Source organism: Hemicordylus capensis, chromosome 3, assembly GCF_027244095.1.
Source record: "Hemicordylus capensis ecotype Gifberg chromosome 3, rHemCap1.1.pri, whole genome shotgun sequence".
Lineage (NCBI taxonomy): Eukaryota > Metazoa > Chordata > Lepidosauria > Squamata > Cordylidae > Hemicordylus > Hemicordylus capensis.
Window position 1 is genome coordinate 256,228,272 of NC_069659.1, and position 72,089 is coordinate 256,300,360.

General features: G+C 44.0%; 2 long non-coding RNA genes across 2 annotated transcripts; one reads left to right on the top strand and one right to left on the bottom strand.

Moving 5' to 3' along the window:
* Nucleotides 1–1,881: 1,881 nt before the first annotated feature.
* On the bottom strand, nt 1,882–15,484 carry LOC128352488 (uncharacterized). Its single transcript, XR_008320443.1, has 3 exons — nt 15,356–15,484; nt 9,211–9,312; nt 1,882–2,070 (listed from the first exon to the last, which is right to left on the bottom strand). It is a non-coding gene; the product is annotated as an uncharacterized LOC128352488 (long non-coding RNA).
* Nucleotides 15,485–35,619: 20,135 nt separating this feature from the next.
* Nucleotides 35,620–39,945, top strand: LOC128349638 (uncharacterized). The gene is made up of 3 exons (XR_008318904.1): nt 35,620–35,671; nt 38,339–38,496; nt 39,838–39,945. It is a non-coding gene; the product is annotated as an uncharacterized LOC128349638 (long non-coding RNA).
* Nucleotides 39,946–72,089: the final 32,144 nt, after the last annotated feature.

Consider the following 72,089-nt stretch of genomic DNA (forward strand, 5'->3'; position numbering starts at 1 on the left):
CCTGTGTTCACACTTAAGATGAGCAGATGAAGGATACAATAATGGAAATACTCAAGCACAAGCTGAAAAAGCAAGAATACCCATGAGGTAGGGGTGTTCATGAACTAGAAAACGTGGTTTGGTTGTAATTCAAATACATTCAAACCAAATTGTGTTGTGTCGAACCGGTTCAGTCAAACTGACCAGCCAGTCCAGTCCATTCAATCAAACTGGTTCAGCAGTTTGGGAGGCAATATTTGTAAAAAGGAATCCAGTGAGGATTCCCCTTTACAAGTAAAGGGGTGGGGGGATCCACCAAAGGGTAGTGGGGGAGTGGCGAGAAAGGTTGTTTAAACAGGCATGGGCGGCCTGTTTTAAGTGGCTATTCTGGAGGTGATTTGGCTTTACTGGGGGACAGTGAGTGGTGGTGAGAGCTGGTAAGAACATTAAACAACCTTTCTTGCCATGCCCCTGCCACTGTACCCCACCCTTTGATGTTGAACTGGTTTATATTGAACTGGGCTTGATCCAGTTAGATCATGGACAGAACCGGCCCCAGTTTGGTTCACAATTGAACTGCCGAATGAGCCTGGATCAATGCAAACCATTTCAACATTGAATGGTTCATACACACCCCTACCAAAAGGTCAGGAGATTCATGTAACTAGGGTGCACATAACTGTTCCACCTCTTGACCGCCTCAGTGATAACACTGTGGTGGATACCTTACAGATATGGCACAACCCAGTCCTCATGGTGTTGAGCCCCTATCATCCGAGGTTTGCATAGCAGCCTTTTATAACAACACCCTTTTATAACAATACCCACATAAGAGCAACATTGCCGTGAGAATGGCATAAAGTGGAGTTCTTCCTGAACCATAATATTTTGGATTGCAGGATGTTATTCCCACATTAAAAAACCCTCTGATCCCTACACATGGAAAACTAGCACATCTGGGAGAGGGCTATGCTAGAATCTTTTTCTCTGATTCATTAAAGGAACATTAAAAAGTACAGTCCCTACTCTGGAATTTGAAACTGCATGGTCCAGGAAGAACTCTACCATGTGGTTTTGCTCAACATGTGCTTTGGCTTTCATTGAGCACCAATAGAACTTATTCTTTAGTTAATATGCTCAGATCAAAACATAAATCCAGATGACAACTGGCACAAAGTCTCCTGTAAGATTTGGACATTCTTTCTGACACTTACCTTCTAGCCTCATTTTGGCTTTCACACTCCTAAATATTCAGAGGCATGTGTCCCGAGTAATTCACTGAATTAGCTGTCTTCTTCTTCTTAGAGCTTTTCTATGGGTTATTCAGTATTATTTGGTTTGCATATCCCTGGTGCTCAGCTTTAATTATGCAGTATTAGCATGCAGTATTAGTACCTACTCCAAATCATCTAATGATGCAGCAGGGAAGTAACTTGCCTAGGGAGCACGAGGTTGCTGGTTCAAATCCCCGCCGGTATGTTTCCAAGACTATGGGAAACACCGATATCGGGCAGCAGGGATATAGGAAGATGCTGAAAGGCATCATCTCATACTGCACGGGACGAGGCAATGGTAAACCCCTCCTGGATTCTACTAAAGACAACCACAGGGATTCTACTAAAGACAACCATCACCGACTTGATGGCACAACTATCTTTATTTATTATTTATTTATTTGATTTGTATACTGCCCTTCCAAAATGGCTCAGGACAGTTGATTAGCTTTAGCAGCTACTCCAAACTATCTGTTTCCTAACTGGGGTTCCCCCCACCACTTTCCTGACCAGTTCATAGAACACAGTATTCTGATAATTATTTTTGTATCATTCTAATATTTTAATATCATCATTAATTTAAAAAACATCCAAATTAATTCTGAATTGCTCATTTTTCGACCCACAGGATAGCATCTAATATTTAATTACACCAAGTCAGGTTTTCTGAGCTTGTGGAGCCACACTTCTTGGAGTGAAATTACTCTCAGCACTATGTACTGATGACATTTCCAGGAGTGTCAATTCTTCTGTCACTTTGCAGTATTCTCCTCATGAGTGATGGACTGGACCAGGCAATCCAATTCTGTCTTAAATTCTTACATGTTCATTGCCAAAAGAAAAGAGCAAAATGATTTTCCTGCAAAGGACTGTGAAAGTGCAAGACCTCTACCTGTGTTGATTTTGCTTCCAAAGCGAACTAACTGTTCAAGATCTATGTCCTTGCCTGCCAAGTATTATTAATTACAACATGAGTGTTACCATATTATAGCAGTTTTTATTGAGCACATATCAACTCATCTGTTTTAGGCAGCTTCCTCCTGTGCATTTTGTTAATTTCTGCATTTTGTTAATTTCTAAAGATGATGCAAGTATTGTTATTGTTACTCACTTCAAGTTTGTCTGAACAGGAGGCACAAGAAAATATGCAGACTTGCTGTTCTACTAACCCTGTTTATTTTTAACCTTTTCAGCTTATTAGTTAGTTTGAGAAATGGTAATTATTTTTCTTAGGAATATATCCTACTAGGTCATTTCTTTTTGTATCTTATAACGTCATTTGTTTTAATGAACCAGCTTGAATCCTGATGCCTTCTTTATCATGTCTACTATGCATTCAACAGCTTGGGGCTATTCACATGTGCAGGCTAAGGAAGCCCAGCTCAATTTTGCTTATGTGAACTGCTCATGTGAACTGCTCGTGTGAACTGCTGGGAGCTGCACAGCTCCGAGAGGTGGTACAGCAGCAAACCAGCTTAGGGAGCCTGCTGCTTAGCCCAGGTTCTTGGTGCAAGGGTGCCTTAACCCAGGCTAACTGCTCATGTGTTGGCGCTGCATGGCTGCACTTGGCACCTACACTCGAGTAGCCTCCCAGCCAGTGCTGAGAGGAGTTCCTGGGACTTGCGCGCAGTACATTCTAGGAGTTCCGGGGGCTGGGAAGGGAACACACAGCCCAGCCCCTGACCCTCCATGATGCTGGCTGTAGCTGGCAATAATCTGTGACAGGTGATCCACATGCCCAGGAAGGAGCCCTCGATAGTCTGCCAGAGAAGTAAGCATTTTAGCCCTGCAGGTTGGAGCCCTTTCTCACTGATCATGAGAACGGGCTCCTTGTTTCCTTATGATGTCCAATGACAACTTCTACAAGTGTACCAACAAGGATAAACAAGGAGAAGGCCATAGGTGACACCAAATTATTCAGGATGGTGAAAATCCAAGCAAGCTTCTAAACAATCTCTTCCAACTAGGTGAACTGGCAACAAAATGGTAACTGAGTGGGCTTCATTGCTTTAAGTATGTGTCAAGTAAGAACAGTCAGGGGTGGATTAACCTTTTTGCCGCTTATAGGTAAAAAGAATTTGCCACCCTTAAAAAACAAAGCAGCTGCTGTGCGGTGGCAGTACTGTGGGGAGTGGGGGGTGAGATGAAAGTCCCCCACCAATTATTTTAATTTTTTAAGAAAACAACAGTGGCAGTAGCTGCTGCAGGGAGGGGGGGTGACTGGGTGAGGGGAAAGTTTCCCCTTTTGCACCCTAAAGATCGGCGCGAGGGCAGTGGGATGAGGCAGGGTAGCGGCGGTTGGTTGCAGGGAGGGTGGAGGGCGAGGAGGGGAGAGTGGCCTCTTTCTTTTAGCTCTAAAGAGCCAGTGTGGTGTAGTGGTTAGAGTGCTTTACTAGGACCAGGGAGACCTGAATTCAAATCCCCATTCAGCCATGATACTTGCTAGGTGACTCTGGGCCAGTCACTTCTCTCTCAGTTGACCCTACTTCACAGGAACTGTTTCAAAATCAAAACCAGGCAACTGCCCATTTGCCTTCACCTCAAAAACCCAAATGCCGTTTAACAGAAAAGCAACAAGAACTAAAGCAAAAAATAACTGAGCACATGAACCAAACAACCACCAGGGTTCGACTTCCAGCTCTAAAAACAGTTGCCAAAAAACAACTTGCTCAGGCATTAAAAGATGTCAATGATGCACTTGCAGAAATAGCAACCAAGAATTTGCAAGAAACAAACCAACTAATGTACAGTGCAGCAACAATAACAACACAAGAGTTCAGATATAAGATCAGTGGATCTGTAAAAAAGGAAAGCAGTACATCACCTAAATGGAAGATTAGATTAGAAAATAAAATCTCCAGGCTTAGACCAGATGCTAGTATACTGAAAGATATGAAAGACAAGAAGCTGAAGAATGAAAACACCAAATAGTATCTGATCCAAAAATACCACCTAGATTCAGGGAAAATTAGAGAAGTCCTGGAAATAATAAAGCAGCAAATAACAGCAGTATCAAAGAAGATTAGCAGGTATGAAGCCAGAACTACACAACACAGGCAGAATCTCCAATTCCAGTCGAATCAGAGACGTTTCTACCAAAGCATAGAAGGAGAAACTGCAAGAAACCTAGAAACACCAAATAAAGAAGAAACAGTGCAATTCTGAGGGAAATTATGGGACAATCCAATAGATTATAATAAAAAAGCAGGCTGGATGTAAGAGGTCAAAAAATGTAACCAACAAATGCAAGATCTAATAATAACACCAGAATTAATAAGTGAAAGAGCAAAGAAAATTAAAAATTGAACTGTGCCAGGCGACGATGAACTGCACGGCTTTTGGCTTAAACACCTTCATAAACAACTATCCAAACAGTTCAATCACATTTTGCAAGGAGGTGATATTGAACAATGGCTAACAACTGGGAAAACTCATCTCATAATGAAAGACCCAGCAAAAGGTGCAGTTCCAAGTAATTATAGACCGATAACCTGCCTGCCAACCATGTTCAAATTATTAACTGGAATAATAGCAGATAAAGTGATGCAACACTTATTAACTAACAAACAGCTCCCAGTTGAACAAAAAGGAAATTGCCCGAACACCAGAGGCACAAAAGACCAGCTGCTGATTGACAAAATGATTTTAGAAAACTGCAAGTGAAGAAAAACCAATCTAAGTGTTGCATGGATTGACTACAAGAAAGCCTTCGATTCATTGCCTCACACATGGAAACTAAAATGTTTAGAAACAACATCACCAAGACCTGGCAATGGCTTAAGAATGGTTACTTGAAGAAAGGAACAGAGGGTTTAATACTGGCTGCACAAGAACAGGCACTAAGAACAAATGCAATAAGAGCAAAAGTCGAAAAATCCACAACAAACAGCAAGTGCTGCCTTTGTAAAGAAGCAGATGAAACCGTGGACCACCTAATCAGCTGTTGTAAAAAGATCACACAGACTGACTACAAACAAAGGCATGACAAGGTAGCAGGGATGATACACTGGAACATCTGCAAAAAATACAAGCTACCTGTAGCCAAAAATTGGTGGGACCATAAAATTGAAAAAGTTGAAGAAAATGAAGATGTAAAAATCTTATGGGACTTCCGACTACAAACAGACAAACATCTGCCACACAATACACCAGATATAACTGTAGTCGAGAAGAAAGAAAAACAAGTCAAAATAATCAACATAGCAATACCAGGGGATAGCAGAATAGAAGAAAAAGAAATAGAAAAAATCACCAAATACAAAGATCTACAAATTGAAATTGAAAGGCTCTGGCAGAAAAAGACCAAAATAATCCCAGTGGTCATTGGCGCCCTGGGTACATTTCCAAAAGACCTTGAAGAGCACCTCAACACCATAGGGGCCACAGAAATCACCACCAGCCAGTTACAAAAAGGAGCTTTACTGGGAACAGCCTATATTCTGCGACAATATCTATAACAACTGACAATAAAATTCAGCCATTCCAGGTCCTTGGGAAGGACTCGATGTCTGGATAAAACAAACCAGTCAATAACACCTGTCTGACTGTGTAAACAAGAAATAATAATAATAATAGCCTGCTGCTGTGCAGGCGGTAGATGAGCTCAATTGGGGGGAGGAGAAAGGACCACAATCCCCTGCACCCCACATGCCCTTTGTTTTCTCCAGATACCAAATGTGTGGGAATCTCCAAGGTCATGTTTTTTCAAGGGGTTGGGACTGTGCAGGAAGCACAGGTGTGTGTGTCCCAATGCATAGTCCCTCTTTCATGCAAATCTCTTTGGTGGGGGAGTGTTTAACCCCTTGGATAATCCTGTCCAGAAAGGAAACATCTTCCTGTCAGATCATTGTCCTGCAAGTCTTTCTTCAGGTCTGCAGAAGCTGAAGCTATGGATGTGTGAGCAGGGCGGGTGTGGGGTGGGTGGGTTGGGAGAAGCAGCTCCCCTATGCAAAAGCTGGACCAGGAGGATGAGGATCCTTCACAACCTCCAGCCCCTCCAAATCTGAAGATTCTGTCTCTGGGCCTTCCGCAACCTCCCTCTCCTGCTGTCTGCCACCAACCTGCACTAAGCACCCACCCGGTTCCTGGGTGGAAGTAATGCTAATGTTAGAAAATGCAAAGGATCCTTTGGGGGAGGGAAGAGTATCTTCCCATGCAGTGTCCCCCTCCTGTGCTCTCTCTAGGAGTCTCTACTTGCTGCATCATCCATCCTACTGCCTGCCTCATGTATGCATTCACTTTGGAAGTGGGGAGGAGGAAAGACCTGGTCCACAGCCTGCAGAACAGCTGGCTTTTTAGAGGTAAAAGAAAGAGGCATTCTCCCCTCCTCACCCCTGTCCCTACAAGCAGCTGCTGCCACTGCGCCCCTTCCCACCGCCCTCAGCAGTGATCTTTTTGGGGCAAAAGGGGAAACCTTCCTCTTGCTCAGTTGCCACCGCTCCCCTCAGCAGCTATTGCCACTGCAGCTTTTTAAAAAAATAAGTAAAAGGGGGAGACTTTCCTCTCACCTCCTGAGACAGAGGGGGCGCAGCAAAATTTGAGGAGCTGCTCCTCAGATTTTGCCGCCGTAGGCCGTTACCTCCTCTGCATTAAGCTGTGGCTGAGAACAATGGGGCAAAAATGTCTAAATTCAAATTATAGAGCGGGGAAAGAGGAAGGAGATAAGGGAGTTATGGTGGATAGCTCAATTAAAACATCCACTCAGTGAGTGGCAGCAGTGAAAAAGGCAAATTCCATGCTAGGGATTATTACGAAAAGGATTAAAACAGAACAGCCAGTATAGTAAGGGCTTTATATAGATCATTGGTGTGGCCACATTTGGAATGCTACGTATATTTCTGCTTGCCCAATCTAGTCCAGCATCCTGTTTCACACAGTGGCCCATTAGATGCCTCTGAGAAGCCCACAGGCTTCTCTTGGAATGGTTCAAAGAAGAAACCTCTTGATGAGGGCATGCCCTCTCTCTCTTTTGCTGTTGCTCCCCTACAATTGGTATTTAAAGGCATGTTGCCTCTGAGGCTGAAGGTGGACTATAGCCACCAGACTAGTAGCCACTGATAGACCTGTATTCCATTAATTTGTCTTAGTCTCTTTTAAAGGCCAAGCAATTGGCAAACACAAGGGCTAGAGGTGCAAAAAGAAAAAGCTGCCATTCTCACATTCCTGTACCAGTTGTCTGAGTCTGCTGAATTCTGTGGGGATGGATTTATGGCACACAACTATCTTCCTCAAGGTCATGTCCCCTCAGCACCTGGCCACTGGTAGCAACCACTGCAGCAGCTTTGGAGCAAACCAGTCTTTAACTCCCTTGTCAGGACTAGACTTCTCAGCTTGTAGGGTAGGCACTATCCCAAGTGCACAACATGCTTGGGATAGAGGGAAAACCAAAGCAACTCACTCAATAGCACTGTAAAAGTGCTCTCTGTGTTTATGGAAAGAGATAGCTTACATGGATAGGATGCTTCATCATTTATACAAATACCTCTCTAATACCTCTCTCTAAGAATGAATGGTGGGGTGTGAGGGTGAATGATGGATCAGAGGTATTGTTTGTTTGTTTGTTTGTTTGTAAGTTTTTTATAAACTGACCCATCCAGAGGCTCTGGATGGTGTACAACTAGTTTAAAAAAACATAAAAACAAACATCATTTAAAACACACTACTTAAAACAATATTAATTTTTTAAACACAATTTAAAACCAGTTTAAAATATTTAAAAACAATTTTAAAACTGTGGAAGGCCAGGCCAAACAAGTAAGTCTTTAGGGCTCTCTCACAGGCCAACAGCAAACCTAAACTGTGGAAATTTCCCGGGAGTACATTCCATAGGCCAGGAGCAGCTACAGAGAAGGACAGGTTCCAAGTGGCCACCAGACATACTGGTGATAACTGGAGATGGGCCTCTCCAGATGACCTCAAAGTATGATGGGGATCATACAGAAGGAGACTCTCTCTAAGGTAGCCAAGCTGTTCAGGGCTTGAAAAGTAATAACCTTTGGGACGTCCAACCCGTTTGTACCACTATACAGTGGCATTTTTTAAAAAATCTGAAAAGAATTAATGTGTGTCTTCCATCTTGCACTCAAAAGAAGAAAGACTAAATTCAGGATTCCAAGAGCAAAGTTAGGGGTCAAAACTAAGGCAACCAAAGACAGGAGAGGTTTCTGAAGGGGTGTTTTGGGTGGTGCAAGGACAGAGGTGAATGTGCTAGGTTTCCAGATAAGGGACTGTGGAATCTGAATAGGCAAAATGCTTTTAGTTCATGGGAAACAGAAGTAGATGGGTGCCTTTGATGAGCAAACCATCTGGGACACGGTTGGATTTGATTGCATTAGGCTGTGGTCAGGTTGGTCCATTCAGAGCTGGGACCTTTGCTGCCTGTCCAAGTAATATTTTATTAAAATGCAACATACTGGCTGCCGTCCCAGGTCAGTTATTCTCAAGTCACAAGCCCTTATTGTACGTGACAGTCTTGCTTGCTCAAAACAGAGGCTTTGAGCCCAAATGGGGCTGCTCTGGCAACATCACTAGCAGTTTTTGCAGCAGCCCAGCAGACAAGATTGCCTTCCAACTGCTGCATTAATTTCCCCCCACTCACTGCTACAAATGTTGTGTTATAAGTGTTTTGTCTGATTTCTGTGCTTCACCAAGCACTCTGTGAGATAAATAATTACTACTGCCAGCCAACAAATATAATAGCAATCAGCTGGAGAAAGATCACCTGCTGGACTCGGCAGGAATAAACTGGAGTAATATAGAAAGTAGAGAACATCCAATGAAATCAAGACTTTTCCAAACAAACAAACAAACAAACAAACCAAAACCCTCTCAGTGAATTACTTCTTCACAGCCAAATTGTGGAATCAATTACATGGAATCTTTTGAAACTATGTGTCATAGAACAGCATTGTGACCATGAATGAATGGAGAACTAGAATAAACTGATCTGGTACTTTACCTTGCTGTGTGTGCATCTGATTCTGGTTGAGTGGGAAGGCATGAAGATGGCCTCTTGAAGTTTGGGCAAATTGGCTGTGGCTGAAAGAAGCCCTGTTTGGTACTTGTACAGATAAAAATCAAAGAAAACAAAAACAAAAATTATATCCCTTTGTACTGGGCAAGGGCTTCAGCTGTTTATTGGTGGACCACGCAACTTTGCTTACATTTGATTTAACATTTGACAAGTGACTACTCTTCAGGTTCACACACTTCAAGCTCTCCTGGGATGAAAAGCCAGTGGATTTATTCCCCCCACCCTCCCCCCACCCCCACAACTTACATTAATAAACATGTTTTTAAATCTCATTTTCCTTGACTGTGAAATGAATTTAAATGAACATATTAAATAAGCAGATTTGCCAAGAAGGATTTGGATTAGTTTCCAATTTCTACAATAGATTTTCCTTGCTTACTCTGATGCCTCCATCCTTGTTCTAGTGCAGCATTTGCTCTATTTGTCACATGAACTTGTGCAGCTTCATTTCTGCTGATACAGCATAAACCGTGCACAAAGAAGTGTTGGGGCAATAATTAGATCTTGTGTAACACAAACCTAAGCAAACTTTCTCAGAAGCAAGTCCCATTGATTGCAGTGGAACTAACCCCTTGTAAGGGTCTGAAGCCTTAATAAATTATGATGTTGCATCCTTCCCCAGTACATTCCAGGAAGGAAAATAGTGCTGGCTGAAGGATAAGCAGCACTTCTTCAATACTACTGCTTGCAGAGAGGGTGGCTTTTACAAAGTGGTTCATAGAAAAATGTCGCCACAACACCACTTCTGCCACCTTAGATAAGATGCCACATCCACCCCCCTGGAATTTAGCAACATTTTGATGGAAAACCTACAAAGGTTCCTGAGGCTTTGAGCCTCACTGGCCTCAGAAAAACCAATGAACTTGCAGATAATTGCTGGATTCAAAAACTTCAACCTCAGGCCTAGTTCTTGTTTATATGGCAGGCAGCTTGTACTTTCTTAGAATCAAATTATATATTCCATCTTATGCCTTCTTAGAATCAAATTAGATATTCCACCAGATGGACCTTTGCTAATGAGTGGCAATGTGTCTAGCATGAGAAGGTTTAACATACAGTCTTGTGGTAGCAAGCATTACTTGTCCCCCTGTCTAAACAGGGTCCACCCTGGTTGCATTTGAATGGGAGAACACATGTGAGCACTGTAAGATATTCCTCATAGGGGATGGAGCCACTCTGGGAAGAGCAGAAGGTTCCAAGTTCCCTCCCTGGCTTCTTCAAGGTAGGGCTGAGAGAGATTCCTGCCTGAAACCTGGGAGAAGCCACTGCCAACCTGTGTAGACAATACTGAGCTAGATAGACCAATGGTATGACTCAGTATATGGCAGCTTCCTATGTTCCTGTTTAAGTCAACAACCTAACTAATGCTGCATCTGTGCAAGCAAATAAAGCATGTGTATTGTGCTAGCATCTGTGCTTCTGATGTTTGGGTGCTCATGTGTGTTGGGGTTAATTTTAATGTAAACTGCCCTGAGCCTTTTGGAAGGGTGGTATAAAAGTTTTAATAATAAATTAATAAATAAAAATTTTCGCTGATCTCACCTTTCCCCAGAAGTGCTCTGTGTAACTTGAAAGTAGGTCCCTGAGGGTTGCACAGTCCTCAGGGACCTACTTCCAGGTTGCATGGAGCACTTCTGGAGAAAGGTTTGATCAGCAAAATTCATCCCTGCATGTGGGCACCTTCACTTTAGAAGTATGAATGCTAGTGCAGCACACATGTTTTCTTTGTTTGCACAGGCACAGTGTTAGGATGACATCCATAATGCTGTTCAGATAGGTATCAGTTATTTGATTAAAATTATATGCTGTCTTTTATTAAAACTGTTCAAGGTGTCTAAAAATATATATATAACCAATTCTCTCTCTCTCTCTCTCTCTCTCTCTCTCTCTCTCTCTCTCTCTCACACACACACACACACACACACACACACACACACACACACACACACACCCAGAGACAGGCAGCAGATAAAAGATGGTCTAAATGTCAAAAGACTATTTAAAATGTAAGGTTTTTGCCTGATAGTAACTGATATTAACTAACACAGAAGAGGTATGGTGGGTGTCTCTTGTTAAGAAGTTAAGCAGCCAAGGTGCAGCTACTGAGAAGGCTCTCCTCTTCTAATTCAGTATGTGGACTACACTAAGCCGCTGAGTCTGTAGCCAGTTAATAAAGAAAGTCTGTTCAGTCCATTCAGGTTAGTCCAGATTAATCTTGTTATACCACTTATGTAAATAGATTTATTTGTGTGGTGATAATAAGCTCAAACACCATGGGTAAGAGTTACAGATTTCAGTGGAAGTAACGGGATCTTGTTCATGCATACCTTTGTAGGTCTTTTTAGGTAGAAAATACTACTACCTTATTGAATGGTATAGAAAGAAATGCTTTCTGTGCTTGTGGGAGAGAAGTTTTTCACAAGCAATATCTCAAAAAAAACCAATCAATGGGTAATATACAACAGTCTTTTATGGCAAATGGTGGGATTCCACCTTGTAAGGTACATGGCTAAAGGTGAGGGCAATGACACTTCAGGGAAATTTATTTATGTAGCTATGAAAGCAATTCAAGTACATTATACCCAACTCTACATTTCTAGGGACTATTCAGGTCAGAGATAGAGCTTCACAATTGGTTCAGGTCAGCAGTTACTCCAAAGATAGGATGAGCACTCTGATACAACCCTGAACCCTTGACACAGATTAATCAAAGATATTCCTGATATGATTTTGTTTCTTTATTGGCCCTTTAATTTGTGTTGATGCAACTGTGCCCCTGCAAATAAGATATTTTTTCCTTGTGAGGTACATAATTGTACCTAGCACCTTCAGTACTCAGTTCAAATGATGTAGGAAAATAACATGGGCCAGAGAGAGTATTTTTTGTAAAGAGAAATCATTGCTGCTTTTTAAAATTAGCACTAAATGCATAGATTTGGTGCAGTAGAAATTAATCAAAGGACATAAGACTTCCTTATTAACTACCTGTGTACTAAAACAACCTCGATGGAAATTATGGAAAAACTAATGATATACAGAAGAATGCCAAGCCAAATATCTAAGGAACTCTTCAAGGATGCTCTTGCATTCATGAGTCTGTGTTTAGACAGAAAGTCTGGTATAATTTGACAGCACTATCACATTCTTGTAACTAAAATTCAGTCAAGTAAAGAAGAAAATGTGACCAAGTTTTAGAGAACTATTCTATAAAAAACCCAAATATTCTTCACAATTCCATAGAGTTTACTAAAACTTTTAGAAATGACCTCTGGAAACACTAGTTCTATAAGCTTCAGAAATGAATTTCTGCATTTACCATGCCAGCATAAGCAGTTATAAGGCCATATTCACATTGGCATGTTACTTTGAAGTGTGCTTAATGGCATTCCCTTCATGTGAGTTTGTGTCTATGTGTGTGGTATGGTGCATTATATAGACAGAAGAAAGGTCCCAATTTAGTTACCTTAAGTAAAGTTGGACTGAGAAGCCGAACTTGTCACTTAAAAGAAGCTGAATTGACAATGCAATGAGGTTAACATACTTGCATCAACATTATTTAATTACTTTAAAACAGTGATTCTAAGGCTATTCATTAACTGAAGATTCAGTTTATGGAGTGGTGAATAGTTCTCTTCTCCATTCAGAACTAGGCCTGTGCACGAACATAAAAGTCAGAATCTGATCCAACCTGATATGATCCGACCCTACAAATGTTGGTATGGGGTTCTTTGGACCCTTCTGAACTTTGGGGTTGGAATCGGGATCGAAGTTAGGGTTGGGGTTGGGATTGGGGTCAGGCTCAGGGTAGGGACTAGGGTCAGAGTTGGACAAATCTGAATTTCTTTTTCAAGGAAACATGGATACTCACTGGAACCTGGGATAAAAGTAACACATAACACCAGAGAATAGCAAGGAAGTGCTGAAACATCAGAGAATGCCAGGAGTATCCTGGAAATCAGCTGCTTATGAGTCACAATGGGCAAAACACTTTACAAAATGTTTTTAAAGGGGGGGATTTGCACAGCCAGGCAGACAGAGGGCAGGAAATATCCCCCTGGCCATGATCACTAAAAAGAAAAGAAAAGCAGAGTCTTGCTACTATTTGGAGCTCTGGAAGCTTTAATTTTTCTCAAAGAGGATCGGAAAAGTCCAATCCGAACTTGGCTGTGCAAGTTCAGGTTCGAACTCTCTCGGAGCACCTTCAATTTGGGTAAAATTGCACCATGTCAAATTTTACCTATCCAACTTTGCATAGGCCTATTCAGCACTTAATCATGGCATATATTTCAGGTGTATTGCGTTATCTCCCTTATTTAGAGTTGTTAATTCTGATTGAAGATATTCCTGGAGATTTTCCCCTGCCCCATATTTCCCCCCCAATATCAATCCATTCAAATCTCCAGATCACTTTCAAAAGTTCACTTGGAGATTGATGCCAATTTCTGGAGGCTCCAGGTCAATCCTTGGAAGGATGGCAAGCTTACCCTTATCATGGTGTAGTGGTTGGAGTGCTGGACTAGGACCGGGGAGACCCGGGTTCAAATCCCCATTCAGCCATGATACTTGCTGGGCAGAGGCATAACTAGGGAAAATGGCGCCCGGGGCAAGCACTGAAATGGTGCCCCCCGCGCCACAACATACTACATTATACTTAGGTTTTTCCTCACAAGCGCCCACCGCTGCCGCCAAGCCAGGCCACTGACTGGCCGCCAGGCGCCAGCAAAGCAATGGGGGGGCGTGGGCGGCGCGGAAGGGACCGCTCGTGGGGGATTGGCTGCCTACGCGCTCCCTTGACTGCTGCAGCGCTGCTGCACTGAGCAGGAAACATTTGTATTAACAAAAAATTTTAAATTTTTTTTAAAAAAAAATTTGTCATGTCGGCGCCCCCCATGTGACCAGAAAAGATGGCGCCCGGGGCACGTGCCCCCCCTGCCCCCCCTATAGTTACGCCTCTGTTGCTGGGTGACTCTGGGCCAGTCATTTCTCTCTCCGCCTAACCTACTTCACAGGTTTGTTGTCAGGAGAAACCTAAGTATGTAGTATACCACTCTGGGCTCCTTGGAGAAAGAGCGAGATATAAAATGTAATAATAATAGTAGTAGTAGTAGTAGTAGTAGTAATAATAATAACAATGTTGTCACAGACTGTTGCTAATAGGAGCTTTTAACATCCTTAGTGTTTAGATCAGTCTCAAGGTATTCTGCCAACAAAGAAGTATGAAATCCCCACCCCCAGACAATACAGCGCTACAGAAGTCCAGGTTCACATACGATATTGTTTTGACAATTTTTTAAAAAAACCAACCTCAAGAGACAAAGCTTCTATTAAGATTTGAATTTACTTCTATAATTTTTCACAATAAACATTATAAAACATAGAACATGGACAAAGCATAAGCTATCAAGCAGGACTGATTCCAAAGGGCTTTATATGAAAAGTATTTCCAAGGAGCTTTACTATTAAATTCAAAACTTTACCACAGCTTCTGTTAAGCTGAAAAAGAATTAGGTGATGAGCTAAAAGCAACTTAACATCTATCTGAATAAACTCCTTTTTTATTCTAAAATTTCTCATGACTAAACAGAAATCAGAACTTAAAACAATGTCAGCATTCCAGTACTTTCTTAATAGAAAAATATTCTATAGAAGTAGTTTTCTATAAACTCATTTGTTGCTCCTCCTTCAATCTGTTGTTACTATAATTCAAATACATAATTACTATCTTTCATGTAGATATGAGTTCATTCACTAATCTTTAGTTTGAGGAACAGAGAACAGATAGATAACTACCTACATCAGAAAAACATCCTGGAATTTTTCAGAGGATAGGTTACAGGTAAGGAAGTCATCCATTTGTAGGCCAGAGCTGAATTAAATGATTAAAGGGAAGAAGGGGTGATTTCATTCTCAATATCCATGACAATGTGTTGGACCACATGGGATTATTGCTCAAAAGGGCCGACATCTCTGGTGACTGAGACACATAAAAAGGTATGCTCTTTAAATAAATTACAAGTTTTTGTGTGGGGAGGAGCTTGAATATGTCTTGCCCACTGCTGAAATCTCTTACCTTCATTCATGGAAATCTGAAATGGCATTCCCAACTGAGGTCAGGAATCATGTATGCAGCAGTTGTTTGCCTGCAAGATTTCCCATCTAGCTAAGGGTGTGCACGTAAGTCTTCCTTCACAAGCTTAGCACTCCTAAATGGATCAGCACAAAATTCAATGAATATCTTCATCATTTCATCAAATATTTTAATGTAACTGATGATTTATTAAAACATTAAATGACGGAATTATTCACCAAACAGTTAAAAAAATTAACTACAATTAAAGAGTGGAAATCACACTTTCCTTAACCGGCAGCAATCAAAATTTCTTATTTCATGAAAGACTTGACATGCATTGTTTTATGAGTCTTCATTGTTTAAGGAAATACTGAAAATCTCTCAAAATGTGAATGCCTCTACGATAAGACCCAAGTGTATATATTGATTACATCTTAGCAGTACTGTAATAACAATATCCCTGTTTAGACATGCTTGCTTGATCAGTTCTTTAACTGCACTTGGGAAAGTGTCTTTGAAGCCACAGATCTATCCTTTGCTGTGTATCTGTCTTTGGAAGTCTTGGTCTAAATCAGCCCAAGACAAGACTGATTGCAAATTACACTGACCTGAAATGAGTTAGGGTACTCACAGCCAAGTTCCACTGAACGTTTATCAAGCGCCACAAACTGACATCTGTTTTCCACAGCTCTAATAGATCATAGGAATATGAACAAGAAGAACAGTGGCAACAGAAAAATGGCACTTTTGGAATGAGATGCAGAAGAGGAATATCAGGCTGCCCTAGTCCTGTAATACACCTAAACTATAGCTGCCCTTGGGAATGTTCGACTCAAGCTTCAGAGAAAAAGAATTAGTGTTTCATTTTCCAGAACTGTCACACCCCACCTTAATGAGCACTTAAAAGAGATGAATGTGCTGGGAATGAAAAGATTTATTTGAGATATTTAAATAATCTCTCTCAGCTATAACTAATCTGACACACACTGCTCTCACTGTGATATTTCCCCCCCCCGTTATTTTGATAATATCCAGTAGAAGTTTGTTGCTGAAGATGCTGCAGGAGTGAAAAATATGTACTCCATACAACAACCAAAAGCAGAAGCAGCCAAAGTTTTAAAAAGACATCTCTATGATTTCATTAAGCTCCAATTATAAGCGTATTCAATTAATACCATTCCTTCAGGTTTGGGATATAAACAAGAAAATAAATATCCCATCAGATCTGAGGAAATTAATAGCACAACAGGCCTCAAATCCTTTATAGCACCCTAAAAATCCTTGCAAGAGTTATGACACAGTCTGTTACTATCAGCCATGAAGTACATTACAAAGGTAATGTGGGTTTAAGAAAGAACTACTGCAGAATGTATATTTTCATTATCAAAAACGTTAAGCCATTTATCCTGAGGAGTCAGAATAATCATTAATGGCTGGAAATTTATGGTGCCAGATCTTAAACTAATGTGAATGATTCCAGGTGTTACTAATGGCTCCAGTGAAATGTGCCAGTATCTAAGACTTCTACTAAATCTGAGGTAATAGTCGAACGCTTAATCTCGACAGATGAGTAGCAATTTAACTGACACATTGATTGGATTCTGTAGGCTTAAATGGCACACATTGTAAAGGTACGGTCAAACAGCAATCAAGAGGGTGACTTGGAAGTCATTTGGTTTCAAGACATACCACTGTATTTGTGTTGAAAAGGCTCTGCTTAATCTATTTTGGAGCCAGGTATATGTTTGAGTGTGTAGTTACTTTAGTGAGGCGTCAAGGTTTAAAATGTTACATTGAATAACTAACAAGTAATTAATACTTTTTATTGTATTTTATTAATTTAAGCTCAGGAGAAGATTCCACACCAGACTGAAACATTTCATATGCCCCAAAAGCATAGGCAGGCTATAATTAGTTTAATACTGCTATGCGGCAAAAAGGAAATTGTATTTATCAAATTAATGTGAAATGTCAATATTCATTAATGTTGCACACTACTTCATATATTTAAATCAGATATAAGGAAGTTATCCCTTGGTGGTTTTAAGTGAATAGTATCGAAGGAGGATCTGACCAAGCAGGGATACTCGGATTTACAATATTGGACATTGATTTTAATAGTGCACATGCTGAGGCTGCATTATGGCTTTATGGTCTGGAGGTCATATGAAAAGACGGTGTGTTAAAAGTGGTCAATCAGCATTAGTGCAATACTTGTACCACATGTTCATTAACAGTGTATTTTCTGCAGTAAAATGGCTCATCTTGAAACAAAAAAACAAAAAAAGAAAACAAAAAACACCACTTGCTTTGTATAGACAGAACCTGATTGCTGTCAACATACTTTGAAACCACATAAAAATAAATTATCCATAGGTTTACCTGTCGGAAAGATAGATTCGGTGCATCAGACTGTTGCAGCCATTTCATGTGACAGGGGTGCCTATCATGTTCTCGTAATAGGGTCAAACAGCTGGATGGGGATTTAACGCTCAGCAAGGCCAGAAGGCCCGAGCACTTCAAGTGTAGGATGAATGGAGTGATAGAAGGCAGCAGGACCTGTTTATTACAGCATTTTTCTGCTTCACTGCAAACCTGTAATGATTGCCACACTGCTGGATTGACAGTTGCCCTCTTTCTTCTAGTGCTTGTGAAAAGTGGGTGAAGGCAAAAGGAAAAAAAATTGTGCCTGCTGACCTATCTCAATGCCCCATAAAGAGTTCAATTTACTTCTCCTGACAAGCAGGTGATAAGTTGGTTTGGATTGTATTTGATTGGCCCACATAGGTTAAATCAAACAGGGATTTAATTAATGTTGCAAAAATTGCTTTAGTGTATCAATTCTTTTAATTAACAGGACATGTGCTACCGTTAATGTGTTTTATGGCTTCTTCTTTTCTCAAGTTGCTCCCATTGTTACAGTGTTTCTCATAAAATGGAAGTAATATATTTAAACTAACTACGCTGCTCATGTTTGTAGTAGGGCCTTGCATAAGGTCATCCCAAGGAAAGCTTCTACAGTGCCCATAAGAAACCCACGGAGTTCTCTCCCTCCAATCCAGCATGTGTTTATAGCTTCAGGGGTCCCAATGTGCGCACGGAGCTCCTCTGTCTTCAGGGCTTCCCCAATTATTTCAATGGAGAAAGCTGATACACATGTGCTTTTCATGGTAAGAGCTGCTCCTTTCACTGTGTCAGACTCCCAGGGGACCAGGTGGGTTCCTGGCCCTTCTTAAACTTCAAAATGACTGGGTAAAAATACACAAAAAGGTCAGCCTCAAGAATAACCAGGGGAGCAGGTTAGTTTGTCACCTGAGTCCTCTTCCTGGCTTGCTACATTCAGCCAGTTTCCTCTTCTGGAGAACTCCCGGCTCCCATACTCAGAAAAGCCCCTCATCATTGGCTGCCTTGTCTTTAAATGCCTGAGTGCAGAGCTGACAGGGCTTAAAGCCTACTTCCAGCACCACCCCCTTCCTGACCTTGCTTTCTCTTTCCTGCTCCACCCAGCCTAGCTGTCTCCCTGGAAGTTGTTTGTTTGTTTTTAGCTCTTCCTGCCTTGCCCTCTCAACCCCACTGGGATCCAAGCAGCCTGGTCTCTTCTCATCCCTGCTGCCCCCTGAAGGGAATGAAAGCCCCAAAGGAGAGATTCCATGTCCTTCTCCAGACTCCATAGGGTCATAGAAGCAACCAGGTAATATGTTATCCTGACACACTGAGATGAATGGGACTCTGGGGCTCAAGGGATGGGGCTGTAGCTCAGTGGTAGAGATATGTAGAGATGCAGAAGATCCCAGGTTCAATCCCTGGCATTTCCAGGCAGGGCTGCCTGAAACCTTGGAGAAGCACTGCTGGTCAGTGTAGTTGGCTGCTGCCAGTCAGTTTGTGTTTTGCTGTAGTTGTAACTGGTTAGATATGAGGCTAAACCATGCCAGGTTTTGCATAGGATTCCAAGAAGAAAACTAGGCCTCTCTAGTCTGACTTATGTGAATCTAAAATAAACCTGTGGCTTCATTTGAGAAGCCTGCTGGAGAAGAGGAGAAGAGGATTCCATCTCCCCCAGGGTGTGAGACTGGGGTGTTTGCCTCTTCTCTTCTGCCCTCCCTGGTTGCCATCTGCTTCCCCCAGGACTGCTTGTGGAGAGGCTTTGCAGGACTGGGGTTGTAAGGGTGAGTGGGCAGTTTTTTCCTGGTTCCACCTGCTGAGCTTACTGCTCAGCCTATATAGGAAGACTCCCAGTGGTGGTGGGCCCACCACCGGCGGGGTCGCCACCGAAGGGGCGACACCAAAGGGGGTTGCCCCATTGGGGGAGCCACCTCGGGGGAGAAACGAGGGCGAGAGCTGGACACTTTGTCCAACCATTTGTATAGAGGGAGGCTTCTGTTTAATCAGTTTTAGGTTGTGCTGAGGTTGGGTTGAAGTTGTAATGTGTGTGGGTTTGTCTGGAGATCGGGAGCCAGGGAGTGCCTTCGTTGAAGGTGGGGCAGCAGGCGCGTAACAATGATAGGGCAAGGGGAGACAGTTGTCTGGGGGCCCCACTGCCTGGAGGGCCCCCCCAGAGGCACCTCATGTGACTCCCCATTGCCCCCTGCCCAGCCCCATAGCCCCTCAGCCACTTGCCCTCTTTGCCGTCTCTCCTGCTTGTTCTGCTGGCCCGCAATCGAAGCAGCAGACAAGCTGCAAAGAGCTCCTTTTCTCCCGCCTCTCAGCTGATCGGTGGGTGGGCGGGGCTTCCACGGAGGCCTCGTGTAGGCCGCAGTGAAGCCTGAACTCGAGTAGGGCCCAAGCAAGCCAGGAAGGAGGAGGCAGCCAGAGTGTTCTGTGCAGCAGAAGACCCCTTGCTGCCCTGCTTAACCCAGACCAGCATTTGCCAGGTAGAGTGTGAACTCCTTTTTGTGGTTACCTTTCCCGCCCCCCCCCCCCCCCCACATATATAGGGATCTGCTTGCCATAGGGCTTGGATATTGGGGGGGGGGGACCAAGAAGTCTCTGAATATTTATTTTGAAACAGCTTGGAAAATTTGCTGACTTAAAAAAAACTATCTAAAAAGTCCTATAAGTGGCTTGTTTCATGGCAGAAAATTGCAAAAACTTCTGGAACAGTATTTTATTAATTTTATTCATTCATTCATTCATTTATAAATGCACTTATGTTCAAGTTGATTTGCAACCCAGAAGGTCTGAGTGAGAACTGTGAAGCATGTGTGGTGCTTTTATTTTATTTTTCTTGTGTGTGAACTGCTCCCCAATAACTTGCAGGGACTTCAGGGTAAATCTGGCCAACATGTGAATGCAGCACCTCCATTCTAGAGGAGATGTGTCTTAAAGGGCTTTAAAAGCCTCCTGTGAAAAATCTCCTGCAATCAAACTTGACTGAATTTGTTCAGAATTCTGGGAAAACAAACATAGGTTCACCCTGCATGGTTGAAAGTCTCCTTTGCTAATCTGCAGCGAGGGGCCAATTTTAATAATTCATCTTTCTAGTGTGTTCTAGGCATTAAAAGTAATACAAATGTATAGTACTCAATGTATATCACTATATATTGTGACGTGTGTGTGTGTATTCAGTGAAATGTATTTGCAGGCAGCATACTTATTTTGGAATATCAGACTTAAATCCTTGGGGGCCTGGGGTGTGCGGAGGCCCTGGACTTTGGGGGGGGGGGGGCATTTTAAAATCTTGTCTCTGGGCCCACTCCAACCTTGCTACGCCCCTGTGGGGCAGCTATTCCTGTGGTGGTGGGGAATAGAAGAAGAAACACTGGCAGGTCAGCAGGCTGTTCCGGGGGAAGGGTGGTCAGAAATCTAATAGCTGTCCCCCTTTCCGGCTCTCCTGTCAGCTCTTTGATCTCGGGGAGCACTGCCAACATCCCACATAACCTTACCTTGCTTCTCTGCAATGCCAGGTCGGTCCAAAATAAATCAGAACTCATCCATGATTTGATCATGGATGAAGTGGCCGACCTGATGTGTATTACTGAGACTTGGTTGGGGGAGGCTAGTGGTCCAGTTTGGTCCCAGCTTCTCCCGCCAGGATATTCTGTAGAGGAGCAGGTGAGGGGACGTGGGCGGGGAGATGGAGTGGCTGTGGTCTATAAGGATAACATCTCCCTTACCAGGGTCCCTGTTAGGGTATCGGACTATATCGAATATGTGTACTTGAGTTTGGGGACCAGGGATAGATTGGGACTTCTGTTGGTGTACCGATCGCCCCGCTGCCCAACGGAATCCCTTACTGAGCTCACGGACTTGGTCGCGGAACTTGTGTTGGAGTCTCCCAGACTTTTAGTGCTGGGGACTTCAATGTTCATTTTGGGACCAATTTGTCCGGGGCAGCTCAGGAGTTCATAGCGGCCATGACGACTATGGGCCTATCCCAAGCGGTCTCTGGATCGATGCATATTGCAGGTCACACGCTTGATTTGGTCTTTTATTCTGATCAGGGTGGTGCTCCGTGGGTGGGGACACCTTCGATCTCCCCGTTGTCATGGACAGACCACCATCTGGTTAAGGTTGGACTTACAACCACTTCCCACCTCCGCAGGGGCGAGGGGCCTATTAGAATGGTCCGCCCGAAGAGGTTACTGGATCCGGTAGGATTCCAAGAAGCCTTGGAGGGATTTAATGTTGGCTCTGCAGGTGATCCTGTTGATGCCCTGGTTGAAAACTGGAACAACTTGCTCACCAGGGCAGTAGACACGATTGCTCCTAAGCGTCCCCTCCGACCTGCTTCAAAATTGGCCCCTTGGTATACGGAAGATCTACGGGGGCTGAAGCAGCAAGGTAGGCGACTGGAGCGCAAGTGGAGAAAAACTCGACTCGAATCCGACAGATTACGACATGGAGCACATTTAAAGATCTATGCTCAGGCGATACGTGCAGCAAAGAAGCGGTTCTTTTCTGCCCGTATTGCCTCTGCGAGTTCACGTCCAGCGGAGTTGTTCAGGGTTGTCAGGGGACTAGTATCTGCTCCCTCTCCCTTGAACCAGAATTTGGAGGCATCAGTTACCCGCTGTGGTGTGTTTAATGAATTTTTCGCAGACAAAATCTCTCGGATTCGGGCCGACCTAGATGGAGACTCCACAATTAATCTGATGTCTGAACTGGAGGTGTCCGACAACTCCTCTTATACGATTCGGCTGGATCAATTTCAGTTTGTGACTCCTGACGATGTGGACAAGCTGCTTGGAGCGGTGAGGCCTACCACTTGTCCTCTTGACCCTTGTCCAACATGGCTTGTTCTATCTAGCAGGGAGGCTGTTGTAGGCGGCCTGGTAGAAATCATAAATGCTTCTCTGAGGGAGGGCAGGATGCCTCCTTGTCTTAAGGAGGCAATTATTAGACCTCTTCTAAAGAAGCCTGTGTTAGATTCCTCAGAGTTGAGCAATTATAGGCCAGTTTCCAATCTCCCATGGCTGGGCAAGGTAATTGAGAGGGTGGTGGCCTCTCAGCTCCAGGCGGTCTTGGAGGAAACTGATTATCTAGACCCATTTCAAAATGGTTTTCAGACGGGCTATGGGGTGGAGACTGCCTTGGTCGGCCTGATGGATGATCTCCAATTGGCAATGGACAGAGGAAGTGTGACTCTGTTGGTTCTCTTGGATCTCTCGGCGGCTTTCGATACTATCGACCATAGTATCCTTCTGGAACGTCTGAGGGGGTTGGGGGTGGGAGTCACTGTTTTTCAGTGGTTCCACTCCTACATCTCGGACAGATTCCAGATGGTGTCGATTGGAGATTGTTGCTCTTCAAAATCTGAGCTTAGGTATGGTGTTCCTCAAGGCTCCATACTCTCTCCAATGCTTTTTAACATCTACATGAAACTGCTGGGAGAGATCATCAGGGGATTTGGAGCTGGGTGTTACCAGTATGCTGATGACACCCAGATCTACTTCTCCATGTCAACTTCTTCAGGAGTTGGCATATCCTCCCTAAATGCCTGCCTGGAAGCAGTAATGGGCTGGATGAGGGAGAATAAACTGAAGCTGAATCCAGATAAGACGGATGTACTTATTGTGCGGCGTCAGAACTCTAGAGACGATTTTGATCTGCCTGTTCTAGACGGGGTCACACTTCCCCAAAAGGAACAGGTTCGCAGTCTGGGAGTACTTCTGGATCAACGTCTCTCCTTGGTTTCTCAGGCTGAGGCGGTGGCCAGGAGTGCCTTCTATCAGCTTCGGCTGATACGCCAGCTGCACCCATTTCTCGAGATCAGTGACCTCAAAACAGTGGTACATTTGTTGGTAACCTCCAGACTGGACTTCTGTAATGCGCTCTACGTGGGGCTTCTACGTAGTCCGGAAACTTCAGTTGGTCCAGAATGCGGCAGCTAGGTTGGTCTCTGGGTCATCTCGGAGAGACCACATTACTCCTTTGTTGATGGAGTTACACTGGCTGTCAGTAGGTTTCCGGGCAAAATACAAAGTGCTAGTTATTACTTATAAAGCCCTAAACGGCTTAGGCCCTGGGTATCTAAGAGAGCGTCTTCTTCGCTATGAGCCCCACTGGCTGCTGAGGTCACTTGAGGAGGTCCGTCTCCAGTTGCCACCAACTCATTTGGTGGCTACACAGAGACGGGCCTTTTCGGCTTCTGCCCCGAGATTGTGGAATGCGCTCCCTGCTGAGATACGATCCTCCCCATCTCTGGCAATTTTCAGAAAACACCTGAAAACACATCTCTTCAGCCAGGCTTTCTCAGCTTTTTATAAAATTTGTTTTTAAATTGTTTTGATTGTTTAATTGTAGTTTTATGATGTTTTTAATTGTTAATCATTGTTATGTTTTATAATTTTTATTTTAATTATTAACTGATTTTAAGGTGTTTTAATGTAAACCACCCTGAGCCTTTTGGAAGGGCGGTATAAAAGTTTTAATAATAAATAAATAAATAAATAAATTTACGTGTAATGCGGAACTGGAGTTAAATGGAGCAGAGGTTGGATTCCGTGTATGTCTGAATGTGTGAAAATGTGGTTTTGCAGCAAAACTGACCTGAGGTTTCCCTCACCAAACTCTATTATGAACCTTCAGTTTGAAGCTCACCCTCTGGGGGAGTTGTTTGAGGTGGGGTGTGTGTGTGCATGAAGGTACCCTCCCACCGGCCTCCCTTATTTAAGAAATCGGCATTTGGCCACTATTTGGCCTCTCTTCAGCCTTTCCCCTTCGGCACAATGGCCATTTTGGAGAATGCCCACCTGATCAATGGGCCTCTGCGTGGCCTGCCATGACCCAGGAAACCTTAGGCTGCCAGACCGCAGTTAGATGCATGTCTGCGATGCAATTCACAGTTTCAAAATTTAACGGCAGGTTCAGCAACCTCCAGTTCTGTTGCTTCTGAGTTCAGGCTGTTCTATGAGCATTTTCTTTGGACTCAAGAAGCTTTCTGTCTCACAGCTCTCAGCAATGCATGTGCAGAACTGTAACTTAATGTTTTTGTCAGGCAGTGGTCAGATTCAGAAGATTCTGAGGAGGAGCTGCCCTGATCCACAGTGCCTTGATGCGGTCCTGCTACAGGACACTGAGGAGGAAGCTCACGGATAGAGAACTCACCTATTATAGAACAGCAGGAGGTCGCTGGGGAGCCATTGCCCTCTTCAGATGCAGAGGAGCCAGGACCAAGCAGCAGACCAGTGAGCTACATGGAGCGTCGGAGTGACCAAAGAAAGGAGCAGCATTTTGTACAGAGAAGAAGCAGCTGTTTGACTGCTTCTGAAGCTTCTGAATCTGTAACTCCAAAGGCAGGTGGGGCCTTAATTGGCTTCACCTGGCAATTAACATTGAAGAGGTATAAATTCAGTACCGCTCACTCTGTACCATGCTGGTTTCAACTGACCACTGTCAAAGTCTGGCCAAATGCCAGGGAAGTTCACGGCTTGGCTGAACGCTGTTGACTGAATGATGTACGTTGTTTTTCAGCAAGGAGTAGATGGCTGGTGACAGGATTTATAGTGGAAACCGATAGCTCCCAGCTGGCAATAATTCACGGCTTATCAGCCTTCAGCAAGAGGCGTTTGCTTCTTCTAATAGATTCTAATTGCGTCCTGCGTTTAGTGCGCCTGCGTTGTTGTGGTGTCAGTGTTTCATTGCATAGTTGTTCTTCCGATTGGTCCCTCACGCCTTCTGCTGACTCAGGTTGCCGTGCCTGCTCTAAATCTAGTTGGATCTACCACAGCCGTTTCATGAACGCTGACAGCCGGGCTCTGCCCCTCAGACACTCCTGAATCGGCAGGAAAGTTGACAGCTTCCCCTTCCTCCTCGCTGTCGGAGCTCGAGGGCGTGACAACTGCTTTAGTGTGCAGTTCCAGCTCCTTGCTTTGTGCACCTTGTTCCTGATTGCTCCTGTGTTCTTGACCCTGTGCCTGACTATCAACTTGTGCGTCTTCAGAACCCCCTGGACTACGGGACTGGCAACTCACCCCTCCCCTGGCATTGACCCTTATTGGACTTGGCCCCCGACTATGATTTATGGACTGACAATTTCAAGGTGTTAAAATTTCCATTGACTTTGCTTTGATACCAGTAAAAGCTTATCCTACACATTCCTGCTGTTGCTTGATTTATTGTGGGAGTGTGTGCCCGTGACAGTTTTGGCCCAGGAAGAAACAGAGAGAATTGCTCCCTTAACCTCATGTAGAAGGGAGGCTACTTAGGCAAGTTTGCCGCTATGTAGTTGCCGGAATTGGGACCTATCCCAGTGGTTCACATGGGCACCCAAACATATTGCCCCACCCCCGGAGCTCCAATAATGCACGGCAACAATGCACAGCAATAATGCACCACAAGTGTGAGGTGCATTATTGGGATCCCCCTCCCCACAAGTGTGTCAGCCACAGCTGCAAGCAGCTGCGGTTGACATACGAGCACAAAACTAGGCTTAAGGGAGGGCTTGCTCCCTTAACCTCATTTAGAAGAGAGGATACTTAGGTGGGATTGCCACCACATAGCTGCCAGGATCTGGAACTATCCCAGTGGTCCACAGGCGCATGCAGAACCAGGCTGGGCTCCCTTAGCCCAGTTTTGCACACTCGTGTGAATATCCTCATTCTCTTAAGTACCCTGGGCCTTTCATAGTAATGCCTTTGGACATCATTACACATGGATGGAGAAAAATTAGAGAGTGACTTTGGTACCAGATGGATGCAGGGACAGCACTTCCATGAGGCAAGGTGAGGCAGCCGCCTCAGACAGCAGATTATTGGGGCACCAGCAAGGTGGCAAGGTGACCTTCTGCCCTCTGATTTTAAGAAGTGGGGAAGAAGAGGGTGGGCTGGGCACACAAGGAAGGCAGCATTTGGCTCCTTGTCTCAGGTGCCCAGAGGGCTTGAGCCACCACTAGATAAATGGGATCATTTTGGCCATAGCCTACTTATCGGGTCTACAGCTCACAAAGCCAGCTAGCAAGGCCAGTGAGTAGCTGGCACTTTGACTCCCATCCCCTAAAGGGGTCTGCCACTAGTTTCCCTCTAGGTTGGCAACTAAGTTTGATGGTTTTTAAATGGTTTTAACGTTGTTTTAAGTTTTAAATTGTGATGTTTTAACCTTTTTATTTATTGGTTTTTTATTGTGTTGTTTTGGGCAGGATACAAATATGTTGGGTAAATAAATAAATAAAATAAAGTTCTCAATGTGTCTGAATATTTCTGAGAGAAGAAGGTAGGAAAAAAGTTTTATGTTGGTAAGATAATACATTTAGGTTCTGAAAGTGTTTAATGTTTCTTTGGGGTTTGGAGGACACTTCTTATCATCTGAACTGAATCCCACTATAGCAAAAATCACTACACAGCTGTGACTGCAACAAGCCACTATTATCTTGTCTTTAGATGGCTAGGAATTCTTCATTTCATGCATCATTTAAAACTTGCTACAGTGATCCCACAAAGTCAGTAGATATGCTAAATACAAAAGTCTAAAGGCATTACTAGGCAGATACAGAGGCTCTAATTTTATATCCAAACACCCAGAACTATACAGTATGTGCTAACCTTTACCCTCTATGTTGGAGCAACAGTAGCCTCTTGGGGTAATCCATTCCTTTGAGTATGCTCGTTGGCCACTTAGTTGCCAACCTAGAGAAAAATTAGTGGAGGACAAAGTGGCAGATCACTTTAAGGGGTGGGCGTCGAAGTGTTGGCTACTCACTCATAGCCTTGCGAGCTGTGGACCCGATGAGTAGGCTATGGTACTGCAATCAGTGTATCAAGCCAAAATGATCCCATTCATCTAGTGGTGGCTCAAGCCCTCTGTGCACCTGAGGCAAGGAGCCAAATGCTGCCTTCCTTGTGTGCCCCACCTTCTTCCCCCCTTCTTAAAATCAGAGGGCAGAAGGCCACCTTACTGGTGCCCCAATAATCTGCTGTCTGAGGCGACTGCCTCACCTTGCCTCATGGAAGTGCTGTCCCTGCGTCCATCTGGTACCAAAGTCACTCTCTAATATTTCCCCATCAATGTGTAATGATCACTGAAGGCATTACTATGAAAGGCCCAGGGTATTTAAGAGAATGAGGATATTCACACACTTGTGCAAAACCAGGCTAAGGGAGCCCAGCCTGGTTCTGTATGTGCCTGTAGACCACTGGGATAGGGCCAGATCCCGGCGGCTACACAGCAGCAAACCCGCCTAAATAGCCTCCTTTCAAAATGAGGTCAAGGGAGCAAGCCCTCCTTTAAGCCCAGTTTTGTGCTCGTTTTGTGCTTGCAGCCGCAGCTGGCACTTTTTGGGGGGGGGGGGATTCCAATAATGCACCGCACACTTGAGCTGCATTATTGCAGTGCATTATTGGAGCTCCGATATGTGACAGCAATCCCCTGCACCCCGACCTCTGGAGCTACCGGCAGGAGCCAGTGCTTGTCTGGGCAATCAATCCGCCCACCCAAGGAGGGACAGCTGTTCGTCTGCAGGGAGGGTGAGTGTAACACGCTCTCCCCGCATACTGCCCTGGAGCTCTTCTCACTAATCGTGAGAAGAGGTCCACTGTCTTCTTCACTATGAGCCCCACCACCCTCTGACATAATCTAGAGAGGTTCATCTGCAATTGCCACTGGCTCGTCTGGTGGCTACACAGGGACGGGCCTTTTCTGTTACTGCCCCAAGACTCTGCTCCCTGCTGAAATAAATCTCCCCATCTCTGACAACTGTTCAAAAGGCTAAAGATACATTTTTTCACCCAAGCTTTTTAACTGGTCTGTGCTTTTAAATTGTTTTTATTTTTTTTATTTTTAATCTGTTTTAAGTTGTTGTCAACTGCCCAGAGGTGGAAGTTTGAGGCTGTATACAAATAAAACAAACAAACAAACAAACAAATAAAATGTGCCATATAATAGGAACCTAGGAAGCTGCCATATACTGAGTCAGACCATTGGTCTATCTAGCTCAGTATTGTCTTCACAGACTGGCAGCGGCTTTTCCAAGGTTGCAGGCAGGGATCTCTCTTAGCCCTATCTTGGAGAAGCCAGAGAAGGCAACCTGAAACCTTCTGCTCTTCCCAGAAAGGCTCCATCCCCTGAGGCAGGGATCCTCAGCGTTGGGCCCCAGACATCCATGGACTTCAACTCCCATAATCCCAAAACCCAGTGGCCTTTGGTTGGGGATTATGGGAGTTGAAGTCCAATAACATCTGGGGGCCCAGCATTGAGGATCCCTGCCCTAAGGGGAATATCTTACAGTGCTCACATGTGGTCTCCCATATGCAACCTGCTTAGCTAAGGGGACAAGTCATGCTTGCTAATACAAGACCAGCTCTCCTCTCTGCAGCAGTTTCTTAATCCCAGATTGCCTTTTGTAATCTTGCGAAGTTTGTTTGTTTGTTATATTTGTACACCGCTCCAAACCTCCATCTCTGGGCAGTTCACAACAAAATAAAACACATTAAAACAGAAATTAAAAACTTAAAACAAATTAAACTTGACTCAAGTCAAGTCAGGTTAAAAAGCTTGGGTGAATAAATGTGGGTTGTTGTTGTTTTTAATTGTCAGAGATGGAGAGGCTCTTATTTCAGCAGGGAGCACATGCCAGGTATATTTTCTATGTTGCATATTTCCTCCCCTGCTAACTTGCGTATTTCTCCTGCTAAATTGCGTATTTCCCTCCCGGATAACTTGGCAAAGAGGCACCTTTTAACATAGCGATTCTCTTTTATTTAGCAGGGGGAGATTAACTGGCCCTATCCACCCCCAGCACAGTACCTCCAGTGACTGTTGCTGGTGTCTATCTTATGTTTCTTTTTAGATCGTGAGCCCATTGGGGACAGGGATCCATCTTATTTATTTATTATTTCTCTGTGTAAACTGCCCTGAGACATTTTTGGAAAGGCGGTTTAGAAATTGAATTGATGATGATGATGATGATGATTTTACACCGTCAGACAGGTGTTATTGACTGGTTTGTTTTATCCAGACATCGAGTCCTTCCCAAGGACCTGGGATGCCAGAATTTAATATCTTGCTCCAGTTTCTGGATATGACTATAGAAAAGGCTTCAGCATCCTCAAGTTTCATCATTCATTCATGATTATAATATGTTGTCCTCTCCTGCCTCCAAGGAACTGAGGGCAGCATACATCGCAAGTTACCCTTCTCTTGCCTCTAGTGGCTGGCTTGGAAAACTCTCCCTCCTTTTCCTCCCCATCCATGCTGCACCCCTCCACATCTGGCATATTGCCAGTGCTGCGATATGGCAGTAGGCACCAGGGACGGTGCTGTCTCACATTCCCAATGGTGCCTGCATTTGCCTAATCTAAACCCAACATTCAGGCAGGGCTGTCTGATTGCCTTGTGTGTTTGGCTAACCCCTCCTGGCTGCCTGCCACTGCCCCCGCTATTCTGTGGTGATGAGCAGATCAGCTGACCTGGATGAATGGAGAGTGCAAGGAAGGGGCCAATGGGGCTGTTGCTTGCTTTGGAGGCTCCCCCACATCCCTAGGCAAGCTGAGTGTTTCTGAAGCACTTCTAGGATGGCTTAAGGTGCTCTGGGTTTCTGCAGCCTCCCAGACTGCAGTTGGGGCCAGTGTTCTGCATCCAACTTAATTGTGTATGAGGGGTGTTCATCAGAATCTCCTCTTCATGCATGCTAGAAAAACCCTGACATTATCTTGTGTAGAGGACAGGGTTCATGTGAAATGGCCTAGTTCAGGCCAATTCAGCACTGTCCTCTGGGTGGGGGCGGGGGAGAGTATGTGGGCAAGAGAGACCAACTGGCCAATGGTGATGCACACTGCCTTCATCTAGCAGGCGTCGCTATTTGCTGTAGCAGGTAATGGGCATCCATCATTGGTGACAGCTGCCTCCCTTACTGCCCCAGCTGGCTGGCTCTTTCTCTCTCATATGCGTTCATTTTTTCAGAGACAGAGCCAGCCACCCAACTCAGCTAGAGAGACCACTGCCACCACTGCCTGAAGTCCACTGCCTACTTAAGGAGTAAGCAGCCGGAGGCAGGCAGCGGGCATCACCACTGACTGGTCGTTTTCTCTCTCATGTGCACTCTCTCTCCCCTCTAGCAACAGATGGACGTGCTTAGTCTATTCCCAAAATGGAAGGTTTGTTGAATGAGAGCACGAGAGAGAGAGAGAGAGAGAGAGAGAGAGAGAGAGAGAGAGAGAGAGAGAGAGAGAGAGAAGCTGGTGATGCTTGACGCTGGCTGGAGAACAGTGCTGAATGTCACCAAGAAGAACAGAGGTGGCGAACTGTGCTGAGCTTCCAACCCAGTAGTGAGTCACATGACTGGAGATATGGTCAGTGATGTTGGGGTGGGGAAGCATCAGCACCTGACTGACACAGGGGCGGGACCAGCAAGGTATTGATGCTTGGTGGTTTCGAATGGTAACCTGCCTCAAGCCACTGCAGCTCCCTACATTTATAATTGTATATATTGGTAATTACAAACATGGTGTTTAAAATTATATTTTCTTTCTTGTTTCTGCTGCTTTCACAGAAATTGGTTGCCCCATTGCAATTTTGCTGGCCAAATTTCAACACTGAAATGTTGGTGGACTTGTCACGTGCTGGTAAAATTCTGTCTCAGTTATCAACTGATCACTCTGTTTAAATACAACAGAATGTGAACTGATTACAAACAAGCTGAAGTGAGGGGGAAATATCCCTATAAAGGAAATGAGTGGGCTATTGCAATACAGGTTACAAGCTATTTATCTATCTATAAATAAATAAATGGAATGGAAAAAAGAGAGATCACTTTTAAAACATTCTTAGACATTTCGGCTTCTGTCTTCCTCAGTAACACACCATTGTGATTTAAATGAACACCGCAAGCCATGGTGACAGTTTAAAGACTGCTGAGGGCAATGGAAATCTCAGCAGAGTAGCACATGCAAGAGGACTCAATGCACACATACACTAAGTATTTCTCAACAGGAAATATTCCCAAGTCAGAGAGATTGTGGCCATCAGAGTTAATGAGGGTATTCCCATGATCAGTGGAAATCAGGCTAAGGGAGCTTAGCCTGCTTTTCACAAAGAGGTCTATCAATGGCTAGTAGTCGGAGGGCTGTAGGCCACCTCCAGCATCAAGGGCAGGGTGCCTCTGAATACCAGTTGCAGGGGAGTAATGGCAGGAGAGAGGGCACGCCCTCAACTCCTATCTATGGCTTCCAGCGGCATCTGGTGGGCCACTGTGCGAAACAGGATGCTGGACTAGATGGGCCTTGGGCCTGATCCAGCAGGGCTGTTCTTATGTTCTTATGGGAACCACCAGACTCACAGGCGAGCTCAGTTTCCCCAAAGTGGGTAACCCGCTTAAATACCCCTCCCCTTAAATGGGGTTAGCGGAGCGAGCGAGCACTCCACTAACCCCGTTTTTTAATAGTGTATTGCTGTGGCTCAGCTCCGCGGCATGACAACACATGAGGAGACCTCCGACCTGGAGGCTGCAAGCAGCCTCCCAGGCTTGGGGGTCTCTCCAGCAACATCTCACCTGGAACTTCTGGGGGCAGCATGGCCCCACAGCCCCTGCCGGCTCTATGATGGAAAAGGCAGTCGTGTGGGCAGCCAATCCAGCCACCCAGGGCTGCAATAGTGATTGTCTGCAGGGAGAGCAGGCTAAGCCAGTTCTCCCCACAAACCGCCTTCCAGATAGTCTCAGTGATCATGAGACTCGCCTCAAATGTTTTGCAACAGATTCTTGGAATGCCTTTGTTGTGATTGTTGACTTGTGGTTTCTAAAGTCGGTTAAACAGGGCTTGACAAATCCCAGGCTCCAGGGAGCCATGGCACCAAGACATTTAATTGTGTAATAGGATATTCAGAGGCAAAGTATTTAATAAAATCTTTATTTGTCCCAGGCAGCCCTATTCCTGTTTTAAGGATGTTACTTGTAAAGGCATAAAGGGAAGCCCCCAACCCACAATGTCTGTCTCTAAAGCTGGTAATTTTGTCATGTGTCCATTGTCCAGCTTCTAAACTTTTGGGCTGGATTCTAGATCCAAAGAAAAATGGTCAAGGCACAATGAAAAAAGTCTGTTGTTTCCCCAACTTACTAATTGTTGCATGCAGAGCATTTTCATTAGATAACATATGTAACATATTTGTGTGTGTGTGCGTACATGTGCATACACACACACATGCATGCATGCACACAAACACATTCTCTCTCTCTCTCTCTCTCTCTCTCTCTCTCTCTCTCTCTATATATATATATATATATATATGAATGATAGAGTGTCTATATTAAAGCAAGACAAACACAATCTGTCCTGAATGGGTAATGTTTTCAGTGAAGTTCACAACAGAAGCCACAAGATATTAGTCTTGATCCAGCCCAGTCACATGTAACTCCTGCTGGCAGTGTTCCTTCTAAGGTGTGTGCATGCATCCGTGCTCACACATTTTTTGATGTCCGCTCAGTTAATTTTAGATCTCGCTCAGATTGAATCGGGAAGGCCCCACCCTGAATGCATGTGCACACACTGCCTTGATACTGCCTCCCAGAACAAATCAAATTCTGCACACAGAAGGAAAAAAAAGAGAGAGAGAACACTGCCTGCTGGTTCTGGATGGAAGTGTGTATCCACATGCTCGACCATAGCCATTTCCTCAGGGCCGAGATGAGCATCGCAATGTTGATGGGATATGCATGCATCTCTGTATCTGCATCAGCTACATGCATGAAATGCTGCACAACACTTGTATCTTCCTTGTTGGATGGGGGCAATAGTCGTTGCATGTCCATAGGTTTTTACTTCTATTGGCACAACTATTAGGTCCCAGAGCATGGTCTAAGTGTTGGAAGTGAAGTACTTCGCGCAGTCTCTTGTCTCAGTGACATAGGAGGACAGACTAGTGAGTCAGAGGGCTAGAGGGTCAAGACATTGGTCATCCCTTCTCTACTGCTCTGACACTATCCCTTTGGAATGTAGATTGCTAATCTTAGGGAGTTACTTCCAGCTGCTTCCTTCCTCTCTCCCTTCTCTTCCTGTTCCTTCTACCTTGCAATATGTAAGCTCCTCTCCCCTGCACCATGTGTGTGCAAAGAAGATGCAGAATCCATCTGCATCCAGCTAGCTAGCTAGATTAGAGATCCTAACTCCTCACTTTCCTATCCAGAATGGAGTTCTCTAATAAATGCCATATATATTGATTTGAATCTATGAACTGGCTCCAAGTTACTTTACTCTCAGCATACACGCATGCCTAACCAAATTCTGCTATGTTGTGCAATCTGCTATAATGAAAAGGATTCTCTTACTAGAGAGAATTCCGAACACTAAGGACACATGCTACAGCCACCTTGCTGCAGTTAAACAGGTCTTGATGTCATCATACATACATGGTTGAGGGACCCATGTATGCCACCTCCGGGAACGTTGCGGCAATTCAGTGGCAGAGCTTCTGTTTTTCATGCTCCAAGCAGGGCTAGGAAAGACTCTTACCTGAAACCTTGGAGAGCCACTGCCAGTCAGCATAGACAATATGGAACTAGATGGACCAATGGTCTGACTTGGTATAAAACAGCTTCCTATGTTCCACTTATCATTTTTATAACACTTCATTGTGATCATACTTGATTGAAAGTCAGCAAAGACCAATATGGCAATTGCTGTTGTTATTCCAAACTGGCTACAAAGAAAAGAGGTAAATTAAGACAGTTGTTCACAAGAGCAAAACACACACACACTCAGTCATTTTAGTTTTACAAAGTAGATGTGTTATATACCTGTTGGGAACTGAAAAGTTATCTGATTTCTCTGTGTAAGTTAGACTTTACCTATGAGGAAAGTACTGTATGGCATTGCATATTCACCATCCTAACAGTTCTTGGCTCCATTTTCAGAGATCTATCATCTGTTTTTTCTTATAAACTTTACTTCTTCAAGTTCAGCCCTCACTCTCTGTTTTTACTATTCTATCAAGCCACAAACAAACCAACAGAGCTGAAGTATAACAAAGGACCCAACAGAGGATACATGAGCAGTTACAGATTTCCAATTGCACTGGAAAACATGCTGATTTCCAAACTGCGCAAAGATAATCCAACACTTCCAACACAGCTTCATGCCAAGAGACAGATCCAAAAAGCTCCAGATGCCTTGAGTGTTTTATTACATACAGTGCTGAGCAGCTAAATGATTTGCACTCCCTTAGCCAGGAACTTTGGAAAATTGCAGACATATGCATATTGGAGAAGATGTAAGTGTGGTACATCTTTAGGGCTGGTTCAGATAAGCTGTGGGTTTGACAACTTTGTTTCATTTGTGCTAGAAATAAGTTGAAGAAATTATTCTCCAGTTCATCTACCACATTTAGGGGCTAATTTTATGTTCTGCACAAATACATGCATAGTTGGCCTGACACTAGTTTTATTTTTAGAAAAGGTGTTTCAGTGGGAGCGACTGAAAACAGATCAGGTCTGTGTGAACGACTGTATCCATTGAAGTAAGTGGAAACTATGCATAGTTGCTTCCTTACACTTACTTATTACACTATAGCCCTATTCACATGACCACTTGGAGATAGACTGGAGGATTAGAGAGCTCCTACTCATCAGAACCTCTGTGTGGGTCAGTAAACCCATGAAACATACAATTAAGCCAGGTGAAACATCCATTGTTTAAATCAGAAGCTGCAAGCATGGAAAGCCCTCCAAGGCCTAGCAGGCCTTCCCAGCATGCTTTGCACTGCCAGCAGACTGGGAAGCATCATGATGATTGGCCACAGAGGAGCAGGAGGTGGATCCAAGTCTGTTGAAGTGGCTCCAATTACAGAATCATAATGTGTGTTTCACAGAGTGGCACATCCATGGATGGCAACCCCTATAACCACAGCTATCTATTGTTTCCATGCCTGCTGTGTCCCGATGGCTGGATGAAAAAGGTAAGTGGATCCAAACATGACCAGAAAAATAAGGTAGGAGAGCTCTCCTCTCCTCCCATCTTGATTGAGAGTAAGGTATAAAAGTTGGATTACCCTGCTTGGAGCAACCTGGATAAGAGGGATTTGTGTGGGTTCTTACAATCATGCAAAACAGGATAACCCAACTCCTACCTTGATTTTATTAGTTGTGTAAACAGGCCTTATAACTCACCCTTCCTCTGAGAAGCTCAGAACATACATGAAGGCTGTTCTTACAAGCAACCTAACCCAGGTTAGAGCAGCCCAGCCTGGGTTAGGCTGCTAGTGTTATCTGCCAGGATAACCCCACTTTGCAACCCAGCCTTTAGCTGAGGTTAAGGGAGTGAGCACGGGATCATGTGTGTGCTCGGGCTGCTTGCAACCCAAGTGCACGCAGAGATAGGCGCCTATAGCACCCATCTCATGGGGTATCCCCCAATGCACTGTGATTGTCACGCAGTGCATTGTGGGATAACTGGGGGCTGGGACACATCCTGGTCTTTGGAGATCCGCACTGCTTGGAGCAGCACGGATCATCTGGGAGTGCGAGCCACGCTCCCAGCAGCATTTATTGGTCATCTGGGTGGGAAGGGAAGTTGGACCCTGCCTCCCCCCCCCCCACCTGCATGATCTTGCGAATTGCCTCATCAAGTTATATATTCTTTTTCCCCCTCACAAGAATCCTGTTGTTGTGTTAGATTGAGAGGAAGTAATTGATCTAAAGTCATTCCGTGAATTTAAATCCATGGCTCCCTAGTCCAAAGTTAACGCTGAGGCTATTCACATGATAGACGAAAACTGGACTAAGGGAACCTTGCCTGAGTTGCTGCAGCATGGCTCTGCACCACATGCCGCAACTCATGAGGAAACCCCCCACCGGAAGGCTACAACAAGCCTCCCGGCATTGGGGGGGGGGCTCCCCAGAATGCCCCACACACTTGCACAGGACATTCTGGAACATTAGGGGGCTGGGCAGCCACCCCAACCAGCTCTGTGATGAAGCCAGTAATTGTGTGGGCGACCATGTAGGCTGCCCAGGGACGGCTTGGCGATTGTCTGCGGGTAGGGATAAATTAACTGACTCTCTCGGCAGACCCGCCCAAAGCTCTTCTCACGGATTGTGAGATGAGATTCACTGTATCAAACTGCAGATGTTCTGACACTGCTGCAATAAAACTATGGGCACAGAAGTGGTCTCAAGGATCAGCAGTGATCCTTGAGACCACTTCTGAGGTCTACCTCCACATAACAATCTGCTTGTCTGGAGTGACCCTTCACATGGAAAAGCAACTTCAATCTTGTGTTTAAGTGGATTTGTTATATGCCCCCATACTTCTTGCAGAAAAGCAATATCTATAGTTCCTTCTAAATCACATAAAAATATAGGGTTAAAAAACACACATCAATACTATCCTGATGAAGAGTTATTCCAACTCATTTTATTGAATGCGTTTCTCATATTTGCTTGAATGATTTCCTGCCATATATGGAATTGTGAGCCACCCTCTTTATTCATGGGATTCCCAAACCAACATAAATAAGTGGCAAAACTTTTGTGCAGTATTAGAATCAGGGGTTGGCATTGTTGGGTAATGCTAATAGTCCACAGCCCTCAGGAGGACCTACTACTGATCCTTGAGTCCACTTCTGTTCCCATAGTTTCCATATGATGGTGGTAGAAGAACCTTTGGGGGCTCACCCATGTGGCGGGGGGGGGGGTCAGCACAGTGCAGTTTGTCCAGGTCTCTCTGAAAAATGGAGCTAGGTAAAGTGTGCCATCGAGTCAGTGTCGACTCCTGGCGACCAGAGTCCTGTGGTTGTATTTTGGTAGAATACAGGAGGGGTTTACCATTGCCTCCTCCCGTGCAGTATGGGATAATGAGCCGGGTCTCATGATCTGTGAGACCCGGTTTCTTTGGGTGAGCGGGGAGAGTGGGCTAAGCGGGCTCACAAGCGGAGACGGAGCCCTGGGCGGCCGGATCGGCTGCCCACATGATTGCTGGCTCCGAGACAGAGCCGGCGGGGGCTGGGGAGCTCGGGGGCCGCATGGCCCCCGGAAATGCCAGTATGCCCTGCGCAAGTGCGCAAGGCATAATGGGGAGACCCCTGGAGTTGGGAGGCAGCTTTTCACCTCCCCTCCAGGGGTCTACTTGTGAGTAGGCACAGCACGAACACGATTTGGGAGACCAGGTTTGCAGAGCACTCGCTCCGCAAACCTGGTTTTGGGGCAGGGGTTCTTGAGTGGGTTACCCACTCTAGAACCACCGGGCTTGCAGCCGAGCCCGGTGGTTCTGACGATCTGCAAAAATCAGGCTAGGCTCTCCTAGCCCGATTTTTGCAGATTGTCAGAATAGTCCCTATGCCTTTCAGCATCTTCCTATATCACTGCTGCCTGATTTAAGTACCAGTGGGGATTCGAACCGGCAACCTCTGGCTTGGTAGACAAGCCATTTCCCCACTGCGCCATTAGATGGCTTAATCTGGAGCTAGTGGTGTCTAATCTAAAGGGAAAAGAGTATTCTTTGGGTCTTTATTCCTAGCCCAAGATAAAAGGTTATCTATTATTGTTTTTAATATGGAAAATTCACATTTCTATTGTACGTTCTTTTAGAAACCTAAAATGCCTTTCTTTTCTTTTCTTTTCATCAGAATCCTAATGTCTTTGCATCTTGTCATCAGGCCCCTGGAGTTGAAAATAATATGAGTATATCACTGGTAAATGTCATAAGTACTGAGAGATGTCAACTGACCACAGTTAAGAGGTCTGGAATTCAAATCAAGAGCAACTGATCTTTATCTGAAATGAGGTGCTGTAACATTCCTAACCATTTTCAAGCATGTTCCATCTTAAACACACTCTTTTAAGGCTACTGTAGGGTTTCCTTATACCCATAAAGATTGTAAACTATCAGTAATTGAATCCAATTAGGATGCAACTGTCTTGTTTTAAATGAATGGAGAACCAGGAGAGCATTCTCTTGTGAGTTGCAAATTTCATGACTTAGTACTTTCAAATTCTATTCAAATCCAGTGCATATCTAACATTAAGGCATATATAATAAAGCTGTGAATAACTTTGGAAATGGATTTAAAAAGCAAAGAGGAGACTTAGCTCTGTTTCAGAGGTAAACAGCCTGAAAATCCCACCTCACTACAAGTCATAGAAATATACTTTACTCATAGTATAATGCCGCTATCTGTGTATGGGAGGTTAAGAGACTCAAAACTTCTAAATTATGAATAAAAAAGAACAGATACATTTTTATATGATATTTTTTCTTCATTTAGGTATTTATATGTTAATGTGAGAATGTCTCATAGAGGAAACTGCTAACATGTATAGCTATACAAATTCCCTCCCAAGTTTCAACCACAAACTAGTGGCACAATCTAGCATGACTAAGAAAAAACCCAGGATAGGACTATGCAGATGAAGGGTTGGGGCTAAAGCAGGCTTGGTTTTTACCAGCTAGGGTCACAGGAATCACCAAGGGCAGGAAGCTGGTTTCTTAGCTCCACCCCACACAGAGGTTGAAGACAAATGGTTTGCCACATGTAGACAGTACCATGGAGAATAACTGAAAATAGTTTCCATATGGCAATGCCGGGTGACATCTCAAAAACCAGAAGAGTGGCTGAATAAGATTTCTATTGGTGAGGGCATATTATATTACTGTACTGTGAGCCCTTCTTCTTCCTATTAACTGACATTAGCAGAAAGAACAATGCATATCAGACCAACCAAAGGTATGTAAATATGCTTACAAACCAGCTTCATTCAAAATTTGTATTGCTTTGATGCATACCCTTTACCCATTCAAGTGTAAAGGACATCACCAGTCCATGGGATTTTGCCATGCAGATTTCAGCACACTAAAAGCTGCCTATGTGAATAATCTGTTGGCTTTTCCCATTCTATTTTTCATGTTGTTATTTTACCAAACAATGGTGAAGTGAAGGTGTTTTGCTAAAACACTAGGATGGTTTCCAGATAGCAAGCTTTTCACCACAAAAAGTGGTGTAACTGTGACGTTTTGTGGTGCCGATTTAAAACCGCAGTTGAAATCTGGGCAAATAAAGCTTCTTTCTTTCTTTCTTTCTTTCTTTCTTTCTTTCTTTCTTTCTTTCTTTCTTTCTTTCTTTTGCAGTGCAGATTCGTCGTTATAGGGCTGTAACACAGCAATAAAACACGAAAGAAGGTATCAGAAATATGAACATTGCTTACAGCGCTGGGACTGTGATGTCAAGACACAGGCAGTATGGAAGGACACTTAAAGGTTACGTCATGACACTGTGGTAGCGTGCAATCAGGAAAGCACCTAGGAGAGCAAACAATGATGCTATGGTATTATTCAATAAATCATGTGAGCAGCAATCTGCTTTGCAAGCCACCATGATCTTTTGTAAAGGTTTGACACTCCTTCCCTTCTCCTTCCATGGGGAATGCCACTGAGTCCCATAAGGAGCTTTGACATGAAGCGATATGCAATTTTTGAATGTATTTTTAATGGGGTGGATTTTTGGGGAAACATTTTGTGGGACTTTTTTGTGGGTGATTTTGGGAAGATGATTGGGTGATAGTTTTGTGAAATATTTAGGTCTGAGACTGTAGCTGATTGGAATCTGGACTAATTCCACGAAGTACTGTTATCCAAAAAGAAAAAAAAATCTGTTTAAGGTGGTAGTGAAAGTGAAAACCAAAAAGTCCAAACACTTGACTTTACTAAGAGGAAAACTGCAACTGATTTGAAACTCAAGAAGCATTTGCATACCCTTAATCTTTTGGTGAACATTTGAGGAGACTTGACGATTGCTTTTCACAGCCAAATAGCTAAACACACATCCCCTCTTAGCTGTTTACTTTGTGATTAACCAATAGTAGCTAGGAATAATAATTGGTCATGGCCATCCATCCTAAGGGGTTGATTAAATGGGAATAAGCTCAGAATTCTCTCTCTCTCTTTCTCTCTCTCTCCCTTTCTCTCTCTCTTTTTACTGTAAGGCTTTTCTGTGGTAATTCCACCATTCATTAGGATGGAAAAACTGGCATTAAACCAAGTGCTTCTGCCAAAGCCATTATTTCCATCATCACACTCTGCATCAGTCAGCACTGCAGCCTTGTGGGAAGACAATATTCTGTCCCCTTGTGGTTCTTAAGTTATGACTAAGAAGCTTATATATATTAAAAGGAGGGTCTTCAGCTAGTCTCTTAATCTTTATGAGCCTCAATAATAGCCAACTCTGTTTCCAAAATTTAGAAACACTTGCTTTTAACTTAAAAAGGTCGAGTATGTTAGGAGATAAGTCTCAGTTCAATACGATTAAAAGCTACACAGCTTTTTCAAGTGCCTGTGTGCTTTCTTTTTCCTTTTTTTTTTTGGAAAGGGGACCTTGTAGCTTTAATGCAGTCTTTTCTTACTATAACATTCTGTTTCTTTAAGAGGATAATTGCTGAATTGAAATTTGAGAGTGTTATCTTAATAACCAATTACTCAAATAACTTTGAAATTGGCTTAAATTGGCTCGTCATGCTACATTTACCTGAATCTTTTTATGAGAAAGTTAAAAGCGGGGGGTGGGGGTGGAATCTTAGATGTTTAAGTTGTTTAGTACCGCTGAAGGTTTGGGTTTGCAGGGCCAAGTCTGACCTGAATTTAGATTCCTTGTATGGCTGCATCCTCCAATATCCTGGAATGGTAAACCAGGATAGTTGATCACTGCCAGTCATGGTAACACAGCATAAATCCGCACACCATTCTCGGAAATCTTTAGAAAAGTAAATAAGATTGACTTCTCGCTCTTTGTTGTGAGAGTGCATTTATTCACTGACTGATTACAGAAGGAATTTTCCAGTCCTTTTGCAATACGATTGCAGCTTAATATTCGAATGGCTTATAGGAAAAAATGTATTTGTGCTAAGATTAGGGTAGATGTATCCCTTAGTATGCTTGTAAAATCCTTACAAGTGGAAAAAAATCAGAATCTTAAAAAAAATAAATTTAAAGCTCTGACATGTTTATTAGTAGCTTTGTTAGATGAATAGATGACTGTTGGAACCATGTATATTTTTATATGTAGCCATAAAGTTCTATAATAGAACACTTGATCTTGCTCAGCAGTACGGAGTCCCAGTCCTTCCTTCCATTTCAGCAGCCATTTTAAAAGCTGCTCCTGAACATTATGCCTTTAAGTTTGTGCTACAAACTATGCCACTTGCACAAACAATTTGAGGTATCAGTGTGTTTCTAGTGGCTTCATTATTTTATTAGGGAATTGTATACAACAGCCTCGGGTTGTCATTTGTTCCTGCTTCATGAATGACAAATGCCTGTCGGAAAAGTACTGCCTGTTAGAATGTACCAAATGCCATCCAGACTAGTAACAGCCACTCCTAATTGACAAAGACAACCAAGTTCCTCACATGTCTCTCCCAATCAGTTCCACTGCAGTCATATGGCTGCATTGTTCTCTGAATATCTGACATAACCATATGTCCCTAAAGTAATATTCTGTTCAGTCTCAGAGATAGGACACTTGTGAGCCTGAAACTCTTACTCAGTTAAGATCTGTTCACATGATCCAGCTAGGGAGCCAGTGTGTGTGGGCTGAGTCAATATTTGTTTCAGTTGGCCACATGGTGAAGGGGCATTTGATTGATTCACCAGCTGCCCAACTCACTGTCGGTGCATAATGAAATCAGTTCTAGTGTTGGCGATATGAGTACAAGGAATTGTTTTAGCAAAACTTCCACTATCTTTTAGGGCAACATAAGTTAAGGCTGCATTTGAATAATAGTCTGAAAAGATATTTCAGAATTGTAATCCTAACCTGGAAGTAGAAAGTTTGAGCATATCCTTTCAGAAGCTGCGAAATGACCGTCCTCACTGTTGAAAAGTTAGAGGTATTTAGATGCTTTTCACTTGGGTTATTATCATAGCTCTGTTCAGGCACATGTGCCGCCATGTAGGAACATAGAAACATAAGAAGCTGCCATATACTGAGTCAGACTCTTGATCCATCTAGCTCAGTATTGTCTACAGAACAGACTGGCAGTGGCTTCTCCAAGGTGGCAGGCAGGAGTCTCTCTTGGCCCTATCTGGAGATGCCAGGGAGGGAACTTCGGACCTTCTGCATGCAAGCATGTCATTGCTCCTCCCAGAGCGGCCTCATCATCTTACAGCACTTACATGTCGTCTCCCATCCAAATGCAAACCATGTTGGACCCTGCTTAGCAAAGGGGACAATTCATACTTGCTACCACAAGACCAGCTCTCCTCCCCCAGTAGAAATACTTTGGGGAACTGGAGATGTGCTTGCTGGCCCCACTCCTGACCTCCATGGAATTTGCCTACACAGCCTATGAGCATACATGCCACATGCCTATATGCTGAACCTATATCCTCCCCATTTCATAGACTGCAGCTTACTGTACTGAGAACCCCCTTCTGTACCCAGAACACAAGGGGGTCTGGGTGTGTGGTCATCAGCAGTGTTACCTGTGTTCATAGGAACATAGGAAGCTGCCATATACTGAGTCAGACCATTGGTCTATCTCAGGATGCACATCCACAATGTCTCCCAGCCACATCCACAATGGATGTGGCTGGGGATGATGGGAGTTGTAGTCCATCAACATCTGGGGGCCCAAGGTTAAGAAACCCTTGTCTATCTAGCTCAGTATTTTCTTCACAGACAGGCAGTGGGTTCTCCAAGGTTGCAGGCAAGAATCTCTCTCTCAGCCCTATCTTGGAGATGCCAGGGAGGGAACTTGGAACCTTCAGTTCTTCCCAGAATGGCTCCATCCCCTGAGGGGACTATCTTGCAGTGCTCACACTTCTAGTCTCCCATTCATATGCAGCCAGGATGGACCCTGCTTAGCTAAGAGAACAAGTCATGCTTGCCACCACAACGCCAGCTCTCCTCCTATATATTCCCTGTAACAGGGATTCCTAGTTGTTGACTATAACTCCCATAATCCTGAGCTAAGTCCAATGCAGCTGGGGACGATGGGAGGTGTATTCCACAGCATCTGGGAATCCCTGTTACAGGGAACACTGATCAGCAGTCATATCCTTCCTTCTCTGCCCCCTTCACACATGCATCTCTAGCCAAATGAATACTTACACAGGGTTAATGTGTGATTACTTCCTAATATGATGACAGAATATAAAATCAAACACAAAAATGACCAGTTTGTTGATTCGATGATTGCCAGATTCACCATGTTCCACAGATCACAGGCCATCAGTATTAACTTGTGCTAATTGTTAACTTCTGTAATCTTGGGTGGAAGGAGTGCGGTGTCATCCATACAAATGTATCTCCCACTTTCTGTTATTCATGAGATTGCAGGTGAATGTGGAGGCCTGCACCATAAGAAAAGAACAGTCGCATGCAGCAGTGTATAAATCGGCCCTAATTCTGCTCTATTCATTGTTCTGTGGTAGCTGGGTTTAAGTCCTACCTCAGCAATGACTTACCTGGTGGCTACTGGCAAGGCACCCTCTCCTGCTTTCAGTGCCTTTCATCTGTAAAATGATACCACCTCATGCCCCAGCCCGCTGATGACAGAAATGGCAGCTATCACCATTAGGATGTTCGCCTCTTCAGATGAATGAAAGAATGAAATAAGAATGAAAAGCCCAGGCAGGAAGGTGACTGACACAACAGGGGTGGGACTTGTGGCCTGCTTTGCCCTTAGTAAGCATGTACCAGCAGGCTTTTGTTTAGAATGACTGTACAGGACTAATGTGAAAAGAAGAACCAAGCCAAGGATAAGATGGTGGTGTCAGATCACTACAGACCAGTGGTGATAGCTCTCCAGTTTTATAACCTCATGTTTAGGAGTTACAACGGCACATTCTTTGCCTGTATAAGGTGCCATATTCAGTTGTCTTGCATTCAGTCAAAGGATCTCAGTTGGCAGGGCTGGGCCCCTGAATGTGGAGAGCCATTATCAGTTATGGCACAGAGCACAGGGCGAGATGAATTAGAATTGTGACGCGCTATAAAGCAGCCTGTTAAGAGGAAGGGGGTCACCATGGGCATGGGATGAAGACAGAGATGATGTCAGGATTTCACTGTGATGTTGCCACATAAGCAGTCCTTATGCGCAGTCCATAAGCGACTCCACATAAGCAGCCGACATCACGCTAAAAAAGGTGTTTGTTGATCATGTGCACCAGACTCTCACACAAGCAGTGTGGCCCAGGTGGATATGCTGCTGGTGTGCTCAGGCTGCAGATAGCTCCTTTTAAATGTGACACCAGCCACATGGAACATCTACACAAGACACTGCTATTCACAAGGCAGCGTCTTGTTTAAATTCTTCTTGCCTGGGGCAAAGGAAGGTCGAGCCTGGAACAACCACCAGTGAGCTACAGTGCCAGTTAACCATCATCCTGGGTGCTTGTTTCCTCTCCTTGGTCACAAATGTTATATCTGCACTTGGGAGCTAAAGCAGGAGGGATGGTAGCAGACAAATAATTCCTCTTCTTTATGGTTAATAACAATAGTAAGAAGTTGTAAGTTAGGATCTGCACATAATACCGTACCATATTATGCTTCCTGAAGCAACATTCCCATGAAGAAACTGGAAATGTGGGAATGTGGGAAATGTTAAGACATGTTGGCTGTACACAGTATTCTGCTGTAATGATTTTCTGTGTTGCCAAAAAGACTTAAGATCTTCGAAGAAACACATTTTTCTTTAAATCTCTTATTTTTCCCTTAATGGAAAACAGACGTTGGATTGTACCTGAAAGTAAAGAGCAAAAAAGAAAAAAGAAAAAGAAAAAGCCTGAGATATCTGCAGGCATTTAAGGACATGTGTATAGGATTTAGGCGAATGTAGAGCCAAAAACATAAATGATAAATGATATATGGCTGTGAGCAAATTATTTATTTCCACTCATAAGAAATAGCTATCGCTAACTTCATAGTGATCCATATCTACAAGGGCCTGATTCTGCAGACACTGCTATTAAATCAAGGGTATATACCTGTAAACCAAAGTATACCATTTGACAATTTTCCCCAAGGCATCATAAAATAAGTGTCTATATATGCCTTCAAGAAAGATTTCAACAGCCCATTTCCTGTCCCCAACTCAATCCCTCTTTACCTTCCGCTGCTTCCCTGCCTACTCAGCCATATTGTAGCCTTGCTCAGTGTTACCAGATGTACAAGAATCCTCATATGTGCAGAAGAATTTAGGGGGTCAGCATGAAGTACAGGAATACTTGCCTTATTTTATATGAGAATTTGACCCACTGGGAGTAGCCCAATAGAAAGAGGTAGGAAGAGAGCTTGAATCTTGAAGATTCTCTCCACAACTTGCAGAAATTTGACCCTGCTGACTGTCTATCTAAAATTGGGCTGGGGCAGAATTTGTTACAGTCTTTTTCTTAAGTAGAATGAGATGGGAAGCATGGCCCAGGATTTTGAATGCAGTTCACATGCATGCACAGAAGCAGTTTCTGCCGTTTCTGCCACCAGGCTGCCGGGTGAAGGCTGAAAGCCAGCTGAAGAGCGCCCGAACCGAGCAAGAGGGTGATTTAGAAGGCTGGTGGGGGGAGGCGGAACCTCCACGGACCCCCCACCAACACCTCCAGGAACTCCCCCAAGGAGAGTAAAAGGTTAAATATATTTTTAAAAGAATATAAAGATTGTGAATCCCCCAAACCGAACCAAACCAGGAGGGATTCAAGTGGGTGCCGGATAGAACTGGCCCAGTTGGGTTCAAGGCTGGTCTGGCCTTGAACCGAACTGAGCCAGCTGGTTCCGTGCACATCCCTAGAGTACATCCTGAGGACTACCAGCCCGAAGTGCCTCAAATAAATTGGTGGCAAGAAGGGAACTGCTGTATTCTTAGAACTTGCAGAGCAGCTGCAATTCCATGAGACACAACCAGAGAGAAATATAGCTGTTATTGCTGCTATGCCAGGCTGAACCTAACTAGCAAAAATGCAATTCATTAAGTGAGTGAGTGATGTTCCATTGGGTGGAGGACAAATGAAGATCAGTGTTTCTATATGTATATTTTGAGGAGCATGTTTCTCCTTCTAATATTGGCTATTTCAAGGCACCTTCCTGATATCAGCTCTCTCTCCACATCTTCCTTATTTCCCTTCCCAAGTTTCCTGTGGTGGCTTTCTTATTCATTACCACCACAAATTTGAACATCTTGTGGAGCTTCCATCCTTTTTTTTTTTTTTTAAATCATCTTTCTTACTCAGAGGAAGCCAAAGAACCCCATGATATCATGTTGTGGGACTCCAATGTTCATACATGACTTACTTGTAATTTTTTTTACATGACTTACTTGTGAGTTTTACTTCATTAATCCATCTATTTATTCTATGATCCAACAAAATATTACACAAAAGCAGCAAACAAAACTACTTTCATGCACATATATGTTATACAGGCAGTGTTTCATTGTTTCTGAATCCAATATACAATTTATTTATTTGTTAGATTTTTGCCCCTCCCACTTCAAGAAAAGCTTCCTAGGGCAGCTAACAATGTTAAAATAAACAATGAGAATAAATAAAATCGTATAAAACAATCATACTAAATACAAATCACAATTAAAGGAGACTAAATGTTGCTCATATGGCAGATATTAAGATACCTAAATACTTATTTTAAGCCTTGGAAACACTATCTCTTTGGCCAACTGCTAAAACATGCCAAATCACACCTCAGAGGCAAATACTGTTATTATGGTTCAGCGTTAAATCTCGGTTTGTCATTTGGCACACAAATGTCTCATCCAGGCCAGCTCTTATCTCAAATTCCAATAAGTGGTCCCTTGTTTAATCACAATATAGGAATGGTTCAGAAGATACAGTATCTTACTGGTTATTAGAAAGAGGATGTGCTGAGAGATCGCCCTTTCCAATGTCTTCTGTGGACATCCCAAAACTGTCCCAGCACATGCCTTTATCACACGGGGGGGGACTGTTTGTCCAAATGGCTGCTCTGCACCCCCCCCACATACTTTGATCAAGAGTGGCTCCAAAAGGGGAGGCAAAGGGCAAGCCCCCCCCGAAAGGTTTGCCCTCCACATGTGCCCATTTCTGTTTCAGAAATCTAATATATGGGACACAGCTTACCCACCCGTAAATGCATTTTGCTCTTTTTGTGCCCCTGTTCTTTTCTGGTGCACCACTGGCTGTGATAAAGGGATGTTCTGGGAGAGTGTTGGGATGTCTGCAGAAAACATGATGGACATGCCCTTGGTGCGTGTGTCTTCGAACAGTAAGGTATTGTCCAAACTGGCCAGCAAGGTATTGTCCAAACTGGCCCATAGACAATTCATAATAGTGCTACTCTGTCCTCTTGAAATCCATTTCACTCATTTGAGAGACTGAGATAGGTTATTATATTGTCAGTTCCTCCTTGGTGCCCCCAAACCTGACTACAGCTGCTTTTCTGCTCACTACACCCAACTGTTAAAGTGGAGGACTGCATAATAGAATCATCACTATATATAAAAGCTCCATGCACACACAGCTAGCTGTTAGGGCTCATGCTAGTCGTAGCTTAGCCATCTCTCCAACATGCCAGTTTTCTGTGTGTATGGTGTGTGTCTACGCATGGAAACATTGCCATTCTCCATCTGCGATCTGGTGAAGCAGACAAGTTCCAGCTACTATTCCATCACATCATTCTGAATTTCTGGAGATTACTTGTATTTTAAAAACAAACGTACCCAACAACCTTGAAATGTGACTTTATTACTTACCCACACAAAGCAATGTTCACTTCTACAATCAGAAAGACATCCAGCCTGGTAGAATTATTTATTAATTATTTATCTATACATTTCTATCCCACTCTTCCTCCAAGGGGCCCAGAGCAGTGTACATGGTTTTGTTTATCCTCACAACAACCCTGTGAGGTGGGTTGGACTGAGAGATAAATGACTGGCCCAGAGGCACCCAGTGAGTTCCATGGCTGAATGGGGGATTTAAACTTGGGTCTCCCCAATCCTAGTCCAGCGCTCTAACCACTACACTACACTGGCTCTCCTTATCCCCAACTCTCTCTCTGATATCTCAGGTGGAGGCAGCCAGGACTGTTTTTTATCAGCTTTTTGCTGATGTGCCCTTTCCTGGAAGAGTGTGGTCTTAAGACAGTCATGAACATGCTGGTCACTTCCAGGCTTGACTATGGCAATGCACTCCATGTGGGGCTGCCCTTGTGGGCCACAGAAGAAATGCAGTAGAAAAGTTAGCCAGATAATTATTGCATTGTCCTAAATTGAAGTGGACCTCTAAGGGTATGTCTGCTGGACTCTGCCCCCCCTCCCCGAACTGGCTATATTCATCCAGTGTACTGGTTCCTTGAAAGGTGTCCCTGGATCAAACTCATGAGGGAGGGTTTCCCAGTGCAACTATCTGCTCTAATATCAATCTGAAAAGGAGGAAAGCACTGGAACTTTGACTAGCAGGATCTTCTTCACAGAACCCTCCTAAGTCATATTCAGGAGATCACAGGCACTAACACTATTCCATTTAAAACCTGTGCAGCTTGATTTGCTCCTTACCTTCTATGATAATGGCAAGAAGAGCCATGATGTTATGCAAGTTCACTCTTCCAACATTACACTGTTCACATGAGCAGACCACCATCAGCAGTTACTTCAAAAATTTGGAAATGTGCAGTAACATCTGCACCAGTTCTGAGTGTGCACATCACATCGTTTACACATGTTGTATCAGATTATGATTTGCAGACATGATGTCACAGATCAGACATCACAAACAATGCTTTCGTATCTCCAGACATCCCCTCATCACCACACTTTTCAGTGTGGAGGCAATTCATATATCCAAGATACCAAGTGATATAAGTGGATGATATACTATGATATATTGATCTATGGATCAATTAAAGGATTGCATTTCTATTTTCCATATGAATATTCACACCATCCAGACTGTACATTACAGCCTAGGTATGTGAAGAACTCTCAATATTTGAAGAACATTCAGCATAGATGCATTACACTATTGAGAAAAATATTTTCACACCTGTTTAGAGTAACCATTTTGCCATCAGTTTGGTAAATTAATACCAGAATCAACCAGAGATAGAAGATTGTTGGTTTTTAATGTATATAGCTTCGGCAGTAAGTAAGCTAGGGGTACTATTTTGTGAATGTCTAGGAAGATTTGCACATGCTTTTACAGTAGTTTACTGTAAAATCTTTCTTTTCAACCAACAAACCTACTCCATATTATCAATAATAACTTTCTGGAAGCAAACATAATCAAATGGAGAAAAATTTTACTTATTTAATTCAGCTATGTGACATAAATATTGCAAATAAAGAAAACAGGTTCAATTAACTCTTAATGGTTAATATGAGAGTCTCTTTGCAAAAGAGGTACCGGTCTACAGATATACTGACTGACAACCTCAGGGTGTCTGAGTTTAATTTCTATAGTTGCTTCTATTTTCACATCTGTGCTACAGAACTTCCATCCTCTAGGTCCCCACCATGTCAGAATGCACAGTGGCAGATTGGCAGATTGAGCTATTAATAATTTGCTATATGCGTTACAGATGTTGCATAAATGAGTGGTGTTCTATCACTATTTCTTGACATTGGGGCCCTTGGGGTGGTAGGCTAAGACCCAGATCTGTCTACAACCTGCCTTTTCTGGCAAAAGGGAAAGCTGCCCCTTACAGCAGAATCACATTCCAGCTTGCATAGTCAATTTTTCAGATGTTCCTGCTTTCCTGTTCCTTGTTCCTTCACTCAGACCTCATCTGGCCACAATGAAAAATGATGTGATGCAATTTTTTATTCTGTGCTTGACACTTATGGAAGGCAATGTGGTTCATTGATTCCAAACTCCAAAAAGGTCAAGATACGAGGAACAAAGCATCTTGGAAGCGGCCCAGGAAAAACTTTACACTTGGACCATATATATACCCAGGCAAACATAACTGTTAATTGTTACCCCTTCTGCTGCTATTATGCTTTGTAGGAACATATGCTCCATGATCATGGATGTAACTCTGTGTGTGTGTGTGTGTGTGTGTGTGTGTGTGTGTGTGTGTGTGTGTTCAACCACCAGGTGAAATGCATATTAACTATGCAGCAGACAGCAGGTTTAAACTTTGACAGCAAACAGCTGTAGGATTTCTAAAACTTAATTCAAATAATGAAATCAATAGGGTCTGCTGCAGTTTCAAGTTTTCCCAAACAAACGGATATGAAAAATGATATTCATTTATTTGAAATTAGCTAAGCTGAAAGATAAATTTTTTTGGTGTCACATCTGAAACATAGATAAGAAACAAAATCTTATATGTTTTAGGGAAATTAGCATATACTTTAAAATGGTGTGTGTGTGAAAGGGAGAGGGAAGAGAACGAGAGCACAAATGTATTAGTAATGATTGCTCATTATGCTGCTTACTTATGCTACAGTGGTGTAGGTTTTTAAATGCTAATGTGTGGAATATGTTTCCATCTATCATAAAATTTGAAATGTCTTTGTAACTTAAAGAAATGCCATTCCAAGCATGGATGTTTATTATATCGGAAAATACACACATACATAAAACATCACCACTGTTTAAGCTATTATTCAATAATGTCACTTAGTGTGTAAAATCAGAGTGTTTGCAGGCTAGTCATCAACTTCACACTGTGCCAGATAAAGTTCATATTTGAAAATGGTTCCAATTTGTGCTAATTTTCTGTGTATGTTTCAATGAATCCTGCCAACACTTCAAATTGGGCAGGTTACTGGCAAGGAAAAGATAGAACAGCAACTTTTTCATTGTTCACTACTTTGGTAGAGCCAAGCGCACCACCACCCCTTCAGGCTGCTATCTTCAGATTCCTGGGACAATGCAAATGAGAGGTGGCCCTCATTACCCATGGTTTTCAACAACCGTGGTTTCACATATCTGTAGATGGGTCTTAGAGACCCAGTTTCTTTATCCATGGTATTAAAATAAGCTAAAATTCACCTATTCGTGGGTTTGAGTGGTCGGAAATGACCTGGAAATGACTTCTGGTGTCATTTCCAGCTGCCATTTTACAGTGCATAGCCATTTTGTGGGGTTTTTTAAAATGGTGTTCATTTTGTGGCTCTTTTTTAAAAAACATGATTTTTTGGTGGAAAATCAGAGAATTTTCCATTGGGGGTTTGGGGGAGCATTGCTGCAGTGCTGAGGACCTGGAAAGTAAGGCACAGTACTTTATTTCTCTTATTTCTGCCTCCTGCCTGCTTTTTGGTCTTTTTCCCCCTTTTGGTTAGGAATCTAACCCCCTTCAATTCCCATTGACTCAAGGTTTTGTTATTCACAGTTTCTGTATGAATGTCTAGGAAGGAACAGAACCCCTGTGAATAACAAGGGCCATCTGTATGTGATATGTGCCAGTCTCATATGTGATATGTGCCAGTCTCATATGTGATATGTGCCAGTCTCATATCTCATGTGGCTGTGGTTCAAAGTGGTAGAATATTTATTTATTTTTCAGATTTCTATACCACTTTTCTACCAAGAGTACTACCACCACTTCTAGTAGTAGTAGTACTCAGGACAGTCCATAACATTAAACAACAAACAAAATAACCATTTTATTGGATGGTCTGTGCTGAAATAATACCACAACCCTTCAGTATTTATGCACTTTGCTTACACCTTGTAATGCACACTGTCATGTAAACTGTAGTCCAAACCAAGGAGTTAAATATACAGTTATCAGAATACCTGTAGATAACTTTGCTAATATGGACCCGTTATTCTTTAGTAGTAGTGAAGTCAGTACTTTGTGGGAGGAGCATAGGAGAACAGTAACTAAAATGACACTCTAGAGACTTGTGACCATCACACAGGATGCTGAGATGCTTATCACATGGGCAAGATCAGAGTGTGCTACTTCTGACTAAGCCAGATCAACACGTCCATCTCAAATGAGAACCAAAATGGAGGTACTCCCTCTCAGTGGCTGATTCCCTTAATGTGCTTAATCCAACCTCAGTGGTCTGTCTCTGGCACCAGTCATGGATGGTAGCAGAGGCGCTCTTACCCTTGGACATCCGGGCTGAAGTCCAAGGCCTCCACAGCCCCTGCCACCCACCCCCAATCCTCTTTAGTCTGTCCCGGGTGGTGTGGTCACCCAGCTGAGCATGATGATCCTTAATTTGCAGTGCGGGGTGGGGTGGGGTGGGGCCTTTAGGTCTGGTTTCCAAAATTACCTAAGTGTACCTCAGGATGGTAGCATGGGATAAGCGCTTTCCAGTACAGAACATCAGAAAATAATGATAACAGACTGATGCAATCCTATGCATCTGAAGTAAGTTATATTGAATAAAGTGGAATTTACTTCCAAGTAAAACACAAAGAACTGAGTTGTAAATTGAGTGTGTGTGAGTGACCTTCTAGTGGTGAGTGATTAATAGCAACCATTAGCCCAGCATGCAGTGCACCCATTCTTCTGCCTTTCTATTGTTTCTCTTGCTTCATCTTACACCCTAAGGTGTTGCTCCCACAGCCAGTACATTTTTGGGGAGTGAATGTGAAGAAAGCATTGGAAGAGAAAGTCCTCCCCCCCGCCCCACCCCCTGGTAGCTAGCTAAAGAAGGCATCTAATTTCATGTCAAAATTATGTTATGTCTATCTAAAGTGCTTTATTGCCCACTTGGAATTAAATTCCACATTCCAGTGAGAAGGGAAAGCATGTTCTGTAGAAAGCCCAGGGATTTCTGTGTGATTCTAGGTTGCCCTTAGAGACAGAAAAGTAGATGTTTAAGACTCTGAGAAGCATCTTGACTTTATTTATTTATCATATTTATATATCGCCTGATATGTATATCTCTAGGCAGGGTACACAATTTAAAACAATAAATATAAAACAGAGTAAAAACAAAACAATTTCACAGAATAAAAAGTTGTTCTAGTAAGAACTAATCACCCAACTTTTCTTTCACTGTCTCTACAACTGGACTAAATTTGGTTCAAATCGAAGTTCAAGAGTTAGCTCTCTTGCACTTCAAATGCTCATGCATCCACCATCTTGGATCAGGGTGGATGACATTATTACAAACTATACCACTGAGGCGTCCCTGTGTGTCATTCACTACAACTGTATCAAATTTGGTTCAAATGAGTTACATAGTCCTCAAGTTAGTGCACTTGTGCCTCAAATGTTCACACATCCACTATCTTGGATCAAGGTGGATGACATCATCACAAACTACATGATTGGGACATCTCTCTGTGTCCCTACAGCTGTAGCAAATTTGGTTCAAATCAGTTAAGTGGTTCATGTTAGCCCACTTGCACCTTAAAAGTTTATGTGTCTACCATCTTGGATCAGGGTGGATGACATCATCACAAACTATGCCACTGAGGTGTCCCTGTGTGTCACTCACTGAAACTGTACCTAATTTGGTTTAAATTGGTTACATAGTCCACAAATTAGCCAACTTGCACCTCAGATGTTCACACGGCCACCATCTTGAACTGGAATGGATGACATCATCACACATCACACACCACACCGTTTGGGCATCCCTATGTGTCCCTACAGCTGTAGCAAATTTGGTTCAAATCAGTTGGGTGGTTCACAAGTTAGCCCACTTGCGCCTCAAAAGTGTATGTGTCTGCCATATTGGATTGGGGTGGATGCCATCATCAGAAACTGTACCCAATTTGGTTCATATTGGTCCAGGCGAAGTTGATGGGGTGGGGCGGGGGGACACACACAGACACATGGACACACGGACTCACACACAGAATGCCTAGTGATCTCATAAGCCTACTGGAAAGACGCATACACTTCAACAAATCACAAATAATCAGCCTTTTGCCCAATTCCTTTGGATTCTGGGTTGTGGCAGCCTGGCAGGCACTCATTGGGGCACTACCACCCAACCCACACTTCTGCCCCTGAATCCATTCCCAGGCTGACATGCAGTAGCCATAAAAGGCTGGGCTCAGACTGGCAACAAGGCAGGCATAGACAATGGCATGACATCATGGCAACTTGAGGCATGCAATGTTGCAAACTAGTTTTTTTTCTCTCTCTCTCTTTTCAATGAGGCAGAAAGGCAGAATGGCAACTACTTACTTGCTGAATGAACTGAAAACCTCTCCTTGAACTCACCCCCCCCCCATCCTTGCCGCTTCTTCAACCCTTCCCCTGGCCAATGTGGAGTCAGTAAAGAGTGGCAAGAGGCAAAAGAGCCAATGGGGAACAAGAAGAGAATCGGCAGCAGGTCAACCCATGCTTTAGGTCACCAATCAGAAGCCTAGAAGGGCGAGAAATTCAAAGAGGTGTCAAACACAAAATGGAGACTGACTCAGAGATTGCCACAAAATGGAGGTCCGAAACAACAAAATGTTTTGTAGCCGAAACAGGGACGTTTTGTTTTGTATACAAAACGTTTGTATCTGAAAAATGGGTGTTTTGTTTTGTCTACAAAACACCCGAAATGGACAGTTTGGGGGTACAAAACATTTTGTATCCGAAATGTTTTGCACATCCCTAGTAGGCACCCCTGGATACCTACCACCCACCCTAGTTTTGTGCCCCTAGGTACTCCACATAGGGAATAATGGGCTGGTTTGAGTCCCCATTATACCCTATGAGAAACATAATATCCCCCCCCCCAAAAAAAATTAAATATCATAGGAGTGTCCGATTGCTTTGGGGTTTGGGTGGTTGTTGACACCCATTGGTGCCTACCACCCAACCCAGTTTTGGAGGTTTGAACCAGTTCAAACCAGTTCTAATAGAACCAGGGTCTGTTTGGTTCCAACCCAGACTAGCATTGCCAATTCAATGTTGGTTCGGGTTTGAAACATCGAACTGAACCAGTACAAATTTGCACATCCCTACTCCAAAGTAGACTGCACTAACTGTGGAATCCAGTTTGGCCCAAATATGAGAGACTATCAGCGAAACGGTCATTGAAAACATCACAGCGAGTGACTGATGGTTCCAACTTCAAATTCAAGGGGGAGGGGGCACATACTAGCCCCCTCACAGCCCTAGACAACTCCACTGGATGTGAATTTGTGGAAGCAATGTGAGCAAAAAACAATAGCTTATTTGCCACCTATACTGCCAGAGCATAGATCTTAAAAAATGCTCTGTGTTGTGATCTGTTGGATTCACTCTGAGTCTTCCTCCACTTGTACTCTAGTCATCTACCTCACTGCTTCAGCACCCATAGTTCTTCTGAATACCACATAGCTGGTTTTGAAAAAGGTAGGGGAGGACGCTTAGGAGTGATGCTTAGAAGCAACGCTAAGGAGGCCAATGCCTGTAGACATGGCTGAGAATGTTGTTGCATCAAGACCTCTCCCCTCAAGTGCCCACAAGCTCTTAGCCACAAGGAGACCCACCAGTGCTAATGATGCTGCTAATGGGATAAGTGGTTTCAGGCTTGCAGCCTTGCCATTTGAAAAATAAATCTGGAAGCAGCTGCTTGTAACTTGTCACAATTTTGCAAGATGGTACTCTGGGAAAGGGTCTAGATTTCTTTTTGCCTTCTGCCCTGCAAGTGCCATTCCCTTAGGCATTGTTGCTACATGCTGGTGCCCATGAAAAGCCAGAGGTGAAAGTGATGCCTTCTGGCTCTTGACATGAATGCTGAACAAATGAGTTCTTTGTGTCTGTCTCAGCTTGGACAGTCCATTTTCTCCTCTTTCTCTTTCTCTCGCTCTCTTTGTTTTTCCTCTGTGCTTGCCATGAAGGCTTGTGTCTGACCTGCCAAAAGTTTGCCTCAGGTAAAGGAACGTTACATTTTTATGTGTGTCAAATTAATAAGAGTCTCTAGCAGAGCTGTGCTAAAGAGACTTTTTAATAGCAAACTCTAAAATAAAAAAAAATCTCTGAATTATTAAGGTTAAAATAATTTAAGGGAACAAGCGATTGAGCTCCATGTCAAATAGATTATATTTAAAATATTATTAAGGGATCTTAAGTACATTGACAGAAATGAAACTGATGGGGTAGTCCTTCTTTGGACAGCCTAATCAGGACTTCTCCAGTAGCACTAGCAACCCAGAAAGTTGCTTGGGGCAGCAGTATTTGGGGGGCACCAATAGGACAGCATGTGATCCTAGAGGTCCTATCTTGGACCTCCTTGAAATATCACAGAGAATGTTGAGGCACAACTCCTGGATCATGTGTCACTGAGCTGTGTTGTTTCCCCACCATTATCTTCTGTGACATTGCAAAGGATCCTGGGATGCACCTTTGTACTACATGGTGTAGTGGCTTGAGAGCTTTCTTTCCACCTCCCCGCATTATGTACACCGTCACCTAGCAAATAGGCTTTTCCACAGATTACATTATCTGGGTCGGTGGCAACAATCTGGCTGTTTTGTTCTTTTATACCATTTGAGTTCATAATTAAAAATGCTGAAACAACCCATTTCCAGTTTTCAGAACTTCTGTGGCTTCTCCTCCTTTGCCTCGCTGCCTTTCTTCCTACAGCTGCACCCTCCCTTGATGTACTGTAGATAAGCAGAACAGCACATATATGATTTCTCATGCCCCCCTCACTGCCATGCACTTTTTGTGTCCATTTGCATTTTTGTAAAAGCACTATTTACAAATTGGCCATGGTTCTACCCCCCCCCCACTCACCAAAAGGCACAACTTCAACAGAACTCGTCATGAAGTATTTATACTTCACCCTTTAAAATATATAATGCATATAGAGTCCTCTTTATCAGACAAATAGCTACAGTTTTGAGATAGCTTGTTTTCTTCTTGGAAAACTAATGGAAAGCACATGGAAGGCAATATCCTCGATTGCATAAGTCGTACAAACTGGTGTGTCTTCATGGAAGTTAATAGAACTATGCTGATGTACATGAACTGAGAATTCTGTAAGAATGAAAATCTACTGGGAATATTGTATTGGCTATAAAAGCTTAGCCTCAAAGAAGAATTTTTACATTGATCTGTAGGTAAAGAACAACGCCAGTAATAAGTTCAATGGTTGACTACCTGCTGTTCTGTTAGCCAATTATCTCTATGTAAACTGCAGCCTGGACGTTATAGCTGATAGCGAAAGAATGATCCTTTCCTAGATCCTGTCTGTGTGTGTATAGCCTGATTTATTTATTTATTTTAATATCCAGGAGATCTACTTGTCTGTTATACTTGATAAGTGCCTAGAATTGAGATAAAAGTTGGGCATTTGTATTTGCCATTGAGTTGAGAGAGAGAGAGAGAGAGAGAGAGAGAGAGAGTCAAAATCCAATAAATTCTGGTTTGTTTTTGTTGGTTGTTCAAGGTAAGGATGAATCTTAATGAAATGTCTCAGGGCCAGTTTGAAACATTTCGGAGACTATTTTTCTTCCTTGTTCATCAACATTACACATTGCCTAAAAGTGGAAGTGGTTGTTATCTAAAAGGTCCAGAAGTGCACTGGTATGGGATTTAATTGACCTAAATTATTGTCATATTCATTTGAATGTCAGCAATATTTTTGTTACAATTGCAATGGCTGGTCTTATGTTACGAATGATAACTGGTAATAGAAGCAGACTGGGTGTTCCTTTTCCTTAAAGTGCTCTGGATTGGTTCCAGAGCTGGATAATTCATGAAGCATTCCATACGATTCTGTACGCTGGTACCTCAGTCAGGGCATCACTGGTATTGAGAAGGGCCCTTTTCTTCTATGAGTCAGTCTAGACATTTTTCAAGGCTTATCAGTACAAATAACTGTTTGTGCCATATGAACATATGAACAGCATAATAAATGTTTGTGCCATATGAACAACATAAGGAATAACATGGAATAGCACATCTCTTCCTCTATGATCAGAAATAGCATGAAATGCAGCTTGTCTCATCATGGAGAAGAAGCCTCATCCCCTGTGAGTCCTTCCTTCCATATTACACTGCTTACAAGAGTACATCATTCTGTAACCATTTCATCATCTAATTCTGCCAGCAATCATTGAACACAGGGAGGAAAAGCGGACCTTGTCTCTTCTGCTGGCACGTCTGCTGACCTTATGCCCTGACTTGGACACACCTGCTGGCCATGCATTCTGTGTAATGAGCCAGATACACCATGTTGGTGAGAACTCTGATTATCTTGAGCTCTTAGGACATGTGATCAGAAGGTATGCCAGGGGCAGGACTCCATTCCCCATGTTTAATACTGAATATAGGGAGTGTTATCTGAATGTGAACTTGGGTTTTCCTTCTTGCTTCCTTGAAGATATTAGGGATTCTCACAGCCAGAAACACGATGTTGAGGAATGTGGAACTGAGATGTGCATCACAACATTTCCACAGGTTTTTCCATTCATGGTTTTGCTAATCTTTTTAGAGGCTCTGAAAAATGGCTATTATTGGGGTTTGGACCACAAGCCAGGCTGAATTGACTAGAGATCCTGAGGGGATGAGAATACCTTCCTGGATCATTTACCCGAGTTTCCTGGAAATATTTGCACTGTAAACATCCTTCTGTGATAACCCCTCCTTTCCCCCCTGTTGGAAAATAGTGAGTGGGCAGTCTTGCCTTACAGTAGTGGTTGGACTATGATGAAGGCCATGACTCCTTTCTCAGGCCTCCTTCATGCAGCAGAATGTGACACGTTTCCCTGTGCTGCAGTTTCACATGACTGCTATGTCTGTGGATACTGGAACTGATCCAATGGGACTTTTTCACATGGCAGGAGAATAATGATACGTTGGGGAAACTGCAAGTAAATGGCCTGGTCCTATCCAGGTAGTTCTAGTAATCATGGGCATTCCACAGTCATATTTAGGGAGGAAATTGCATAGGTCTTTCCCGCTCTTATCACCCTCTTGCCTTGTTTGGAAAGACATTGGCCACATTCGCATGTAATGTGAAACCACAATTAAATGTCCCCTGCTAATTGAACAAAGAGGCACCTTTTAAAAGTGGTGATTCTCTTTATTGAGCAGGAGGAGATAAACTGGCCCAATCCAACCCCAGCACAGCATCCCTCCAGTGGCTGTTGCTGGTGTATGTCTTATGTTTCTTTTTAAGACTGTGAGCCCTTTGGGGACAGGGAGCCATTTTTATTTATTTATTTATTTATTTATTTATTTCTATGTAAACCACTTTTGGGAACTTTTGTTGAAAAGCAGTATATAAATATTTTTGGTATACATATTTGTATTCGTAAATGGGGCAGAGGTATGATTTTGTGAACATCCAAATGCATGAAACCATGGTTTCACAGCAAAAGCGACCTGCGGTTTGCCTTGCCAAACTCAAATTTGAACCTTTGGTTTGTAGTGAGATTCACCACTGAGGTTTTTCATTGGCAGTGTTATGTCCGAATGCAGATGCCGCCATAACTTTGGTTTTGTGCAGTTTCTGGAACTGTAATCATAAAGAGGGTGGCCCAGACCCACCTGGGATCATGCCCGGTCCATGCCTGTGGCGCTTCTCACTGGCCACCTCTCCGGGCACTCGCTCTGCCCCTCCATCTCTGATCCAATAAAGCAGTTGCCCGGCAGCAGGAAGGAATGCTGTAACATCTCATCCCAAGTTTCAAAGCCTGTCAGACAGGAAAGTCACATGAGGGCATGCCTTCTTCCCACTCTGTCCCTTGTTGGCAGTCAGGAGAGAAAGGGGAGGAGATGGTAAGACAAGCACTATGTGCTTAGCTCTCAGAAAATGAAGCAATTAGGCTAAGTGTTCTCTAATTTGGTCCATCTGTATGTGGAATGAACTTTGTTCCGGGCAGCAGTATTAAATGGAACCTTCCTGTATCAGCAGTATCAGAATGGGACCTTCCTGATTCAATTTGAGCAGGATCTAAAATTAACTGAGTGGACATTAAAAAAAACTTGCGAGCATGCACACACCTCAGAGGGAACACTGATCAAGAGGTATGTTCACAAACACACACAGTCATGGTAGCAACATAAACAGGGTAACCCCAGTAGGTCGCTGAGATGGGAACTTATGGCAGGGCGGCGAAACCAGAGGTCATGTTTAAAGGGCAGCCCCAACCAGGAATTCTTGAATGGCTCTACTCTATTTTTTGAACATTTATGTTGGGGAAGGGATGTCCAACCACTTCTCTTTGGGGGAGTGCATGCAATCCCTAGGTTGCTCATGAGAAGGGCCAGGCAACAGGATCAACATTTCCTCCAGCGAAAGCAGCGATTCTGCTTTGCCAGGGTGAGCCCTCACAGGAGCATCCTTGGTTACAGTGAGCCAGATCCCAGGATTCCTTGCCTTCACTCAAAGACATATCCTCTCCTAGGAAGTCATCATGTTTCCTTCCCTCTCCTGAGTAATGGGGAAATAGTGCTCCTCAGCATCCCCCTTCCAGAAATTGTGTTTGTGCGTGACGGTTTTGTTGTGGGCTCTTATGAGAGCAGTGGTGCAATCGCTGTCATAAGAAGGGCATGCGTGGCATGGCATTTAAAGGGATTTAAATGCCCTTTCCCTGCCAAGGGTAAGTGGACCATTCTGAAAAGGTCCAGTCATGCTCAGCATGCCCCCTTCCTGATTGTGGCCAATAGCTGCTGCCCTGTAGACATGCTGATGCCTTGCCCACAGTATGGCTACGCAAGCGTTACGGAGCTTGCTGGGATGCAGCCCGGCAGACCAGGAAGAGGGAGGGGCTCCCCTGCCATGAATATGAAGGTTGCCAGACTGTGGTTGGCCGAATGTCTGTGATGCAATTCACGGATACTATTTTATTATTTAAATTTAAAATATTTCTATACCGCCCATAACTTGCATCTCTGGGTGGTTTACAATTAACGTCTCTGGGCGTCTCTGGGCAGTTTACAATTAAACCTTAAAACTAATCTTGAATCTCTGGGTGTTTTACAATTAAAATCATTTAAAACATTAAACCAATCAACAATTAAAATCATTTAAAACATTAAAAACATTAAAAACCCAGTATTAGAAATATTAAAACTATAAATCTAATTAAAAGCCTGGGTGAATAAATAAGAAAACTGATGTCTTTTCTAACACATAAATGCATTGGAAAGATTAACTATGCATTCGGCAACCTCTGGTTTCACATTACATGAGAATGTGGCCAGTGTGAGTAGCCCCACCCATTCAGTTCCACACCATGAAGAAATTGCTCCATCAGACTTCTGTTTGCTCAAAGTCTTGCCTTGTCTCCAACAACAATCCTTTGATTCCTCAGCCCCTGATTTGGTTTTGCCAGTGTCCCCAGCAAATAAATTAGCAATCAGCTTTAGCGCTGACTAATCAGTTTATATCCCATTTCTGAGTTGTATCACTCAGTCCTCCCGGCCTCCCCCACAATTCTTGGTTAATTTGAAAAGCAACAAAGGGTTTAAAGGGTTTCAGGATTTTTCAAACTTCATGTGTCCTTTCTTTGGCTTTCTCTGGTTGTTGTACCAGCCTACTGTGAATGTTTATTAACACACCAAGAAACCACATGCAGTCTCTCACAGACATGCCCAGACCATTTACAAACTCTCCAACAGGCGGTAGATTGCCTCTGGTTTCGATGGAAGCTGATGTGCTGAGATACCCACAGACAGCATCCCTGCTTTCTGGTTGCTACTGAGAACCACTGAAAAAAGGCTAGCACCAGATAGGATGATTCCATTACAGTTGCCATAACAGCAACCAGTGACTGGGCAAACAGATTAAAGCAGAAAAAAGGGAACAGAAATAGCAGCTCAGGGAATAGATTCCATTAAGCACTGTATTGTGTTCTCACCCCACATTAGATTTCTCAGAATGTATTCAGCAATTTATTACTTTTGGTATTGAAAAATACGGATGCCGTTTACCTCTTCCTTACACAGGAAAGTGCTCCACATTGCAGCATATTTTAAGAGCTCAAACAAGAGTTTGGATGAGCATCGCTGTTCTGCATGAAACATTTTAAGCTGGCAGCACAAATGCTATCAACGGATGCCTGACCCTATGCTTGGGATGTACTGTGTTACTTTAGCACTTGCCAGAAAGTCCCTGTCCTCACTATTGACTATGGCAAGCATACATTAGAGTTGCTTCTGGTTCTAGTGGGCCCAAGGTGTTCATAGACTAGCAAATGCTATCCATTCCAGGTGTCCTCTCCAGCAGTTGCCAAAGTTTTTGATAAGTCCTGTTCAAAATGATATGTCTTGTGGGCATGTGAAACAGGATTGGGATGCTGTTGATAACCTGCTGTCCAACAATCTCAGGCAGACAGATCCAAACAAGAGTGAAAAGCAGACAGGATGGAGCTGGCAGTAAATCTTGTGCTTTGTAGATGCAGAGACATAGGAGAGTGATGGAATAAAGAGTGCTGAATTTCAACACACTTCCTTCTACTCCCTTCCTTGGCCTCTGGCTTTTCAAAAGCTGGAACAAGAATGGAAGAGGAGAAGGCAGGAAATGCATGCAAAAGACCTGAGAAATTTACTTAAAATATAACTCAGCGAGGGAGCTCTCTGAAAAGGTTACTTGACCGGTCACCATCTTGGACTCCTCCTCCTGGCGAAGGCAAGCACAAAGAGAAGACTTACAGTGGCTGGTGCTGTTGACTTCAGGTAAAGTAAGGGGAACTCCTGCCAGGATGGGCATGGGTGAGTAAGGATGGGGATCTATAAAGAGTGGACCTGCCAGCATGGGGCTGGGGGAAGCAGTGTGGTTTGCACACCACAAGTAAGATGGGTGGATGAAATGTAGGTAGCTTACCACGCTGTTGCAGGCACCAGGGTGTTTGGGCTGGCCATGGTTGTGTTGTGTAAGACTTTTTTTGGAACTGAAAAGCCAGGATATGCATTTTCAGTATTTTTTAAAAATTTTTTAAAAAATCTAAATAAATACATAGTCTATAGCACAGTGAGGAGACCATTCTTCTTTCCTGCCTATCATGGTAGCTTTACAGTTATGCATATGCTTGATAGCATTTGTCTAGCACAGATCTCGATCCAGTCAGACTGTTGGAGTTGTCATTCCTCCTTTTTGAGAACATAGAAGCTTGAACCAAGTAGCAGCTGGTACAGCCGGAACAGGGGAGTGGTAAATTAGCTGCAGCCCTCTCTCCTGTCCCCACGCCTTCTTGTGCTTTGTTTCACCCACGTTGAGTTATCCCTTGGCACACAGGCAAATAATCAGCCTGCGTGCCTAGGGTTGATGAGGTGGCAGGTGAAACAAGATACAGTGGGGTGGCTGAAGAGAGAAGAGCAGGAATGAGCTGCACCTGCAGCTCATTTACTGCCCCCTTGTCCTGCCCGTGCCAGTCGCTACTGCATTGAGTGCCATTGTTCTGCTCTGTCTATACTTCTTCTGTTATACTCTAACAATACTGACCACATGCTTGGGCTGAACTAGGCTATGACTGAGTGTATATTCCTAACTGAAACCATGTCAAGGTACTGGGCACAGATGAAGCTTTCTGAAAGCCGTTTTCAATTAGATTGCTATGAGGTGGGTGAGGAGTCTTTCCAAGCCCTAGAAACAGCCTCCCGGGTGATCCGTATGATGAAGAGAGTGGTCAGATCAAGATGCTTAGGGAAGAGTCAACTAACATTCTAACATGGGGGAAGATCGTTTAGAAAAATGTTGTGAAGAGGGAGATGAAAATGTCAGTAATAATTATACCACAATGGGGCGGATATAACATTGAGAGATGAATTGATAGATAAAAGAGGCAAATCGTCACATGCAATATGTTTATTTCTTTACTTCCCCTCAGATCTGTTTTGTAAGAAACTAGATTCTTTTGATAAACAGTTGCAGAAAAATATATGTAGTAACTATTAAACATAGTCAGCAATCTGAATAATTGCACCCTCCCAGCGCCAATGCATGCCCATGGCAATGACAGGCATCCAGGAGTCAGGCCCAGTTGATGCCCTGCATGTGTCCAGCCCTTGTTTGTTGCCTTTTATGGTAATGGAGGGCACCAACCCTACAGGTCAGATCCCACCACAGGCCACTGGGTCAGATCCAATGGTAGGGCTAGGTCCCTCAGCTTTGCCATGGTTGTTTGGAGTAGTTCAGGAGCACTGAATCCATATGCCCTCCATTCACACTGCTGGCTGCACCAATTTTAGTATATGGTGCTCAGCTACCATGAGATCAGCAGCCTGAGGTTTGGTTTGGGGGTGACAGGCCAATGAGGCACCTCGAGTTACAGGTGCAGCAGCCACAGACAGCAGAGTCAGCTCCATCTTTTATCAGGGTGTGACGGCTCTGACGTCTGAGCCTCAGGATTCCAAGGCACTGCCTGAACACAATTGGTCAGTGGGGGGCCATGGGGAAGCATCTCCTTGGGAATGTGGTGCAGCAAGAATGACCGGTCAGAGTGCGGACCTGCTCCAAGCTTTCAGAAATGCTTAGCTTTTGATATATCCCCCCATGCCCCACTTCAAAAGTGGCAGGACCTGGTGTAGGCATTTGCATAGGGTTTACTTGTAGAACAGCTCTGCAATGGCTTAGTAAGTTCTTTGTGGTTGAGGTACAGTCAGTGCCAATAACTGGGTTTGATAGGGGAACCCTTTGGTAGCTGGTGCAATATTTTCACCCATTCTGCCCTTTCCTGGGCATTTATCTTCCCCATTCCTCTCTCTCCTTTTTCTTGTAGCTGTGTGGGTCTCAGAGTTCAACCAATGGTTATGTATTACTGGCTCCAGCTTATCAAGAGTGCGGTTGCTGTCATGCTCTTGCTTGGTGGCACTTTTGCACCTTCATTGACCTTCCACTAAAGGCTCATCCATACCTGCCAACATGTCCCTATAGTGGGAAAATAGGAACATGTTGGCAGGTATGTTCATCTGATATTATGTTAACCTGAAGGGTAGTACATTTGAGCCCTGGGGTGGTACATTTGAGCCATTGACCAGGGGCCATTGGTGTTTGGGTTGCCTGTGATGTGTCACCCATGTTGGAAGAGTGTGTGCTGTTCTCCGAGCTGGGCAATTTGAGGGTGCAGTGGAGTGGGGCACTTTAGCTGGCCTTGGTGTTGGTGGATCTTGGGCCATTACTGGCACTTGTGCAGCGTCTCTGGGCGGTTACAAAATATTAAAAAGTGAGACATTAAGTAAAAACAAAAAAATTTTAAAGCAAGAAATTTAAAACACAATTTAAAATTTTAAAACAATATTCTAAAAACAACATTAAAACAATCAAAACAATATCAGTTAAAAGCCTGGGTGAACAGATGTGTCTTTAAAGACTTTTAAAAGTTGTCAGAGATGGGGAGGCTCTTATTTCAATAGGGAGCGCATTCCAAAGCCTCAGGGCAGCAACGGAGAAGGTCTATCCCTGAGTAGCCACCAGACGAGCCGGTGGCAAATGCAGACAGACCTCTCTTGATGATCTCAATGGGTGGTGGGGTTCATAACGAAGAAGACATTCTCTTAAATACCCAGGGACCAAGCTGTTTAGGGCTTTATAGGTTATGACCAACACTTTGTATTTTGCCCGGAAACATATCGGCAGCCAGTGTAACTCCTTCAGTACGGGAGTAATATGATCTCTCCTAGATGCCCCAGAGACCAGCCTGGCAGCCGCATTCTGGACCAACTGTAGTTTCTGGACGACGTACAAGGGCAGCCCCACATAGAGTGCATTACAGTAATCCAGTCTGGAGGTTACCAGCAGATGTACCACCGTTTTGAAGTCATCTATCTCAAGAAACGGATGCAGCTGGCGTATCAGCCGAAGCTGATAGAAGGCAATTCTGGCCACTGCCTCAACCTGGGACACCAAGGAGAGACTTGAATCCAGAAGCACCCCAGACTGCGTACCTGTTCCTTCTGGGGAAGTGTGACCCCATCCAGAACAGGCAGATCAGAATCGTCTCTTGAGTTCTGACCCCGCACAATGAGTACCTCCGTCTTATCTGGATTCAGTCTCAGTTTGTTATTCCTCATCCAGCCCATTACTGCCTCCAGACAGGCATTTAGGGAGGTTATGCACTCTCCCGATGATGCTGTCATGGAGAAATAGATTTGGGTGTCATCAGCAAATTGATAGTACCCAGCACCAAATCTCCTGATGATCTCTCCCAGCGGTTTCATGTAGATGTTAAACAACATCGGAGACAATACGGAGCCCTGAGGGGCACCATACAAGAGTTCAGATTTTGAAGAACAACAGTCTCCAAGGGACACCATCTGGAACCTGCCCGAGAGGTAGGAGCAGAACCACTGCAAAGCAGTGCCTCCCACCCCACCCACCTCAGACGCTCCAGAAGGATACTTTGGTTGATAGTATCGAAAGCTGCTGAGAGGTCCAAAAGGACCAACAGTCACACTTCCTCTCTCAATTCCCAGTTGGAGATCATCCATCAGGCTGACCAAGGCAGTCTCCACCCCATAGCCAGCCCAGAAGCCAGTTTGAAATGGGTCTAGATAATCTGTTTCCTCCAAGACTGTCTGGAGCTGGGAGGCCACCACCCTCTCAATTACCTTGCCCAGCCACAGAAGGTTGGAGACAGGCCTGTAGTTACTCAGCTCTGAGGGATCCAAGGTAGGCTTCTTTAGAAGTGGTCTAATAATTGCCTCCTTAAGACTAGGAGGCATCCTACACTACCTCAGAGATGCATTTATGATCTCTACCAGACCTTCTACAACAACCCCCCTGCCAGACAGTATAAGCCATGTTGGGCAAGGGTCAAGAGGACAGGTGGTGGGCCGCACCATTCCAATCCACTTGTCCACTTCCTCAGTAGTCACAAACTGGAACTGATCCAACCTAACCACATAAGAGGAGTCGCTGGATACCTACCTCCACATCAGATACTGAAGTAAGTGTGGAGACGAAATCCAAGTCGGCCCGAATAAGAGAGATTTTTTCCATAAAGAATTCATTAAGCACATCACAGTGGGTAATCGATGGTTCCAAATTCTGATTCAAAGGAGGAGGGGCACATACTAGCCCTCTCACAACCCTGAACAACTCTGCCGGGTGTGAACTTGCGGATGCAATATGGGCAGAAAAGAATTGCTTCTTTGCCGCACGTATCGCCTGAGCATAGGTCTTCAAATGAGCTCTATGTTGCAATCTGTCGGATTCAAGCCGAGTCTTTCTCAATCTGCTCTCCAGTAATCTACCTCACCGCTTCAGCCCCTGCAGTTCTTCTGTATACCAAGGGGACAGTTTTGAAGCGGGTCGGAGAGGGCACTTAGGAGCAATCATGTCTACCGCCCCAGTGAGTTTGCTGTTCCAATTCTCCACCAGGACATCAACAGGATCACCGGCAGAGCCAACACTGAATCCCTCCAAGGCTTCTTGAAATCCTATGGGATCCAATAACCTTCTCAGGCAGACCATCCTAATAGGTCCCTTGCCCCTGCGAAGGTGGGGTGTGACTGTGAGTCCAACCAGATGGTGGTCCGTCCAAGACAATGGGGAAATCACAGGAGTCCCTACCCACGGAACACCACCCTGATCAGAGTGAAAGACCAAATCAAGCGTGTGACCTGCAATGTGCGTCGGTCTCGAGACCACCTGAGATAGGCCCATAGTCGTCATGGCCTCTATGAACTCCTGAGCTGCCCCAGACAAATTGGTCCCGAATGAACATTGAAGTCGCCCAGCATCACAAGCCTGGGAGACTCCAACACCAAGTCCAAGACCCAGTCCGTCAGCTCAGTTAGGGACTCTGTTGAGCAGCAGGGCGATCAGTACACCAACAGAAGTCCCAGTCTATCCCTGGTCCTCAAACTTAAGTACACACATTCAATATAGTCTGACACTCTAACAGGGATCCTGGTAAGGGGGATATTATTCTTGTAGACCACAGCCACTCCACCTCCCCGTCCCCGGTCCCTCTTCCACTCCTCAACAGAGTACCCTGGAGGGAGAACCTGAGACCACACTGGGCCCCCAGCCTCCCCCAACCAGGTCTCTGTAATACATACAAGTTCGGCACCTTCATCCAGAATCAAATCATGGATGGTTTCTGATTTGTTCTGGACCGACCTGGCATTACAGAGGAGCAAAGTGAGGTTCCAAGGGTGGTTGGCACTGCTCCCCAAGGTCAAAGAGCTGGCAGGACAGCCAGAAGGGGAAACAGCTAGTCAATTTCTGTGTCCTGCCAGATCTTCTTTTGTATGAGGGCATTATAATATTAGCAGTTTTATTTTGAGTTATCTTAATGATAGAAGCCCTGCAGCCTTGGGAGAGACCACCTGCTTCCCAGACAGCCCCCCAGGGTGAGAGATTGGTTTGGGCTGGCTGCTGCTGCTGCTGCTGCATTATTGAACATCTGCCTTCAGAAGAGCGAGAGAGAGAGAAGGCGGGTCCACTGCCTGACATGTAGAACTGTGGCCTTTGGCAGTGGCTGCTTTGCAGGATCGGGGCTAGAAGTGAGTCAGCAGTTCCTGCTTGTCAGCTGACCAGAAGGGCTCTCTCTGGCTCTATATAGGAACGCTGCCTGTGGCAGCAGGCCCACCACCGGCAGGGTTGCCACCGACGGGGTGACACCAAAGGGGGTTGCCCCTTTGGGGGATGGCGAGGGCCAGGCCTCTTGGTCCAGGTATTTGTATGTGGGAGGCATTTTATTTATTTATTTATTTATTTATTTATTTATTTATTTATTTATTTATTTCATTTAATTGGTATTTATTTATTTATTTATTTATTTATTTATTTAGTTATTATTTAATAAAGGGGCTTCTGTTTTAACTAGCCCTGGGTGAGGATCTTTTAGAATGTGTCTGGGCTTACCTGGAGATGAGGAGACAGGGGGCGTGTTCACTGACTGTGGGGCAACCATTCCAGTGGTGGTGGGGAACAGAAGAAGTAACGTTGGCAGGTCATTATAATGCCCTTATACAAAAGCCAGCGTGGTGTAGTCATTAGAGTGCTGAACTAGGATCGGGGAGACCCAAGTTCAAATTCCCATTCAGCCATGATACGTGCTGGGTCACTCTGGGTCAGTCACTTCTATCTCAGCCTAACCTACTTCACAGGGTTGTTGTGATGAGAAACTTAAGTATGTAGTACACCACTCTGGGCTCCTTGGAGGAAGAGCAGGATATAAAATGTAAAACAAAATAAATAAAAATAAAAATAAAACTATGGTGTGGCCACACCTGGAGTACTGCGTACAATTCTGATCACCACATCTAAAAAAGGACATTGTAGAACTGGAAAAGGTGCAGAAGAGGGCAACCAAGATGATCAGGGGCCTAGAGCACCTTTCTTATGAGGCAAGGCTACAATAACTGAGGCTATTTAGTTTAGAAAAAAGACAACTGTGGGGAGACATGATAGAGATCTATAAAATCATGCATGGTGTGGAGAAAGTGGATAGAGAGAAATTCTTTTCCCTCTCACATAACACTAGAACCAGGGGTCATCCCATGAAATTGATTTCCAGGAAACCTAGGACCAACAAATGGAAGTACTTTTTCACACAACACACAATCAACTTGTGGAATTCTCTGCCACAAGATATGGTGGCAGCCAACAACCTGGATGGCTTTAAGAAGGGTTTGGATAACTTCATAGAGGAGAGGTCTATCAACAGCTACTAGTTGGAAGGCTGAAGGACACCTCCAGCCTCAAAGGCAGGATGCCTCTGAGTACTAGTTGCAGGGGAATAACAGCAGGGAGAGGGCATGCCCTCAACTCCTGCCTGTAGGTTCCCAGTGGCATCTGGTGGGCCACTCTGTGAAACAGGATCTGGACTAAATGAGCCTTGGATCTGATCCAACAGGGCTGTTCTTACGTTCTCATGTTTTCTGTCTCTTCTTCCAAGGGACAAGATATTGATTTGTTGAAGGCTGTTCATTCAGCAGCTTTATTTTTCATATCTTGGTCAAAATCCTGTATGCCAGGATTATGATCAGGCATTGTAGTGTTGCAATCATTTCTTTCTGAGTAGTCCAGTAAAGTTGCCTAATAACTCACATACAAGCTGCTCCAGGATTGTGAGCAAGGCAACTTGGGTGTTTTACCAGGAAGTCTCATCCAGTCAGTAGAAGAGAACTAAAGTTCCCGCTTTCTATTTCCATTTGCTGTTCTTGAGTCTTGAAATGAGTAATTTTGAGGTTGCACAAAATAAATCCTTGGCCAATAAACCTATTAGAGCCATTCCTTCAGAAGCAAAACTCAGCACACAAACCACTAAAGGCTGGAGCCAAACCAGTACTCTTCTAGTTGGCATCCCTTAATCAGAACATGGGAATTTGTTCTTGGGCTGTGAGTCTCCCACAGTGTCATGAAATTACTTGACTTTCCCTTAGGAAAAAACAACAAATATTCAACACGAAAAATGTACTGTGTGCTTCTAGGAAAATCAGGTGAAACGTCATTTTTGTTTTCGTTTTGCAATATTCTCAAACCATCCAGTGAAGCAGGATTGATTTCCTCCCAAACATTTCAACCACTGTATTTATGTGTCATTTTTGAGGGCAACTCAAATATGCACTGCAAGGAGATTGCAACATTTGGATTTTGTTAAACTCCTGAAGTTCTTAGATGGATTCATAAGTAGACATACTTGAAACTAAGTTGCATTGTAAATTACTGTGACTCTTGAGTAAGCATAGTAAAGGCTGGGGCTATTCCCACGATCAGCCAAAATTGGGCTAGGGGAGCCTAGCCTGATTCTGTTTGATCGTGGGAGCCACCGGGCTCGCAAGATGGAAGGCGGCTTTTCGCCTCCCCTCCGGGGGGTCTCCTCATGAGTAGCCGTGGCCCGGAGCTGCACAGCAGCTACTCACGATAGAAAAAATCCGCAAACCCAGTTTTAGGGGAGGGGTATTTAGGCGGATTAACCACCTGGGAGCCACCGGGCTCACAAGTGAGCCCGGTGGCTCCCAGGTGGTTAACCCGCCTAAATACCCCTACCCTAAAACTGGGTTTGTGGATTTTTTCTATCGTGAGTAGCTGCTGTGCAGCTCCATGCCATGGCTACTCATGAGGAGACCCCCGGAGGGGAGGCGAAAAGCCACCTTCCATCTTGCGGGGGCCAGTTGGCCCCCTCTCCCCCCAACCCCCGCCGACTCCATCATGGAGCCGGCAATCGTGTGGGCGGCCGATCCGGTCATCCAGGGCTCCCTCCCTGCTTGTCTGCGGGGAGAGCGGGCTTAGCCTGCTCTCCCCGCGCAGCTCCTGAAACCAGGTCTCACTGATCATGAGACCCGGCTCACTGTCTTTCTAAATCCCCAGTCCCAAACACATGGTGTATCTTATTATTTATTTACTACATTTTTAACCACCTAACCTACAAGCAGCTTAGGCTAGTTTACTTGGTCCTGCTCCCCATTATGTCCTCAGCAGCTACCCTGTTAGGTAGGTTAACCTTAATCTGGATTTTGGGGTAGATTTTTTCCCCATTGTAAGTCAATTGGGAGAATAACCTCCCCAGAAATGAATGGGCTTTCCATGGTGGGGTGGTACCTGTCTCATGCCCATGTTAAGCCCTTTGGGATGGGGGAGAACACCCTGTTTCTCTTT